Source organism: Rutidosis leptorrhynchoides, chromosome 7, assembly GCF_046630445.1.
Source record: "Rutidosis leptorrhynchoides isolate AG116_Rl617_1_P2 chromosome 7, CSIRO_AGI_Rlap_v1, whole genome shotgun sequence".
In the NCBI taxonomy this organism is placed as follows: domain Eukaryota; kingdom Viridiplantae; phylum Streptophyta; class Magnoliopsida; order Asterales; family Asteraceae; genus Rutidosis; species Rutidosis leptorrhynchoides.
In genome coordinates this window covers 99,377,745-99,449,833 of record NC_092339.1, presented here as the reverse complement: position 1 = coordinate 99,449,833, position 72,089 = coordinate 99,377,745, and positions in this window count along the sequence as shown.

The following is a 72,089-nucleotide window of genomic DNA, read 5'->3' as shown; positions in this document are numbered from 1 at the left end:
GTTGTTGTAGGAAAATTCTGCTAACGGTAGATGTCGATCCCAACTGTTTCCGAAATCAATAACACATGCTCGTAGCATGTCTTCAAGCGTTTGTATCGTCCTTTCGCTCTGCCCATCAGTTTGTGGATGATAGGCAGTACTCATGTCTAGACGAGTTCCTAATGCTTGCTGTAATGTCTGCCAGAATCTTGAAATAAATCTGCCATCCCTATCAGAGATAATAGAGATTGGTATTCCATGTCTGGAGACGACTTCCTTCAAATACAGTCGTGCTAACTTCTCCATCTTGTCATCTTCTCTTATTGGTAGGAAGTGTGCTGATTTGGTGAGACGATCAACTATTACCCAAATAGTATCAAAACCACTTGCAGTCCTTGGCAATTTAGTGATGAAATCCATGGTAATGTTTTCCCATTTCCATTCCGGGATTTCGGGTTGTTGAAGTAGACCTGATGGTTTCTGATGCTCAGCTTTAACCTTAGAACACGTCAAACATTCTCCTACGTATTTAGCAACATCGGCTTTCATACCCGGCCACCAAAAATGTTTCTTGAGATCCTTGTACATCTTCCCCGTTCCAGGATGTATTGAGTATCTGGTTTTATGAGCTTCTCTAAGTACCATTTCTCTCATATCTCCAAATTTTGGTACCCAAATCCTTTCAGCCCTATATCGGGTTCCGTCTTCCCGAATATTAAGATGCTTCTCCGATCCTTTGGGTATTTCATCCTTTAAATTTCCCTCTTTTAAAACTCCTTGTTGCGCCTCCTTTATTTGAGTAGTAATGTTATTATGAATCATTATATTCATAGATTTTACTCGAATGGGTTCTCTGTCCTTCCTGCTCAAGGCATCGGCTACCACATTTGCCTTCCCCGGGTGGTAACGAATCTCAAAATCGTAATCATTCAATAATTCAATCCACCTACGCTGCCTCATATTCAGTTGTTTCTGATTAAATATGTGTTGAAGACTTTTGTGGTCGGTATATATAATACTTTTGACCCCATATAAGTAGTGCCTCCAAGTCTTTAATGCAAAAACAACCGCGCCTAATTCCAAATCATGCGTCGTATAATTTTGTTCGTGAATCTTCAATTGTCTAGACGCATAAGCAATCACCTTCGTTCGTTGCATTAATACACAACCGAGACCTTGCTTTGATGCGTCACAATAAATCACAAAATCATCATTCCCTTCAGGCAATGACAATATAGGTGCCGTAGTTAGCTTTTTCTTCAATAACTGAAACGCTTTCTCTTGTTCATCATTCCATTCAAATTTCTTCCCTTTATGCGTTAATGCAGTCAAGGGTTTTGCTATTCTGGAAAAGTCTTGGATGAACCTTCTGTAGTAACCAGCTAGTCCTAAAAACTGGCGTATGTGTTTCGGAGTTTTCGGGGTTTCCCACTTTTCAACAGTTTCTATCTTTGCCGGATCCACCTTAATGCCTTCTTTGTTCACTATGTGACCGAGGAATTGAACTTCTTCCAACCAAAATGCACACTTTGAAAACTTAGCGTACAATTCTTCCTTCCTCAATACTTCTAACACCTTTCTCAAATGTTCACCGTGTTCTTGGTCATTCTTTGAGTAAATAAGTATGTCATCAATGAAAACAATGACAAACTTGTCAAGGTATGGTCCACACACTCGGTTCATAAGGTCCATGAACACAGCTGGTGCATTAGTTAAACCAAACGGCATGACCATAAACTCGTAATGACCGTAACGTGTTCTGAAAGCAGTCTTTGGAATATCATCTTCTTTCACCCGCATTTGATGATACCCGGAACGTAAGTCAATCTTTGAATAAACAGACGAGCCTTGTAGTTGATCAAATAAGTCGTCGATTCTCGGTAGTGGGTAGCGGTTCTTGATGGTAAGTTTGTTCAACTCTCGGTAGTCGATACACAACCTGAATGTACCATCTTTCTTCTTGACAAACAAAACAGGAGCTCCCCACGGTGATGTGCTTGGTCGAATGAAACCACGCTCTAAAAGTTCTTGTAATTGGCTTTGCAGTTCTTTCATCTCGCTGGGTGCGAGTCTGTAAGGAGCACGAGCTATTGGTGCAGCTCCTGGTACAAGATCTATTTGAAATTCAACGGATCGATGTGGGGGTAATCCCGGTAATTCTTTCGGAAATACATCGGGAAATTCTTTTGCAATGGGAACATCATTGATGCTCTTTTCTTCAGTTTGTACTTTCTCGACGTGTGCTAGAACAGCATAGCAACCTTTTCTTATTAGTTTTTGTGCCTTCAAATTACTAATAAGATGTAGCTTCGTGTTGCCCTTTTCTCCGTACACCATTAAGGGTTTTCCTTTTTCTCGTATAATGCGAATTGCATTTTTGTAACAAACGATCTCCGCTTTCACTTCTTTCAACCAGTCCATACCGATTATCACATCAAAACTCCCTAACTCTACTGGTATCAAATCAATCTTAAATGTTTCGCTAACCAGTTTAATTTCTCGATTCCGACATATATTATCTGCTGAAATTAATTTACCATTTGCTAATTCGAGTAAAAATTTACTATCCAAAGGCGTCAATGGACAACTTAATTTAGCACAAAAATCTCTACTCATATAGCTTCTATCCGCACCCGAATCAAATAAAACGTAAGCAGATTTATTGTCAATAAGAAACGTACCCGTAACAAGCTCCGGGTCTTCCTGTGCCTCTACCGCATTAATATTGAAAACTCTTCCACGGCCTTGTCCATTCGTGTTCTCCTGGTTCGGGCAATTTCTAATAATGTGGCCTGGTTTTCCACATTTATAACAAACTACATTGGCATAACTTGCTCCGACACTACTTGCTCCGCCATTACTCGTTCCGACACCATTTGTTCCTTTCGTTCTATTAACCCCTGGTCCGTAGACCTCACACTTCGCCGCGCTATGACCATTTCTTTTACATTTGTTGCAAAATTTGGTGCAGAACCCCGAGTGATTCTTTTCACACCTTTGGCATAGTTGCTTCTGATTGTTGTTGTTGTTGCGGTTATTATTGTTGTTGGGATGATTGTTGTAGTTGCTGTTGTTGTTGTTGTTGTTGTTGGGCCGTTTGTTGTAGTTGCGATTGATGTTGCGATTGTTGGGATAATTGTTGCGATTATTGTTGTAATTGCTGTTGTTGTTGTATTGGTGATTCTTATCACCGTTTTCCTCCCACTTTCTTTTGACTTGCTTCACATTGGCCTCTTCAGCAGTCTGTTCTTTAATTCTTTCTTCAATCTGGTTCACTAGTTTGTGAGCCATTCTACATGCCTGTTGTATGGAGGCGGGCTCGTGTGAACTTATATCTTCTTGGATTCTTTCCGGTAATCCTTTCACAAACGCGTCGATCTTCTCTTCCTCATCTTCGAATGCTCCCGGACACAATAGGCACAATTCTGTGAATCGTCTTTCGTACGTGGTAATATCAAATCCTTGGGTTCGTAACCCTCTAAGTTCTGTCTTGAGCTTATTGACCTCGGTTCTGGGACGGTACTTCTCGTTCATCAAGTGCTTGAATGCTGACCACGGTAGTGCGTACGCATCATCTTGTCCCACTTGCTCTAGATAGGTATTCCACCATGTTAACGCAGAACCTGTGAAGGTATGCGTAGCGTACTTCACTTTGTCCTCTTCAGTACACTTACTTATGGCAAACACCGATTCAACCTTCTCGGTCCACCGTTTCAATCCGATCGGTCCTTCGGTTCCATCAAATTCCAAAGGTTTGCAGGCAGTGAATTCTTTGTAGGTGCATCCTACACGATTTCCTGTACTGCTAGATCCAAGGTTATTGTTGGTATGTAGCGCAGCCTGTACTGCGGCTATGTTTGAAGCTAGAAAAGTACGGAATTCCTCTTCATTCATATTCACGGTGTGTCGAGTAGTCGGTGCCATTTCCTTCAAAATAGTTAAATGGAACAAGTTAATCATACAGAATATTAAGAGTAGTTAATAGTATTTCGTAGCATAATATGAACTCATTTATAAAAGCTTTTTCTTCATATTAGCGTTTTATAAGTTTAAATTCGGGTAGTACCTACCCGTTAAGTTCATACTTAGTAGCTAATATACAATTCAACTACTACAATTCTATATGAAAAACTGATTATAATAATATTTTGCGTTCAAACTTTTATACAATATTTTACAAACTTACAATACCGCTTATTTTACATAAAGCATGAAATATAGCACACAATAACTTTGATACAAGATAGTTGTGAAGACAATTCTAGCTAGTACACAAGTCGTTCAGCAAAGGCAATAAAGACACGTAATTCATACGTCCAGAAACAAGTCATGCATTCTGGTTTTACTAGGACTACTTCCCATCCTTGGTCTTGTGCAACATAACCGTTATGGCCGTTGATAAGACAGCGTGTTGTAACGTCATCAAAGGGACGAGGGTTACGTAATGTCCAACAGTCCCGTAATAATCTAAAAACCTCATTTCTTACCCCAATTACCGACTCCGTCACTTGTGGAAACGTTTTGTTTAATAGTTGTAGCCCGATGTTCTTGTTCTCACTTTGGTGAGAAGCGAACATTACTAATCCGTAAGCATAACATGCTTCTTTATGTTGCATGTTAGCCGCTTTTTCTAAATCACGAAGTCCAATATTCGGATATATTGAGTCAAAATAATTTCTTAACCCGTTGCGTAAAATAGCATTTGGGTTCCCCGCAATATATGCGTCAAAGTAAACACATCGTAACTTATGGGTTTCCCAATGTGATATCCCCCATCTTTCAAACGAAAGTCTCTTATAAACCAAGACATTCTTGGAACGTTCTTCGAATGTCTTACAAACTGATCTCGCCTTAAATAGTTGTGCCGAAGAATTCTGGCCGACTCTAGACAAGATTTCATCAATCATGTCTCCGGGTAGGTCTCTTAAAATATTGGGTTGTCTATCCATTTTGTGTTTTTAAACTGTAAAATAGACAAGAGTTAGATTCATAAAAAAATACTTATTAATACAAGCAATTTTTACATATATCATAAAGCATAAGAACACTATATTACATATATTACACCACACGAATACAACTATCTTATTCCGACTCGCTCGTTTCTTCTTCTTCGGTTTTGGTTCGTTTTGCCAAGTTTCTAGGGATATATGATGTTCCCCTAATACGAGCCGTCGTTGTCCACATTGGTTTAGAAAAACCTGGTGGTTTAGAGGTTCTCGGGTCATTGTTACAACTTAAGGACTTCGGGGGTTGACGATACATATAAAGTTCATCGGGGTTGGAATTAGATTTCTCTATTTTTATGCCCTTTCCCTTATTATTTTCTTTTGCCTTTTTAAATTCAGTTGGGGTAATTTCTATAACATCATCGGAATTCTCGTCGAAATCCGATTCATCGGAGAATTGGTAATCCTCCCAATATTTTGCTTCCTTGGCGGAAACACCATTGACCATAATTAACTTTGGTCGGTTGGTTGAGGATTTTCTTTTACTTAACCGTTTTATTATTTCCCCCACCGATTCTATTTCTTCATCCGGTTCCGATTCTTCTTCCGGTTCCGATTCTTCTTCCGGTTCCGACTCTTCTTCCGGTTCCTCTTCGGGAACTTGTGAATCAGTCCAAAAATCATTCCAATTTACATTTGACTCTTCATTATTATTAGGTGAGTCAATGGGACTTGTTCTAGAGGTAGACATCTATCACATAATATCAAACACGTTAAGAGATTAATATATCACATAATATTCATATGTTAAAAATATATAGTTTCCAACAAAAATGTTAAGCAATCATTTTTAAAGAAAACACGGTCGAAGTCCAGACTCACTAATGCATCCTAACAAACTCGATAAGACACACTAATGCAAATTTTCTGGTTCTCTAAGACCAACGCTCGGATACCAACTGAAATGTCCCGTTCTTATTGATTAAAAACGTTCCATATTAATTGATTTCGTTGCGAGGTTTTGACCTCTATATGAGACGTTTTTCAAAGACTGCATTCATTTTTAAACAAACCATAACCTTTATTTCATCAATAAAGGTTTAAAAAGCTTTACGTAGATTATCAAATAATGATAATCTAAAATATCCTGTTTACACACGACCATTACATAATGGTTTACAATACAAATATGTTACAACAAAATAAGTTTCTTGAATGCAGTTTTTACACAATATCATACAAGCATGGACTCCAAATCTTGTCCTTATTTAAGTATGCGACAGCGGAAGCTCTTAATAATCACCTGAGAATAAACATGCTTAAAACGTCAACAAAAATGTTGGTGAGTTATAGGTTTAACCTATATATATCAAATCGTAACAATAGACCACAAGATTTCATATTTCAATACACATCCCATACATAGAGATAAAAATCATTCATATGGTGAACACCTGGTAACCGACAATAACAAGATGCATATATAAGAATATCCCCATCATTCCGGGACACCCTTCGGATATGATATAAATTTCGAAGTACTAAAGCATCCGGTACTTTGGATGGGGTTTGTTAGGCCCAATAGATCTATCTTTAGGATTCGCGTCAATTAGGGTGTCTGTTCCCTAATTCTTAGATTACCAGACTTAATAAAAAGGGGCATATTCGATTTCGATAATTCAACCATAGAATGTAGTTTCACGTACTTGTGTCTATTTTGTAAATCATTTATAAAACCTGCATGTATTCTCATCCCAAAAATAATAGATTTTAAAAGTGGGACTATAACTCACTTTCACAGATTTTTACTTCGTCGGGAAGTAAGACTTGGCCACTGGTTGATTCACGAACCTATAACAATATATACATATATATCAAAGTATGTTCAAAATATATTTACAACACTTTTAATATATTTTGATGTTTTAAGTTTATTAAGTCAGCTGTCCTCGTTAGTAACCTACAACTAGTTGTCCACAGTTAGATGTACAGAAATAAATCGATAAATATTATCTTGAATCAATCCACGACCCAGTGTATACGTATCTCAGTATTGATCACAACTCAAACTATATATATTTTGGAATCAACCTCAACCCTGTATAGCTAACTCCAACATTCACATATAGAGTGTCTATGGTTGTTCCGAAATATATATAGATGTGTCGACATGATAGGTCGAAACATTGTATACGTGTCTATGGTATCTCAAGATTACATAATATATAATACAAGTTGATTAAGTTATGGTTGGAATAAATTTGTTACCAATTTTCACGTAGCTAAAATGAGAAAAATTATCCAATCTTGTTTTACCCATAACTTCTTCATTTTAAATCCGTTTTGAGTGAATCAAATTGCTATGGTTTCATATTGAACTATATTTTATGAATCTAAACAAAAAAAGTATAGGTTTCTAGTCGGAAAAATAAGTTACAAGTCGTTTTTGTAAAGGTAGTCATTTCAGTCGAAAGAACGACGTCTAGATGACCATTTTAGAAAACATACTTCCACTTTGAGTTTAACCATAATTTTTGGATATAGTTTCATGTTCATAATAAAAATTATTTTCTCAGAATAACAACTTTTAAATCAAAGTTTATCATAGTTTTTAATTAACTAACCCAAAACAGCCCGCGGTGTTACTACGACGGCGTAAATCCGGTTTTACGGTGTTTTTCGTGTTTCCAGGTTTTAAATCATTAAGTTAGCATATCATATAGATATAGAACATGTGTTTAGTTGATTTTAAAAGTCAAGTTAGAAGGATTAACTTTTTTTTGTGAACAAGTTTAGAATTAACTAAACTATGTTCTAGTGATTACAAGTTTAAACCTTCGAATAAGATAGCTTTATATGTATGAATCGAATGATGTTATGAACATCATTACTACCTTAAGTTCCTTGGATGAACCTACTGGAAAAGAGAAAAATGGATCTAGCTTCAATGGATCCTTGGATGGCTCAAAGTTCTTGAAGCAAAATCATGACACGAAAACAAGTTCAAGTAAGATCATCACTTGAAATAAGATTGTTATAGTTATAGAAATTGAACCAAAGTTTGAATATGATTATTACCTTGTATTAGAATGATAACCTACTGTAAGAAACAAAGATTTCTTGAGGTTGGATGATCACCTTACAAGATTGGAAGTGAGCTAGCAAACTTGAAAGTATTCTTGATTTTATGAAACTAGAACTTTTGGAATTTATGAAGAACACTTAGAACTTGAAGATAGAACTTGAGAGAGTTCAATTAGATGAAGAAAATTGAAGAATGAAAGTGTTTGTAGGTGTTTTTGGTCGTTGGTGTATGGATTAGATATAAAGGATATGTAATTTTGTTTTCATGTAAATAAGTCATGAATGATTACTCATATTTTTGTAATCTTATGAGATATTTCATGCTAGTTGCCAAATGATGGTTCCCACATGTGTTAGGTGACTCACATGGGCTGCTAAGATCTGATCATTAGAGTGTATATACCAATAGTACATACATCTAAAAGCTGTGTATTGTACGAGTACGAATACGGGTGCATACGAGTAGAATTGTTGATGAAACTGAACGAGAATGTAATTGTAAGCATTTTTGTTAAGTAGAAGTATTTTGATAAGTGTATTGAAGTCTTTCAAAAGTGTATAAATACATATTAAAACACTACATGTATATACATTTTAACTGAGTCGTTAAGTCATCGTTAGTCGTTACATGTAAGTGTTGTTTTGAAACTTTTAGGTTAACGATCTTGTTAAATGTTGTTAACCCAATGTTTATAATATCAAAAGAGATTTTAAATTATTATATTATCATGATATTATGATGTACGAATATCTCTTAATATGATATATATACATTAAATGTCGTTACAACGATAAACGTTACATATATGTCTCGTTTCAAAATCATTAAGTTAGTAGTCTTGTTTTTACATATGTAGTTCATTGTTAATATAATTAATGATATGTTTACTTATCATAATATCATGTTAACTATATATATAACCATATATATGTCATCATATAGTTTTTTTACAAGTTTTAACGTTCGTGAATCACCGGTCAACTTGGGTGGTCAATTGTCTATATGAAACCTATTTCAATTAATCAAGTCTTAACAAGTTTGATTGCTTAACATGTTGGAAACATTTAATCATGTAAACATCAATCTCAATTAATATATATAAACATGGAAAAGTTCGGGTCACTACAATAGACACTAACTAACACAATTTCAAGTCAAAAACACGAATTTAAAGAAATCTAGAGTTTTAGAAATGTTACCCAAAATTAATGAAGTTAGTATCAAATCGTAGAGGATGATGAGAGGATCAAGAATATGTAGTTTGTTTTGATGTTTGCTTGCTAAATCGAAATTAGATGATGAATCTTTTGTTTGAAGGTTGAGAGAAAAGATGGAAGTAATGAAGATGGTGGAGATGAAAATGAATGGAGGAGGATGGAGTTGACTAGTTGACCTAGTCAACTAGTTTGGCTCTTTGGCGAGTTTAGTCCCTCAAGTTTGTAGTCGGGTGCGGGAATTAACCGATCGAATATTTTTAAAACGCAAGTTAACGAGAGATGTTGTAATCGATTAACGAGATTATCAAGAACATTAGTTAACGAAGTGTACGAATATAGGTGACGAAAGATGTTATAAAAAAAAAGACGGTATTAAAATAAATTTAACGGAAAAACGCGGGATGTTACATGTTTGGTGCGTGGTGTGAATTTGCGAGGAAAGATGTCTTTTTTGGAATCTTGACAACCTCGAATGGCAAACACGTTCAGAGAGTCTTGCTCGTTGGGCCGTTTTAGGGTGATCCTGAGAATTTCAGCACAATCCGAAACAAAGGTGATGCGTCGCCAAATGTTACTCCATCTGGCGGCGCATATTAATGATCTAAAAAGCATGTTTAATGAAGTGACATTAGATTCATAATTATATGCGTTATACATAATTACATTGTGAGTGAAATAATAGGCTTTAAAACAATATGTACCATGCTAAGTCATGCATACAAAAATAAATAATATGATTGAAATTCAAAACGGTCAAAAGAGCGTCTAAATTTAAACAAAAAAGGCTAAATTGAAGGCTTTCGAGGCCTCGTTTTGAAAAATATTTGGGAAAAACCACCTATTGCAGTTTGCCAACGAATAGATCTTGAAAATATACACGATTTAAAAGAAACGCTGACTAAACCGGAGTTACTAGTCAAAAGATACGATAGATCTAACATTTTGGCCAAAGACAAAAAACACCAAGCACGTTCTAAGAGTCTTGCTCGTTGTGCCGTTTTAGGGGGATCCTGAGAATTTCAGTACAATCTAAACCAAAGGTTATGCGCCGTCAAATGTTATTCCATCTGGCAACGCACATTAATGATTTAATAAGCATGTTTAATGAAATAACATTAGACTCAAAATTAAATGAGTTATACATAATTACATTGTGAGTGAGATAATAGGAGTTAAAACTATATATATATATCATGCTAAGTCATGTATACACAAACGTAATAAAACGATATATATTGAAAACGTTTAAAAACCCTTAATAATGAGAAAAATGTCTTTTTTCGTCATCCTGACGACCTCGAATGGCAATAGACTTTCTGAGAGTCTTGATGTTAGGGTCGTTTTAGGGTGATCTTGAGAATTTCAACACAATCTGAAACAAAAGGTTATGGGCCGCCAAATGGTACTCCATTTGACGGTGCATATTATTTAAAAAAAAAGCGTGTTTAATGAAGTGACATTAGATTCAAAATTATATGCGTTATACATAATTACCTTGTGAGTAAAAAATAGGCTTTAAAGCAATATGTACCATGTTATGTCATGCATACAAAAAGAAATAATATGATAGAAATTCAAAACGGTCAAAAGTGCGTCTAAAATTAAACAAAAAAGGCAAAATAGAAGGCTTTCGAGGCATCTTTTTAAAATATATTTGGGACAAACCTCCTACGACAGTTTTCCAATGGATTGATCTCGAAAAAATACACGATTTAAACAAACGGTGACTAAATCGAAGCTACGAGTGAAAAGATACGATAGATCTAACATTTTGGCTAAAGATAAAAAAACACCAAGAACCACGATTTGTCGGTGGTGTTTGGTGCGTGGTGTGAATTTGCGAGGAAAGATATCTTTTTCGAAATCTAGACGACCTCGAATGGCAAGCACGTTCAGAGAGTCTAGCTCGTTGGGCCGTTTTAGGTTGATCCTGAGAATTTTAGCACAATCCGAAACCAAAGGTGATGCATCGCCAAATGTTACTCCATCTGGCGGCGCATATTAATGATCTAAAAAGCATGTTTAATGAAGTGACATTAGACTCAAAATTATATAAGTTATACATAATTACATTGTGAGTAAAATAATAGGCCATAAAACAATATATACCATGCTAAGTCATGTATACACAAAAGTAATAATACGATATATACTGAAAACGTTCAAAAAAACATTAATAATGAGAAAAATGTAATTTTCCGCATCCTGACGGCCTCAAATGGCAATAAACTTTCCGAGAGTCTTGATGTTAGGGTCGTTTTAGGGTGATCTTGAGAAGTTCAACACAATCTGAAACCAAAGGTTATGCGCCGCCAAATGGTACTCCATTTGGCAGTGCATATTATTTATATAAAAAACGTGTTTAATGAAGTGATATTAGATTCAAAATTATATGCGTTATACATAATTATATTGTGAGTGAAATAATAGGCTTATGTCACGACCCGAAAATTTCGATCAAAATTAAACTCTGATAACTCCGGAAAGATAAGCAAATTGATGTGTTGCATTAAAATATTTTTCACATATTTAATTAACCATTGAACTTTACCCTACGATTCACGAACAACCTATAATTTAAAACTCGAACCCGTCATGATTTATATATGATTTTATTTTCTTAAACGAAGACGATTTATGATATAATAATTTCTATTATTATAACCTCTTTATAAAATGATTTTGAATATAATTAGTTCTAGAAAACTAAATTTTATAATATTTATATATGAAATGATAAAAATTTACTATTAAACGATGCTATTTCAAATTAAAAAGTTTACGTATTAAGTCGTTTTATTTTTATGATATAATTTTGTAATTTTTTTTAAGAAACGAAGTTAAATTAAAAATGTACAATTTGTAAAGCAAAACGTACAACAATGTGTAGCTTAGATAGTTGAATTTCAATTAATTCATTTACTATTCATTGAATAGTAAATGAAACGAAATTAATTAATTTACTATTTACATAAAAGCGACATGATAGAAATTATTAATTATAAGTTACATAATATAACCCTGAAGTATTTAATAAATGTGACTTTTTAAATATTTACGATTCAAATTTGATTCAAAATTATTATTATATTTTATTTCCATATTATTTTATTATTATATTTATTAAATTATTATATTTAAATTAATATATCTTTAACCTTTCAAAAACTAGGAAAACACATATTACGCGTACAAACTTTATAAACGAACCTTTTTACAACTAATTTTATAAAGCTTAAGACCAAAACATATATATATATATATATATATATATATATATATATATATATATATATATATATATATATATATATATATATATATATATATATATATATATATATATATATATATTCAAATATAAAAAGTGGAATTTTTATCCATATTTTTACCCGTCAATTATTAGCAACAGAGTACGTAATACCGGTCCGTGAAAACTGTCGGCATAAATTAACAAAAATGGGGCGGCTAAGATTACACACGTTTGATTTCTTTTATTATTATATTATTATTATATTATTACTTTATTATATTATTATATTATATTATTATACGATATATATGACTCGATTCAGTTTCTGCAATCGATCATTTTACACATACATACATATATATTACTTCGTAAGATTTTATCATTATTATTATTATTACTCCTCTTATTATTAGTCTTATTATTATTAAGTAGTCTTATTATTATTAGTATTATACATAAAATACTACAATGGGGGTATGCTCGGGTCATTTCAAAACTGGTTTTTCAAATTTTTTAAAGCTAAGGAATTCATGTGTATTAAATAAGGAGTTTATGGGTATTGATCGGGGGTATTGTTCGTGAATCAAAGGCCAACCTTGCATTTATCATTTATGTTACGTCTGCATACTTTTCCTACAATATTGAATCACAATATTGATAAGTGAGCATTCATATCTTATCTTTTATATATTAATAGTGTATCCCTGACTAGTGCTCGAGTATATATGATTATGCATGCTTGTATGCTTAATTTCGTCGTTAAATAGTTTATGATAAATGACGAATTTGATACATATATTACTGAGATAAGGTATATGATATGCATGTCATTGAAAAGCTGGCGAAAAATTAATAACTTTTCATTTAGAAATCATGTGGTTTCGATGAACGGATTAAAAGTTATGGTCAACTGAATTATCATTAATTTTAATATTATTATTAAAACGATTATTATAATTATTATCAGTTGATATTATTACTAAAATTATCTTTATTACTAAAATTTAATATTTTTATCGAAACTATCATTTTATTATTTTTTATCATTATTATTATTATCAAAAGTATCAATTATATTAAAACTATCATTTTTTTTAAATTATCATTTTTAATAGAAAAATCATTGTTATTATAAAATATCATTATTATTATCATTTTAGTATTATTACTATTAAACATTATCATTTTGAATAGAATTATTATTAGTACAGCTAATATTAAAAAGTATCGTTATTATTAAAATTATCAAGATTAGAATTATCATTTTATTATAATTAATATCATCATTAGTAAATATAAATATTGTTATTATTATTATTATTATTATTAGGAGAATAATAATAATAATAATAATAATAATTATTATTATTATTACAAAATAATACAACTTTTACTCATTATTATTATTATCAATATTATTTTATCAAATAAATATGCAATACAAAGATATTTTTACCACACGTAATATAATTACACTAATAATATATACCACTATATTTTTATGATATTAAGTGAATTTTATAAATTTTATTACATGAGATATATAAAAGTATATTTTTATCATATATGAACTTTAATATAAATTTTTATTTATTAATAAATGACTTGTATTATTTACTCTAATAAGATCTGATAAATATATTTAAATATATAAAATGACTATATATAAGTTATATAATAAACATCTATATATTTTGGAAGTCATTTTGGGTCAAGTTGACTTTTGTTGACTTTTGCATGTCGGTTTTGAGCATTAGGATTGTGATACACTACGACTTGACCTAATTTGTTAGACAAAAATTGACCAACATATAAATATATATACTTAATATAGGTTCATGAATTCAAGGCCAAACCTGCACTTGTTCAGTGCCATCCTATACATAATTGCTACGAAATACAGTATTGTGAGTTTCATTTGCTCCCTTTTTAAATGCTGTTGCATTATATATTTTTGGGCTGAGAATACATGCGTTATTTTTATAACTGTTTTACGAAATGGACACAAGTACTAAAAACATATTCTACGTTGAGTTGTACCACTTTGCTTATTTTTTCCCTAATAGCTTGGTAACTAATATTTACATATTGTAAGAGCATGTAAGCGCGAATCCTATTGATAATCTATCGAGTTTGACAACCTCAACCTGGCTAGTCGCTCTAGTATCATAAATGGTTGCATAGTACGTCGTTTTTACTACACCTGGTACAGTGTAGGGAGATTTCATAATAAAGGGAATATGCCACATTAATTGTTAAGTATGGTTACCGAAGCGCTCAACAACTCATAGAATACTTTTATACACTTGCGAGTGTACGGATATTTATGGAAACTAAAATCTTGTGGTCTATTAAAATTATGGAAATGATTGATTATGATAAACTAATGAACTCACGAACCTTTTGGTTGACACTTTTAAGCATGTTTATTCTCAGGTATGAAAGAAATCTTCCGCTATGCATTTGCTCAATTTAGAGATAAAACTGGGAGTCATTCATGGCATATTTCAAACGACATTACATTCAAATTATTTGAGTTCAAAAAGATTTTTAATAGATGAATGTCAGATTAGTCAATTATATTTGGGAAACATGAAAATATCATTGGTATGCATATTTGTAAACTTTCGTTGAAATGAAAGTTAGTCTTTTAAAAAGATTGCAATGTTTGTAAAACGTATCATATAGAGGTCAGTACCTCGCAATGAAATCAACTATTGTGAATTGTTTATGATCGGTATAAACGTGTCCTTACATTTGGCATCAGAGCGTTGGTCTTAGCGAATCAGAATTTGCATTAGTGTGTATAACCAGTAATTGTTAGGATGCATTAGTGAGTCTGGACTTCGACCGTATCCGCATATTATAAATTTTGCTTATCATTTTTGTCAGAATTTGCCTGCTTATCATTTTTAATCTAGACACGTTTTACTGCAATTATTGCATAGAGAGTGTATAGATATATTCATATCTTATCATATCTATTACAGTAAACTCTGCCTGACATCTTTCGAAATTTTTTCCGTAACTTATGGGATCTTGGTATTATATATACATATGTAAAATATGTATTGAAGAATACCAAACTACGTCCTATAATCAAATTCATTTCAAAAATTCATTTCCCTGATTGTAGGAGATGAACCCCCAACTAGTTCAAGTTCCTCAGATTCCGATATGGAATTCCACTCGAGCTCCGAAAGCAGTGTGACCGAAATGGATCAATGAATTAGTCATCATCTATTCTGGATGAATTAGGGATGGGTTCGTAGTCTACTTAATCATTGGAGATAAGAAGAAGGTGATCTCTTCCATCTACCACATTTCCCTATGGGCGAAGAACCTGAAGCACTCACCGGCGAACCTTTTCGAAACACTATTTTCTCTCTCATTTCCAGAGTATCTCGTCACGATTATATATTATCTCAGATTCTAGATCTTATTCACCTGCTCGTTCGAACCACCGATCATCCCGGTGTAATAGAAGAAGTCAACGAGCTTCGCGCTCGAGTATTGGCTCTGGAAAATATGGTGCAAAGGTTACAAGCACCAGCAACATCACCGGCATCAATAGTACCACCATCATCAACACCAACAGTACAATTACCACCACCAACAACATCCACTTCCCATGATTCAACATCACAAAATATCCCACAAGCATCAACGTCATACGCACCATATGTACCAAGGAGTACCAGCAACAACAAACAATGAAGTATCGATTCATCACTTCATTGAAGAAATATTCTACAGAGAATATGTAGTTTCTAAATTTTTTTAGAGATTACTTATTCTAATTCTAACCATAAACTAGAAGAGTAGATGAATAGAGATGATAAAGGAATCCCCGACAAGAATGGTGTGTGATCTACAAACTAGACTGGTTATACAAGCGCCACCAGAAGTACCACTAGTATCACCAATACCAGTAACACCTGTAGCACCACAAGCTCCACCAACTCCATAAGCACCGAAGATATCAACACCACAATCACCAATGGGTATATTGTAATAATGAGTTATGAAGTATTAACTCATTATTTCCAAAGAATTTATATATTATATATATATGAATTTTGGAAACCCTAATATATCCTTTCGTACTAAGCTATTATGTATGAATTGAAAAATAGTAGATATTACTCAGTTAATTCATATTACTAATATGCTATGATGTACATCCTTCGTTAACGACTTAACCAATCGTTAACTACAATTTCTGTTTCAAATCAACGAATTCCATTTCATAATAAACTAAGTGAATTATTCAATTACATGTTGATTTTATTATTCAATTACATGTTTGATTTTACACTTTCATTTTCGATGTACTCGAAACTTCCCAGAAAATATCATTCGTACTTCGCAAAATTCACAAGAATTCCACTAACATCAACATCCTTCACCGAGGAATATCAACAAGAATAAGTAATGAAGTATTGATTACATTAGTGAAATACTCCGCGGAGATTTTGTAATCTCTAATGTTTTAGAGATTATTCATTTCTAATTCTAGCCGAAAATCAAAGGAGTTTAATAGTATATTAACTCATTACATCCGTATTACATTCGAAAAAAATATACATACATATATTTTCATAAAGACTGTAATAAAATTCTATTGTACAGAAATATTAATTGTGAAATTTTTTTTTAACGGGTAGGTAATACCTGAGAAATATTTGAGTTCACAATTAATATGTTACACGGTACATCATTCGATTATTCAATAATTATTAACTGTACTCACTACTTTCACAACGATATACATTCCTTTATAGAAATCTGAGCAACCATACTCATTCAAATCCAATTACATATTCTGATTTCAAGAGATCAGAATCCAAGTCAAGATATAACCAATATCATCACTCTTAGATTCCTACATCTTTCAAAGCTATACTTTGACTTCAAAACTGTGTTAGAACAATCACTTCTATTCACAAAACCCAGAAAAATATTCGTATCGTTCAAAACTGTAGAACATCATATGTATATTGATGATTACAATCTGTGTTCAAACCCTTCATGATTCTTGAGGATCCCACAATTAAGAAACAATCGAGAAGATGATCCAACCACATGTTACCCACGAAAAGAAAAGATTTATGCATATAGTCATGCACCTGGAAAACTCACAGAACCGAAGTAAAAATAAATCTATGATCCATTGGCGTTGTTACTACCGAAAATAACCTTGCAATTTTTTTTAAAGTATCCATTTTTATTACATTTTCAACAAGTCAACTTCAACTTTTCACTTGGATTAGCATTATTATAACCTTGATATATACATTGCCTATATGTCATTGTTACTGGGGAACCTTTTATGTTCCACCATATTAACAGTAAACGTACTAACAACTTCAGTAACCATTGACTTAAGCCTCTACTAAATGTCACTATACTTATTCATTGAAACCCTATCACGTACTCATCTGCATTTTTTAACGGTAGTTGCCATACCAAAAAGCTTGAATCATTATTCTCGAATTTCGCAGCAATTCTACGCCAACATATATATATATATATATATATATATATATATATATATATATATATATATATATAACGTCTATCTCTTAGACTTACATACTTCAATTGTAAAGTTTCTGAAAAATACCCCAAACTGCGAAACTAGTTCTCCGAATTTTGGAAAAATGCTGATGAAGCAGCAAAAAACTGTAAACTACTTTAACAGTCAAAAGTTTGATGATAAAGAGTAGTGTGTTGAAAAAGCTCAGAAAATAAGAAAATTTGGTAATGAAAAATGGATCGAGAAAACCATGAAGGAGGCTGTGAACAAATCACAAAGATGAAATCTACCTTCAAAGAATCCAAATGATTCAGTATCTGCTGAAATCATTAGCGACCACCTTACTCCTTATTCTAAACCCTCGCAGATAAATTTTCTGCATCATCCTTTGATTCCAGATATTTTAAAATTCTAAAACATCATCGAATCTTTCAGTACAAATATCCTCGATATTTCTGAAGATACCATCATAACTACCATTGTCCGAGATTATTTATCTCTTTGCGCTATCTGTGTTACATCATAAAAGAAACTGTTCTAGTTTCTAAACTTCAGAAACCGTCGAGTTTAAATTATGAATGTATTCTGGAGAAGTTTTGGGAATTGAAGCATGAGTTAGTATAATATAATGACGCTTGGCCAACGTGATTATATTACAATAAGTCATGCTGAGTTTCTAATGGAACGTGATAAAGGTTCACATATCACACCCTCATCATGAACCATGTTACATAACTTTTTCATTCTATTTAACCTCTAAACATATCAAGAAAATATTTTTCTTGACGATTCGGTCTTTTCTGTGATTTTCTGGTAATTTAACAAGTCAGATCGTGTTATTACCATTTCTTTCTTAGAACATTAGTTATGTTCATCCGAAATTTCATACCTATGAATTCTGGACCATTACTTGCTTCACACAGAGTCGAGAAGAGAAAACAATAGCACAAAGCTTCGAGATATAGGAGTATAAATCACAGCAAACAGAAGGGATCATTAATCGTAGATGTCAATAATTATCGAAAGACAAATACAATGAAGAATTATGAAAACCACTATCCCAATGAGCGAAGTAAAAGTAAACAGATTCCTCCTGTAGGAGTTGAAATAGAAGAATGATTGTGGTGATAGTCAGAATGAGATAATGGAATGGAAGAGGTTGATTTATAGCAAAATAACGGACATAGCAATCGAGGCAGATTACGCATTTAACCAAAGAAAATCATGATTTCCTTAATTACTGAAGAATCAAATCTTATTACTAAGATTTTATCTAAATCCCTTGAACTCCGAAAATCAACCATATCTACGTCAAAAGATATGACGAAACTTTACTTTTCTCATTTTACTCTTTTGTGATAGCTTCACTCGTACTCTTCACAAAATCAAATTATTCTATCCAAATTTCTCACTGATGATAAAGCTCTAATTTCTAGCTCGTATGCGTCATAAAAACATACTTAATGTCAGCCATGACGATTCCACTTAAATTTCGTGAGGAAATTTCTTTTAACGGGTAGGTACTGTCACGACCCGGAGATTTCGATCAAAATTAAACTCTGATAACTTCGGCAAGATAAGAAAATTGATGTGTTGCATTAAAATGTTTTTCATACATTTAATTAACCATTGGACTTTACCCTACGATTCACGAACAACCTATAATTTAAAACTCAAACCCGTCATGATTTATATATGATTTTACTTTCTTAAACGAAGACGTTTTATGATATAATAATTTGTATTATTATAACCTCTTAAAAAATTGATTTTGAATATAATTAGTTCTAGAAAACTAAATTTTATAATATTTATATATGAAATGATAAAAATTTACTATTAAACGATGCTATTTCAAATTAAAAATTTTACTATTAAGTCGTTTTATTTTTATGATATAATTTTTGTAACTTTTTTTAAGAAATGAAGTTAAATTAAAAATGTACAATTTGTAAAGCACAATGTACAACAACGTGTAGCTTAAATAGTTGAATTTAAATTAATTCATTTACTATTCATTGAATAGTAAATGAAACGAAATTAATTAATTTACTATTCACATAAAAGCGACATGGTATAAATTATTAATTATAAGTTACATAATATACCCTTGAAGTATTTAATAAATACGACTTTTTAAATATTTACGATTCAAATTTGATTCAAAATTATTATTATATTTTATTCAATATTATTATATTTATTAAATTATTATATTTAAATTAATATATCTTTAACCTGTCAAAAACTAGGAAAACACATATTACGCGTACAAACTTTATAAATAAACTTTTTTACAACTAATTTTATAAAGCTTAAGACCAAAACAGATATATATATATATATGTATATATATATATATATATATATATATATATATATATATATATATATATATATATATATATATATATATATATATATATATATATATATATATATATATATATATATATATATATATATATATGTATATTCAAATATAAAAAGTGAAATTTTTATCCATATTTTTGCCCGTCAATTATTAGCAACAGAGTATGAAATATCGGTCTGTGAACACTGTCGGCATAAACTAACAAAAATGGGGCGGCTAAGATTACACACGTTTGTTACCTTTTATTATTATATTATTATTTTATTATTTTATTATTACTTTATTATATTATTATATTATATTATTATACTATATATATGACTCGGTCCAGTTTCTGCAATCGATCATTTTACACATACATACATATATATTACTTCGTAAGATTTTATCATTATTATTATTATTACTACTATAATTATTATTATTACTCCTATTATTATTAGTCTTATTATTATTAAGTAGTCATATTATTATTAGTATTATACATAAAATACTACAATGGGGGTATGCTCGGGTGATTTCAAAACGGGTTTTTCAAATGGTTTAAAGCTAAAGAATTCATGGGTATTAAATAAGGAGTTTATGGGTATTGATCGGGGATATTGTTCGTGAATCAAAGGCCAACCTTGCATTTATCATTTCCATTGCATCTGAATACCTTTCCTACAATATTGAATAACAATATTGATACGTGAGCATTCATATCTTATCTTTTATATATTAATATTGTATCCCTGACTAGTGCTCGAGTATATATGATTATGCATGCTTGTATGCTTAATTTCGTCGTTAAATAGTTTATGATAATTTACGAATTTGATACATATGTTACTGAGATAAGGTATATGATATGCATGTCGTTGAAAAGCTGGCGAAAAATTAATAACTTTTCATTTAGAAATCGTGTGGTTTTGATGAACGGATTAAAAGACATGGTCAACTGAATTATCATTAATTTTAATATTATTATTAAAACGATTATTATAATTATTATCAGTTGATGTTATTACTAAAATTATCTTAATTACTAAAAATTAATATTTTTATCGAAACTATCATTTTATTATTTTTTATCATTATTATTATTATTATCAAAAGTATCATTTATATTAAAACTATCATTTTTATTAAAATTATCATTTTTAATTGAAAATCATTGTTATTATAAAATATCATTATTATTATTATTATTATCATTTTAGTATTATTACTATTAAACATTATCATTTTGAATAGAATTATTATTATTACAGCTAATATTAAAAAGTATCGTTATTATTAAAATTATCAAGATTAGAATTATCATTTTATTATAATTAATATCATCATTAGTAAATATAAATATTGTTATTATTATTATTATTAGAATAATAATAATTATTATTATTATTATAAAATAATACAACTTTTACTTATTATTATTATCAATATTATTTTATCAACTAAATATGCGATACAAAGATATTTTTATCACTAGTAATATAATTACACTAATAATACATACCACTATATTTTTATGATATTAAGTGAATTTTATAAATTTTATTACTTGAGATATATAAAAGTATATTTTTATCATATATGAATTTTAATATAAATTTTTATTTATTAATAAATGACTTGTATTATTTACTCTAATAAGAATAAGATCTGATAAATATATTTAAATATATAAAACGACCATATATAAGTTATATAATAAACATGTATAGATTTTGGAAGTCATTTTGGGTCAAGTTGACTTTTGTTGACTTTTGCATGTCGATCTCGAGCATTAGGATTGTGATACACTACGACTTGACCTAAATTGTTAGACAGATATTGACCAACATATAAATATATATAATTAATATAGGTTCATGAATCTGAGGCCAAACCTGCACTTGTTCAGTGCCTTCATATACATAATTGCTACGAAATACAGTATTGTGAGTTTCATTTACTCCGTTTTTAAATGCTGTTGCATTATATATTTTTGGACTAAGAATACATGCATTATTTTTATAACTGTTTTACGATATGGACACAAGTACTAAAAACATATTCTACGTTGAGATGTACCACTTTGCATTTTTTTTTCCTAATAGTTTGGTAACTAATATTTACATGTTATAAGAGCATGTAAGCGTGAATCTTATTGATAGATCTATCGGGTTTGACAACCCCAACTGGGCTAGTCGCTCTAGTATCGTAAACGGTTGAATAGTACTTCGTTTTTACTACACTTGGTACAGTGTAGGGAGATTTCATAATAAAGGGAATATGCCACATTAATTGTTAAGTATGGTTACCGAAGCGCTCAACAACTCATAGAATACTTTTATACACTTGCGAGTGTACGGATATAAACTAAAATCTTGTGGTCTATTAAAATTATGGAAATGATTGATTATGATAAACTAATGAACTCACCAACCTTTTGGTTAACACTTTTAAACATGTTTATTCTCAGGTATGAAAGAAATCTTCCGCTGTGCATTTGCTCAATTTAGAGATATTACTGGGAGTCATTCATGGCATATTTCAAACGACGTTGCATTCAAATTATTTGAGTTCAAAAAGATTGTTAATAGATGAATGTCAGATTAGTCAATTATATTTGGGAAAAATGAAAATATCATTGGTATGCATATTTGTAAACTTTCGTTGAAATGAAAGTTAGTCTTTAAAAAGAATGCAATGTTTGTAAAACGTATCATATAGAGGTCAGTACCTTGCAATGAAATCAACTATTGTGAATCATTTATAATCGGTATGAACGGGTCCTTACCCTTTAAAACAATTTGTACCATGCTAAGTCATGCATACAAAAAGAAAAAATATGATAGAAATTCACAACGGTCAAAAGAGCGTCTAAAATTAAACAAAAAGGCAAAATTGAAGGCTTTCGAGGCCTCGTTTTAAAAAATATTTGGGACAAACCACCTATGGCAGTTTGCCAACATATAGATCTCGAAAAAAATACACGATTTAAAAAAAGGGAGAATAAATCGAAGTTACGAGTCAAAAGATACGATAGATCTAACATTTTAGCCACAGACAAAATACACCAAGCACCATGAACCGTCGGTGGTGTTTGGTGCGTGGTGTGAATTTGCGAGGAAAGATGTCTTTTTTGGAATCTAGACGACCTCGAATGACAAGCACGTTCTGAGAGTCTTGTTCGTTGGGCCATTTTAGGGTGATCCTGAGAATTTCAGCACAATCTAAACCAAAGGTTATGCGCCGCCAAATGTTACTCCATCTGGCGGCGCACATTAATGATTTAATAAGCATGTTTAATGAAGTGACATTAGACTTAAAATTATACGAGTTATACATAATTACATTGTGAGTGAAATAATAGGCCTTAAAACAATATATACCATGCTAAGTCATGTATACACAAAAGTAATAATACAATATATTCAAAACGTTCAAAAAAATCATTAATAATGAGAAAAATGTCTTTTTTCGTCATCATGACGACCTCAAATGGCAATAAACTTTCCGAGAGTCTTGATGTGAGGGTCGTTTTAGGGTGATCTTGAAAATTTCAACACAATCTGAATCCAAAGGTTATGCGCCGCCAAATGGTATTCCATTTGGTGGTGCATATTATTGATATAAAAAGCGTGTTTAATGAAGTGACATTAGATTCAAAATTATATGCGTTATACATAATTACATTCTGAGTGAAATAATAGGCTTTAAAGCAATATGTACCATGTTATGTCATGCATACAAAAAGAAATAATATGATACAAATTCAAAAAGGTCAAAAGAGCGTCTAAAATTAAACAAAAAAGGCAAATTTGAAGGCTTTCAAGGCCTTGTTTCGAAAAATGTTTGGGACAAACCGCCTAAGGCGGTTTTCCAACAGATAGATCTCGAAAAAAAATACACGATTTAAAAAAATGATGACTAAATCGGAGCTACGAGTCAAAAGATACGATAGATCTAACATTTTGGCCAAAGATAAAAAACACCAAGCACCACGAACGGTCGGTGGTGTTTGGTGCGTGGTGTGAATTTGTGAGGAAAGATGTCTTTCTCGAAATCTAGACTACTTCAAATGGCAAGCACGTTCTGAGAGTCTTGCTCGTTGGGCCGTTTTAGGGTGATCCTGAGAATTTCAGCACAATCTGAAACCAAAGGTGATGCGCCGCCAAATGTTACTCCATCTGGCGGCGCATATTAATGATTTAAAAAGCATGTTTAATGAAGTGACATTAGACTCAAAATTATATGAGTTATACATAATTACATTGTGAGTGAAATAATAGGCCTTAAAACTATATATACCATACTAAGTCATGTATACACAAAAGTAATAATACGACATATATTGAAAACGTTCAAAAAAAACATTAATAATGACGAAAATGTCTTTTTTCGGCATCCTGACGACCTTGAATGGCAATAAACTTTCCGAGAGTCTTGATGATAGGGTCGTTTTAGGGTGATTTTGAGAATTTCAACACAATCTGAAACGAAAGGTTATGCGCCGCCAAATGGAGTGCATATTATTGATATAAAAAGCGCGTTTAATGAAGTGCATTAAATTCAAAATTTCTATGCGTTATACATAATTACATTATAAGTGAAATAATAGGCTTTAAAAAAATATGTACCATGCTAAGTCATGCATACAAAAAGAAATAATATGATAGAAATTCAAAAACGGTCAAAAAGAGTGTCTAAAATTAAACAAGAAAAGGCAAAATTGAAGGCTTTCGAGGCCTCTTTCAAAAAATATTTAGGACAAATCGCCTACGGAAGTTTGCCAACGCATAGATCTTAAAAAATACACGATTTAAAAAATGGTGATTCAATCGGAACTACGAGTCAATAGATACGATATACCTAACATTTTGGCCAAATACAAAAAGCACCAAGCACCACGAACCGTTGGTGGAGTTTGGTGCGTGGTGTGAATTTGCAAGGAAAGATGTCTTTTTCAGAATCTAGACGACCTTGAATGGAAAGCACGTTCAGAGAGTCTTGCTCGTTGGGCCGTTTTAGGGTGATCCTGAGAATTTCAGCACAATTTGAAACCAACGGTTATGCGCCGCCAAATGTTACTCCATCTGGCGGTGCATATTAATGATTTAAAAAAAATGTTTAATGAAGTGACATTAGACTCAAAATTATATGAGTTATACATAATTACATTGTGAGTGAAATAATAGGCGTTAAAACTGTATATACCATCCTAAGTCATGTATACACAAAATTAATAATACAATATATATTGAAAATGTTCAAAAAAACATTAATAATGAGAAAAATGTCTTTTCTCGGCATCCTGACGACCTCGAATGGCAATAAACTTTTGGAGAGTCTAAATGTTAGGGTCGTTTTAGGGTGATCTTGAGAATTGCAACACAATCTGAAACCAAAGGTTATGCGCCGGCAAATGGTAATCCATTTGGCGGCACATATTATTTATATAAAAAGCGTGTTTAATGAAGTGACATTAGATTCAAAATTATATGCATTATACATAATTATACTGTGAGTGAAATAATAGGGTTTAAAGCAATATATACCATGCTAAGTCATGCATACAAAAAGAAATAATATGATAGAAATTCAAAATGGTCAAAAGAGCGTGTAAAATTTAACAAAAAAGGAAAAACTGAAGGCTTTCGAATCCTCGTTTAAAAAAATATTTGAGACAAACCGCCTACGGAAGTTTGCCAACGGATAGATCTCAAACGGTGACTAAATCGGAGCTACGAGTCAAAAGATACGATAGATCTAACATTTTGGACAAAAACAAAAAACACAAAGCACCACGAACCGTCAGTGATGTTTGCTGTGTGGTGTGAATTTGCGAGGAAAGATGTCTTTTTCTGAATCTATACTACCTCGAATGGAAAGCATGTTCAGAGAGTGTTGCTCGTTGGGCCGTTTTAGGGTGATCCTGAGAATTTCAGCACAAGCTGAAACCAAAGGTTATGCGCCGCCAAATGTTACTCCATCTAGCGGCGCATATTAATGATTTAAAAAGCATGTTTAATGAAGTGACATTAAACACAAAATTATATGAGTTATACATAATTACATTGTGAGTGAAATAATAGTCCTTAAAATTATATATACTGTGACGACCCGAAAATTTTCGACCAAATTTAAACTTAATCTTTATATGTTCTCGACACGATAAGCAAAGTCTGTAATATAGAAGTCTCAAAAATTTTGAATTGTGTTCAGGTATTCAATTACCCGTTGGACTTTACCCGACGATTCATGAACTATTATATGTAAATAAACATGTAAATATATATAAATAAGTATAAATGTAAGTGTATAGATAATAATTTAAATTAATAAAGTACACTTAATCAATTGAAATTAAAAATATAAAACAATAATTAGAATAATTAAGTTACTATTTAAATGAAAATATATAGATATATATAGGATGTTATTATGAATCTGTATATATGATTTCTAATAATAATTATTAATATATTGTAATATATATAAAATATATAAATAATCAATAATCGATAAAATTTATTATATATGATTAGTAAATATTACATAAGTAATAATATATATAGTTGTTAAATAAATCTATGTATATATATATATACATGATTTCTATATATCATTATTATTATTATATGTATATTATAATATATATATATATATATATATATATATACATATATATATATATATATATATATATATATATATATATATATATATATATAATGTATAAATATTAATTAAATATTCAATATATAATTAAGTATTGTAATATTTAATAATGTGTGATATTAATATATACAAGGTAATTACAAGTTAAAAACAGAATTGTTATATTAATATTATTATTACTTTCATTATTATCATTATTAATATTAATATTAATATTGATATTAATATTAATAATCAGTATTAATTATTATTATTTTTAATATATGATATATAGGTATGAAAGTTGGTACATTTAATTTGTATTAGTATTATTATTACTAATAATAGTATTAGGATTAAGAATATTATTATTATTATTGCTAAAAATTAGCAATATTATTTAAAATTATTAAAAAATATATTATTATTATTATCTTTATCAACATTATTATTATTATTCATATTATAATTAAAAATTATTATTAAAAATTATTATTATCAGTATTATTATCTATTTTTATTAATAGAATTATTATTATTAATGTATTTATGTGTATTTATTATTAAAATTAATATAATCGGCGATTATATATAATGAATCAGATTTATATCACGATTTCAGTTTCCATCCTTTTCAAACTGTGGTTAATTTGTACTTCTGTATCTGTTCCTTGAAATTAATCTAACAAATGGTACGATTCAAGTAGCAATCACAATCGGGTTCTAAAGTTATTTATTTTTTTCTTCTTCATTTTTTGTTTCTGTTGAATCTTGTCTATAATCTATTATAAGTCAGTTTCACGAATCAATTGTGATCAATTAGAGTTCCTATATCAATTATGCAATCACACTATTAATTACAACTGCAAACTTAAAAATTAAAAACGATAACAGGCTTGACAACCCCTGTTCTTCAACTTTATAGTCATATCTTAAATTCGAATCATATTTGAAAAAGTAAAAATGCAGAAAGATTAGAAATCTTATATTGAATCTATCTGCAAAAATCTCAACTCTTAATTCTTTATGTTGAGCTTGAATTTTAGAGTCAAAGGTTAATTTACAAAAAAGTCAACAAATTCGTTCATCGCGAAATTTGAATCTGTTTTAAAGTTTACGGATCAATTGATGATTCCAATAGTTCCTAAGTTTGATTTTCAATGTATTTCATGATATAATATTTGTCTAAAACGTACTCATAAATGAAATCAATATTTTTTTTCACTGCAAACAGCGACCGTAGCTGTTGCTGCTTCTATTTATTTTTTTTCATTTTTTTGTTTTTGTTTTTATTTTATTTCAAAATTTCACTTGATGATTCTATTATTGGTTGCAAGTTTTAATTGAAGTCACAAAAAAATTTGTTACTTTGCTTTTGAACTTTTCTGGTCGATCGGTTTCTTGAAGGAGGGGAATTAGGAAACAGAAAGGTTAAGTTAAATATAGATTGGTTTGAGTTATTAATCAGAAAAGTAGAAGCAGAGGGATGGTTAAGTGTTATGACAGGTGAGCGAGTGGTCACGGGTTCGAGCTCCGGCTGGGGCAATCTTTTTGTAAAAGCTTTCAATAAGGGTATAATCTTTTATTTCTTTTAAAATTATTATTATTATTATCATTATTATTATTGTTGTTGTTATTATTATTATTTTTATTATTATTATTATTATTATTAGTATTACTAGTATTATAATTATTATTAGTATCATAATTAATATTACAATTACAAACATAATAATAAGAATATAACCATTATTATTATTATTAACATAACTAATGCATTCATTATTATAAATTTTGACATTTAAGTATTAGTTATCATTATTACCATTATGATTATAGTTATAATTAAGAGTATTGTTATTATTATTATTACATTTATTAACAACTAATATATGTATTATCATTGTTATTATGTAAACATAAATACCATGAATAATAATATTATTATTATTAAGAAAATGATGCAACTTATTATCATTTTCACTAATATTAATATTAGTATCACTTTTATAATTATTAGTATTATTATCATTAACATAAGTGTCATTATCAACAATATCATTATCATTATTATTATTAGTATTATCATTACTAATAAAGTTATTATTATTATTATTAGTAACTTATTATTATTATTAAAACTACCATTTTTAACAAATAAATATTAGTTTCATAAAAGATACTTATTACATTTACGATAATTAAAATAATACCCCATATAACTATATATCAAACAGGCTAACGTTTAAAATAATTATACAATATCGATTTTTAAATATAATACTAAACATATGTTTATATAAATATATATAAATATCAAGATAACCAAAAGTATAGATATTAATTATTGTAATGAAATATATAAAATAAATATATATAACATATAAGTTAAGATATGGTTTACATAAATAAAGAATATGTTTTTAATGAAGTTTAGAAAAAATTCTAAATAACTACAAAGATATATAAAAAGGATATAACTAATAAATTTACATATATATATGTGTTTGATTACAAATATGTATATTAATAAATATACAAATGATATAGGTTCGTGAATCCGAGGCCAACCCTGCATTGTTCAGTTGTTTAATGTTATTATATGTATTTTTACTACGAAATACAGTATGGTGAGTTTCATTTGCTCCCTTTTTAAATGCTTTTGCAATATATATTTTTGGGACTGAGAATACATGTGCTGCTTTTATAAATGTTTTACGAAATAGACACAAGTAATCAAAACTACATTCTATGGTTGGATTATCGAATCGAATATCACCCCTTTTAGCTTGGTAGCCTAAGAATTAGGGAACAGACACCCTAATTGATGCGAATCCTAAATGTAGATCTACGGACACTAACACCCCCCATACTGGAAAATGTTATGCTTTAGTACTTCGAGTTCATATTATACAGATGGATTTCTATTTTGGGGATATTCTATATGCATTTTGTTAATGTCGGTTACCAGGTGTTCAATCCATATGAATGATTTTTAAACACTTTCGAGTTTATGATTATTGAATAAAGGAAATCTTGTGGTATATTATATTATTGGAAATGATTGATTACGATAAACCTATGAACTCACCAACCTTTTGGTTGACACTTTAAAGAATGTTTATTCTCAGGTATTAAAGAAATCTTCCGCTATGCATTTGCTCATTTTAGAGATATTACTTGGAGTCATTCATGACATATTTCAAAAGACGTTGCATTCGAGTCGTTGAGTTCATCAAGATTACTATTAAATCAATTATAGTTTGATATATTATGAAATGGTATGCATGCCTGTCAAATTTCGATGTAAATGAAAGTTTGTCTTTTAAAAACGAATGCAATGTTTGTAAAATGTATCATATAGAGGTCAAATACCTCGCGATGTAATCAAATGTAATGTATTCGTCCTTATGGATTAGGACGGGTCACTAAAGGTGGTATCTGAGCGGTGGTCTTAGCGAACCAGGTCTTGCATTAGTGTGTCTAACTAGTAGTTGTTAGGATGCATTAATGAGTCTGGATTTCGACCTAGTAGTTGTTAGGATACATTAATAAGTCTGGACTTGAACCTGATAAGTATGTCAAAAGTTTGCTTATCATTCATTGTCGAAAAATATATACTTATCATTTTCAGTCTCGACACATCTTATTGCAATTATTGCATAGATGGTGTACAGACAAATTCACATTCCATCACATTAGACCTTCTCTGACACGATTCCTTAATTCCCTCCGTAATCTACGAGATCTTCTGTACTATATATAGTTAATAGGTATTCTATGTAATTAGAATATCATCCAATATCCAAAAATCTATTTCTTATCGAAAATCCTTCATCTGATCGTACGAGATGAATCCCTCAACCGGTTCGAGTCCCTCAGATTTCGATAGCTATTACGATAGTTATTCCGACAGCTATTCCGACATGGATATTCACCTAAGCTCCAAAAACAGCATCACCAGAATGAATCAACTAATCATCCATCCTTAATTCATCTGATGGGTTCGTAGTCGACTTAATCAATGGAGGAAAGAAGACGGCAATCCTTTCCATACACCAAATTTCCCTCTTGACGAAGAACCTGAAGCACTTATCGGCATATCAATTCGAAACACCATTTTCACCCTCTTTTCCAGGATATCTCGCAACGATTACATAATCTATACAATTCTAAACCTTATTCATCCATTCGTTCAAACCAATAATCATCCCGGAGTGATAGAAGAAGTAAACAAACTTTGCGCTCGAGTAATCAATTTGGAGAATATGGTACAAAATTTACCAGCTTTAGCAACATTACCAGCACCAACAGTACTACCAACAACCCAAGTTTCAACATCACATGCCCCAACATCACAACTTATACCTCAAACCTAATCATCGTTCTACCTATCGTTCTACGTCATTTATCTTCGTTCTACCTGACGATTATGTAATTTCTAATATTTTAGAGATTATGTACTCTAGTCCTAACCTTAAATCAGATGAGTTTAATATCATATTAACTCATTAAATCTACGATTACATCTGAAGAAAATATATGTATATATATTTTCAAAAAGATTGTAATTAAAAATTTCTTTTGTACAAACTGTAAATGGTGAAAATATTTTAACGGGTAGGTAATACCCGAGGAATATTTAGTTTTCACATTAATAAGTTACACTGTACATCCTTCAAATCAGATTCAGCGGTCATTAACAACACTGCCCTAATCCACACATATACGTATCCGTTCACCAAAGAACAACTATTTTCATTCACATTCAATTTCAAATTCGAATTTTGACCGATCAGAATTCAAGTCAAAATAAAATTGATTAGTAACCAATTAATTAACTACGTAAAACTTTAACCTATACTAACCTTGGACTATTGGACTATTAAAATTGGACTACTAACCTTGGACAATTAAAAAGTATTAAAAGAGTAGGAAATATTAATTACAACACATTTTGACTTAAAATATTATTAATAAATTGCATCTACCACAGTTAAATATTTCCTCAAGTTTGCCACTGGATTTCATCTTAAACCTCATTTGTATCTTGACGATTACAATCTACGTCTAAACCTTTCATAATTCTTGAAAACACCTCAAACGAGAGGATGAACCAACCGCACTTCATATACGGAAGGAAAGATTTATGCATATAGTTATGCACCTGAAAAACTTTCGAAAATTGAGTAAACGTTAACAAGTATCTGTGATAGCTCCTTTGGCGTTGTTATTACTGAAAATAACTTTGCAATTCCTTTTCAAATTAGCCAATTTTGTCACAGCTCAATCAACATCGATCTTTCATTCGAATAAGTCTTATTATAACTTTGATATATATGTTTGCCCCTTCGTCATCGTTACTGAAGAACCATTTATATCCCACCACATTAGCAGTAAACCAACCAACAATTTTGTTGATCTTTGACTTTCAGAAAAATCATTATATTCATTGAAACCCTATCATGAACTCATTCGCACCTTGTAACGAGAATTGCCATATCAATTACCGAGAATTAGCAATCTGTATTTTGAAATCTCGCAGCATGTCTACATCAGCAGTTATATGTATACATATAACATTTATCTCTCAGACTTATGAACTTCCATTATGAAATTCTAGAAAGCACGCAGTCTATAAATCAATACTCTGAATTATGAAAAAGCTGAATGAAGTAGCAAAAACTGTAAACGGTCTTAACTGTCGAAAGTTTGATTATAAAGTATAGTATGTTGGCAAAGCTCAGAAAAGTTGGAACTGAAAAACGTATTGAGCAAATCGTGAAGGAGATCAAGGATAAATACAAGGACCAATCTCTGCATTTAAAGAATGCTGATGATTCTGTTTCTGATAAAATCTTTAGCGAATACCGTACTCCTTAATTATTCTAAATCATTGTGAATGAATTTCTTCATCACAATTTGATTCTAAAATTCAAAGATATTATCGTATCCTTCATTATAAATATCCTCAGTATTTCTGAAGATATCTTCATAAATGTCCGATATTAATTATCTCTCCGCGCTATCTGTGTTATATTATAAAAGAAAACTGTTTTAGTTTCTAAATTCTGAAAATTTAAATTTAAAGTATGAATGTTTTTGAAGTAGTGTTGGGAACTGAAGCATGGATTATTATAATATAATGACACTTGATCAACGTGATTATATTACAGTAAGTCATGCTGAGTTTCTAATGAAACGTGATGATTCACAGACTATAACGTCATCATGTGCCATGTTACACGACTCTTACATTCTATCTAATCTATAAACATATCAAGAACATATTTTCTTGATAGTTTTATCTTTTCTCCTGAATTCTAGTAATTTAACCAATCAAGATCGTGCTATTATCATTTCTCTCTTAGAACGTTAGTCATGTTCATTCGAAACTTCATACTTACGAATATTGGACCAATATTTGCTTGACTTAAAGTCGGGAAGAGAAAACAAAAGGATGGAATTCCAAAATATAAAGGAAATGAAGAGGGTGGATTTATAGTAAAATATCCGACAGAGCAATCGAGATGGATTACCGCATTTAATTAAAGAGATCTTAACTTCTTTATTCATCGAAGAATCAGATCTTATAGATTATGAAGATTTTCTCTAAATCCCTTAAATTCCGGAAAATCAACTGTAACTACATCACCGGTTAAGACAAACTTATATTTACTCAATTCACTATTTTGTGATAGCTTCACTCGTACTCTTCGAGTAATCGAATTATCTTATCCATATTACTCAACAATAATAAAACTCTATCTATCAGCTCATATTCGTCAGGAAAACATTCTTACTGTTAGCCATGATGATCTCAATCAAATTTCAGGGACAAAATTTCTTTAACGGGTAGGTACTGTGACGACCCGGAAATTTTCGACCAAATTTAAACTTAATCTTTATATGTTCCAGACACGATAAGCAAAGTCTGTAATATAGAAGTCTCAAAAATTTTGAATTGTGTTCAGGTATTCAATTACCCGTTGGACTTTACCCGACGATTCACGAACTATTCTATGTAAATAAACATGTAAATATATATAAATAAGTATAAATGTAAGTGTATAGATAATAATTTAAATTAATAAAGTACACTTAATCAATTGAAATTAAAAATATAAAACAATAATTAGAATAATTAAGTTACTATTTAAATAAAAATATATAGATATATATAGGATGTTATTATGAATCTATATATATGATTTCTAATAATAATTATTAATATATTGTAATATATATAAAATATATAAATAATAAATAATCAATAAAAGTTATTATATATGATTAGTAAATATTACGTAAGTAATAATATATATAGTTGTTAAATAAATCTATGTATATATATATATATATACATGATTTCTATATATCATTATTATTATTATATGTATATTATAATATATATATATATATATATATATATATATATATATATATATATATATATATATATATATATATATATATATATAATGTATAAATATTAATTAAATATTCAATATATAATTAAGTATTGTAATATTTAATAATGTGTGATATTAATATATACAAGGTAATTACAAGTTAAAAAAACAATTGTTATATTAATATTATAATTACTTTCATTATTATCATTATTAATATTAATATTAATATTGATATTAATATTAATAATAAGTATTAATTATTATTGTTTTTAATATATGATATATAGATATGAAAGTTGGTACATTTAATTTGTATTATTATTATTATTATTATTATTATTACTAATAATAGTATTAGGATTAAGAATATTATTATTATTATTGCTAAAAATTAGCGATCTTATTTAAAATTATTAAAAAATATATTATTATTATCTTTATCAACATTATTATTATTATTCATATTATAATTAAAATTATTATTAAAAATTATTATTATCAGTATTATTATTTATTTTTATTAATAGAATTATTATTATTAATGTATTTATGTGTATTTATTATTAAAATTAATATAATCAGCGATTATATATAATGAATCAGATTTATATCATGATTTCAGTTTCCATCCTTTTCAAACTGTGGTTAATTTGTACTTCTGTATCTGTTCCTTGAAATTAATCTAACAAATGGTACGATTCAAGTAGCAATCACAATCGGGTTCTAAAGTTATTTATTTTTTTCTTCTTCATTTTTTGTTTCTGTCGAATCTTGTCTATAATCTGTTATAAGTCAGTTTCATGAATCAGTTGTGATCAATTAGAGTTCCTATATCATAACCGACGTCAATTGTTTTACACCAACAGTATGCTTCTACGAATAGCAAGCACGAATACATGTATGTGACCCTAAGGTCTTTACAAAACATAGTTTCGAATGTATTAAAGTTTGAATGCAAGGTAAAGTAGTTCATGCGATGACAACTCTAAGCAGCGGGTGTCTACAGCACGACTAGTACACAGCGGAAGCTAACCTCAAGCACCTGAGAAAAACATGCTTAAAAACGTCAACACAAAGGTTGGTGAGCTATAGTTTAAGTATAACAGTAAGTAAGGTAGGCCACGAGATTTCAGTGCTACAAAGAGCGTTTCAAAACAGTATGATAAAGTATATGTTAACCGTGGGCACTTGGTAACTAACTTAATGTTTATAACCCCTGAAAGTACACTTGGCAAGTGCGTATGTCTACGAAGTATTAAACACTCGTTAAATGCTAGCGCGACTAGCCCGAGTGGGGATGTCAAACCCTATGGATCTATATCTAAGATTCGCGTTCATGGTTCAAAAACCAACGATTAAACGTTACCGAGCTAAAGGGAATGTTTATGCCGTTGTATAACCCACACATATATAAGTTTAAGTACTCGTGCCTAGTATGTAAAATATAAAATCCGCATGTATTCTCAGTTCCCAAAATAAGTTAAAGTAAAAAGGGAATGCTATAACTCACAATGATAAAGTAGTCGTAAAGTCGAGTCGGGAAAAGTGTGCAAGTAATCGGTCCGAAAGTCCTCAACCTAAGTCAAATAGTACTAAGTCAGTAAATCGTCCGAATAGGTTTAAAAGTATGTAAATAAGGTCTTAAGGGTCATCATCATTCATCATCAAACAAAAGGCGTAAAGTAGGTTTCGTTTATGAAAGTAGTTTAAAACAAAGACTGACTTCAGTCAATCACCACGGCCTCTACCCTTACTGAATTAAGGTGAGACCAGTGGCCATGGCTCCGAATATGAGTCCTTTAAGTGTGGTAAGATTTACAGAAGCAAACTCATCTTCGTTTGACCGTGGTGACGGTCTAAGTGCGAGTAGGTCAGAAATTTCTGCACAACGTTAAAAGGACATAGTGACGATCGGAGGGCCATAAATCCTAAACCGTAACTCGGATTAAGACGAGTCTTATATGAAAAGTTATCTACTCGAAAAGAGCTATTTTAAAATCATAATCACAACAGCCCAGGTCTAATGGTCTGTTACAGAAACAGCAGAACAGTAGGCAGAGAACTGTAAGCAGAAAAATAATGGGTTCCGGTGGGTTTGGTGTTTGATGTTCATCATGGTTCTCATCCTTGATGCCTATAGCTTCAAGGGTACAACTCATTGATGTGTTTACATCATATTTACCAAGTTTTGACCATCATAACCCTAGTGTAAGTCTAAGACATGAAGCACAACTCACTTAAGAGTTGTATGAAGTTTGATGAACCAAAGTTACATCAAAGTCTTAGATCTAACATATACATGAACTTTAAGACTAATAACAAGTTACAAACTTGAAAGTAAACTAACTAATCAAGATTTTAAGATGTAGAACATAGTTCTTAGTTAGATCTTGAAGATCCAAGACCCAAAAGTCTAGATCAAACATAAGTATACAAAGTTATATTTAAAGAAAACTTATTTACATGTTCTTGAACTTTTAAGTTAACTTTTAGTTCCAAGAGATATGAGATCAAGACTAACTTGTAGTACTTGACCAACAACAACCAAAATCTTAAAATTAAAGCACAAGTAAAACTAAATAAACAAGTAAAAGGTTCATGATTTGTTAATACTTTTAAAGATTCAACCAAGGTTTGATCTTAAGTAAAGTAAACTTTAAGTTTACTTCAAGAACTACAAGTATGAATTTAACAACTATGTGAAATGTCCCGTTCTTATTGATTAAAAACGTTCCATATTAATTGATTTCGTTGCGAGGTTTTGACCTCTATATGAGACGTTTTTCAAAGACTGCATTCATTTTTAAACAAACCATAACCTTTATTTCATCAATAAAGGTTTAAAAAGCTTTACGTAGATTATCAAATAATGATAATCTAAAATATCCTGTTTACACACGACCATTACATAATGGTTTACAATACAAATATGTTACAACAAAATAAGTTTCTTGAATGCAGTTTTTACACAATATCATACAAGCATGGACCCCAAATCTTGTCCTTATTTAAGTATGCGACAGCGGAAGCTCTTAATAATCACCTGAGAATAAACATGCTTAAAACGTCAACAAAAATGTTGGTGAGTTATAGGTTTAACCTATATATATCAAATCGTAACAATAGACCACAAGATTTCATATTTCAATACACATCCCATACATAGAGATAAAAATCATTCATATGGTGAACACCTGGTAACCGACAATAACAAGATGCATATATAAGAATATCCCCATCATTCCGGGACACCCTTCGGATATGATATAAATTTCGAAGTACTAAAGCATCCGGTACTTTGGATGGGGTTTGTTAGGCCCAATAGATCTATCTTTAGGATTCGCGTCAATTAGGGTGTCTGTTCCCTAATTCTTAGATTACCAGACTTAATAAAAAGGGGCATATTCGATTTCGATAATTCAACCATAGAATGTAGTTTCACGTACTTGTGTCTATTTTGTAAATCATTTATAAAACCTGCATGTATTCTCATCCCAAAAATATTAGATTTTAAAAGTGGGACTATAACTCACTTTCACAGATTTTTACTTCGTCGGGAAGTAAGACTTGGCCACTGGTTGATTCACGAACCTATAACAATATATACATATATATCAAAGTATGTTCAAAATATATTTACAACACTTTTAATATATTTTGATGTTTTAAGTTTATTAAGTCAGCTGTCCTCGTTAGTAACCTACAACTAGTTGTCCACAGTTAGATGTACAGAAATAAATCGATAAATATTATCTTGAATCAATCCACGACCCAGTGTATACGTATCTCAGTATTGATCACAACTCAAACTATATATATTTTGGAATCAACCTCAACCCTGTATAGCTAACTCCAACATTCACATATAGAGTGTCTATGGTTGTTCCGAAATATATATAGATGTGTCGACATGATAGGTCGAAACATTGTATACGTGTCTATGGTATCTCAAGATTACATAATATATAATACAAGTTGATTAAGTTATGGTTGGAATAGATTTGTTAACAATTTTCACGTAGCTAAAATGAGAAAAATTATCCAATCTTGTTTTACCCATAACTTCTTCATTTTAAATCCGTTTTGAGTGAATCAAATTGCTATGGTTTCATATTGAACTCTATTTTATGAATCTAAACAAAAAAAGTATAGGTTTCTAGTCGGAAAAATAAGTTACAAGTCGTTTTTGTAAAGGTAGTCATTTCAGTCGAAAGAACGACGTCTAGATGACCATTTTAGAAAACATACTTCCACTTTGAGTTTAACCATAATTTTTGGATATAGTTTCATGTTCATAATAAAAATCATTTTCTCAGAATAACAAATTTTAAATCAAAGTTTATCATAGTTTTTAATTAACTAACCCAAAACAGCCCGCGGTGTTACTACAACGGCGTAAATCCGGTTTTACGGTGTTTTTCGTGTTTCCAGGTTTTAAATCATTAAGTTAGCATATCATATAGATATAGAACATGTGTTTAGTTGATTTTAAAAGTCAAGTTAGAAGGATTAACTTTTGTTTGCGAACAAGTTTAGAATTAACTAAACTATGTTCTAGTGATTACAAGTTTAAACCTTCGAATAAGATAGCTTTATATGTATGAATCGAATGATGTTATGAACATCATTACTACCTTAAGTTCCTTGGATGAACCTACTGGAAAAGAGAAAAATGGATCTAGCTTCAATGGATCCTTGGATGGCTCAAAGTTCTTGAAGCAAAATCATGACACGAAAACAAGTTCAAGTAAGATCATCACTTGAAATAAGATTGTTATAGTTATAGAAATTGAACCAAAGTTTGAATATGATTATTACCTTGTATTAGAATGATAACCTACTGTAAGAAACAAAGATTTCTTGAGGTTGGATGATCACCTTACAATATTGGAAGTGAGCTAGCAAACTTGAAAGTATTCTTGATTTTATGAAACTAGAACTTTTGGAATTTATGAAGAACACTTAGAACTTGAAGATAGAACTTGAGAGAGTTCAATTAGATGAAGAAAATTGAAGAATGAAAGTGTTTGTAGGTGTTTTTGGTCGTTGGTGTATGGATTAGATATAAAGGATATGTAATTTTGTTTTCATGTAAATAAGTCATGAATGATTACTCATATTTTTGTAATCTTATGAGATATTTCATGCTAGTTGCCAAATGATGGTTCCCACATGTGTTAGGTGACTCACATGGGCTGCTAAGAGCTGATCATTGGAGTGTATATACCAATAGTACATACATCTAAAAGCTGTGTATTGTACGAGTACGAATACGGGTGCATACGAGTAGAATTGTTGATGAAACTGAACGAGAATGTAATTGTAAGCATTTTTGTTAAGTAGAAGTATTTTGATAAGTGTATTGAAGTCTTTCAAAAGTGTATAAATACATATTAAAACACTACATGTATATACATTTTAACTGAGTCGTTAAGTCATCGTTAGTCGTTACATGTAAGTGTTGTTTTCAAACCTTTAGGTTAACGATCTTGTTAAATGTTGTTAACCCAATGTTTATAATATCAAAAGAGATTTTAAATTATTATATTATCATGATATTATGATGTACGAATATCTCTTAATATGATATATATACATTAAATGTCGTTACAACGATAAACGTTACATATATGTCTCGTTTCAAAATCATTAAGTTAGTAGTCTTGTTTTTACATATGTAGTTCATTGTTAATATAATTAATGATATGTTTACTTATCATAATATCATGTTAACTATATATATAACCATATATATGTCATCATATAGTTTTTTTTTACAAGTTTTAACGTTCGTGAATCACCGGTCAACTTGGGTGGTCAATTGTCTATATGAAACCTATTTCAATTAATCAAGTCTTAACAAGTTTGATTGCTTAACATGTTGGAAACATTTAATCATGTAAACATCAATCTCAATTAATATATATAAACATGGAAAAGTTCGGGTCACTACAGTACCTACCCGTTAAATAAATTTCGTCCCGAAATTTTAAGCTGTTGAAGGTGTTGACGAATCTTCTGGAAATAGATGCGGGTATTTCTTCTTCATCTGATCTTCACGCTCCCAGGTGAACTCGGGTCCTCTACGAGCATTCCATCGAACCTTAACAATTGGTATCTTGTTTTGCTTAAGTCTTTTAACCTCACGATCCATTATTTCGACGGGTTCTTCGATGAATTGGAGTTTTTCGTTGATTTGGATTTCATCTAACGGAATAGTGAGATCTTCTTTAGCAAAACATTTCTTCAAATTCGAGACGTGGAAAGTGTTATGTACAGCTGCGAGTTGTTGAGGTAACTCAAGTCGGTAAGCTACTGGTCCGACACGATCAATAATCTTGAATGGTCCAATATACCTTGGATTTAATTTCCCTCGTTTACCAAATCGAACAACGCCTTTCCAAGGTGAAACTTTAAGCATGACCATCTCTCCAATTTCAAATTCTATATCTTTTCTTTTAATGTCAGCGTAGCTCTTTTGTCGACTTTGGGCGGTTTTCAACCGTTGTTGAATTTGGATGATCTTCTCGGTAGTTTCTTGTATAATCTCCGGACCCGTAATCTGTCTATCCCCCACCTCACTCCAACAAATCGGAGACCTGCACTTTCTACCATAAAGTGCTTCAAACGGCGCCATCTCAATGCTTGAATGGTAGCTGTTGTTGTAGGAAAATTCTGCTAACGGTAGATGTCGATCCCAACTGTTTCCGAAATCAATAACACATGCTCGTAGCATGTCTTCAAGCGTTTGTATCGTCCTTTCGCTCTGCCCATCAGTTTGTGGATGATAGGCAGTACTCATGTCTAGACGAGTTCCTAATGCTTGCTGTAATGTCTGCCAGAATCTTGAAATAAATCTGCCATCCCTATCAGAGATAATAGAGATTGGTATTCCATGTCTGGAGACGACTTCCTTCAAATACAGTCGTGCTAACTTCTCCATCTTGTCATCTTCTCTTATTGGTAGGAAGTGTGCTGATTTGGTGAGACGATCAACTATTACCCAAATAGTATCAAAACCACTTGCAGTCCTTGGCAATTTAGTGATGAAATCCATGGTAATGTTTTCCCATTTCCATTCCGGGATTTTGGGTTGTTGAAGTAGACCTGATGGTTTCTGATGCTCAGCTTTGACCTTAGAACACGTCAAACATTCTCCTACGTATTTAGCAACATCGGCTTTCATACCCGGCCACCAAAAATGTTTCTTGAGATCCTTGTACATCTTCCCCGTTCCAGGATGTATTGAGTATCTGGTTTTATGAGCTTCTCTAAGTACCATTTCTCTCATATCTCCAAATTTTGGTACCCAAATCCTTTCAGCCCTATACCGGGTTCCGTCTTCCCGAATATTAAGATGCTTCTCCGATCCTTTGGGTATTTCATCCTTTAAATTTCCCTCTTTTAAAACTCCTTGTTGCGCCTCCTTTATTTGAGTAGTAATGTTATTATGAATCATTATATTCATAGATTTTACTCGAATGGGTTCTCTATCCTTCCTGCTCAAGGCATCGGCTACCACATTTGCCTTCCCCGGGTGGTAACGAATCTCAAAATCGTAATCATTCAATAATTCAATCCACCTACGCTGCCTCATATTCAGTTGTTTCTGATTAAATATGTGTTGAAGACTTTTGTGGTCGGTATATATAATACTTTTGACCCCATATAAGTAGTGCCTCCAAGTCTTTAATGCAAAAACAACCGCGCCTAATTCCAAATCATGCGTCGTATAATTTTGTTCGTAAATCTTCAATTGTCTAGACGCATAAGCAATCACCTTCGTTCGTTGCATTAATACACAACCGAGACCTTGCTTTGATGCGTCACAATAAATCACAAAATCATCATTCCCTTCAGGCAATGACAATATAGGTGCCGTAGTTAGCTTTTTCTTCAATAACTGAAACGCTTTCTCTTGTTCATCATTCCATTCAAATTTCTTCCCTTTATGCGTTAATGCAGTCAAGGGTTTTGCTATTCTGGAAAAGTCTTGGATGAACCTTCTGTAGTAACCAGCTAGTCCTAAAAACTGGCGTATGTGTTTCGGAGTTTTCGGGGTTTCCCACTTTTCAACAGTTTCTATCTTTGCCGGATCCACCTTAATACCTTCTTTGTTCACTATGTGACCGAGGAATTGAACTTCTTCCAACCAAAATGCACACTTTGAAAACTTAGCGTACAATTCTTCCTTCCTCAATACTTCTAACACCTTTCTCAAATGTTCACCGTGTTCTTGGTCATTCTTTGAGTAAATAAGTATGTCATCAATGAAAACAATGACAAACTTGTCAAGATATGGTCCACACACTCGGTTCATAAGGTCCATGAACACAGCTGGTGCATTAGTTAAACCAAACGGCATGACCATAAACTCGTAATGACTGTAACGTGTTCTGAAAGCAGTCTTTGGAATATCATCTTCTTTCACCCGCATTTGATGATACCCGGAACGTAAGTCAATCTTTGAATAAACAGACGAGCCTTGTAGTTGATCAAATAAGTCGTCGATTCTCGGTAGTGGGTAGCGGTTCTTGATGGTAAGTTTGTTCAACTCTCGGTAGTCGATACACAACCTGAATGTACCATCTTTCTTCTTGACAAACAAAACAGGAGCTCCCCACGGTGATGTGCTTGGTCGAATGAAACCACGCTCTAAAAGTTCTTGTAATTGGCTTTGCAGTTCTTTCATCTCGCTGGGTGCGAGTCTGTAAGGAGCACGAGCTATTGGTGCAGCTCCTGGTACAAGATCTATTTGAAATTCAACGGATCGATGTGGGGGTAATCCCGGTAATTCTTTCGGAAATACATCGGGAAATTCTTTTGCAATGGGAACATCATTGATGCTCTTTTCTTCAGTTTGTACTTTCTCGACGTGTGCTAGAACAGCATAGCAACCTTTTCTTATTAGTTTTTGTGCCTTCAAATTACTAATAAGATGTAGCTTCGTGTTGCCCTTTTCTCCGTACACCATTAAGGGTTTTCCTTTTTCTCGTATAATGCGAATTGCATTTTTGTAACAAACGATCTCCGCTTTCACTTCTTTCAACCAGTCCATACCGATTATCACATCAAAACTCCCTAACTCTACTGGTATCAAATCAATCTTAAATGTTTCGCTAACCAGTTTAATTTCTCGATTCCGACATATATTATCTGCTGAAATTAATTTACCATTTGCTAATTCGAGTAAAAATTTACTATCCAAAGGCGTCAATGGACAACTTAATTTAGCACAAAAATCTCTACTCATATAGCTTCTATCCGCACCCGAATCAAATAAAACGTAAGCAGATTTATTGTCAATAAGAAACGTACCCGTAACAAGCTCCGGGTCTTCCTGTGCCTCTACCGCATTAATATTGAAAACTCTTCCACGGCCTTGTCCATTCGTGTTCTCCTGGTTCGGGCAATTTCTAATAATGTGGCCTGGTTTTCCTCATTTATAACAAACTACATTGGCATAACTTGCTCCGACACTACTTGCTCCGCCATTACTCGTTCCGACACCATTTGTTCCTTTCGTTCTATTAACCCCTGGTCCGTAGACCTCACACTTCGCCGCGCTATGACCATTTCTTTTACACTTGTTGCAAAATTTGGTGCAGAACCCCGAGTGATTCTTTTCACACCTTTGGCATAGTTGCTTCTGATTGTTGTTGTTGTTGCGGTTATTATTGTTGTTGGGATGATTGTTGTAGTTGCTGTTGTTGTTGTTGTTGTTGTTGTTGTTGTTGTTGGGCCGTTTGTTGTAGTTGCGATTGATGTTGCGATTGTTGGGATAATTGTTGCGATTATTGTTGTAATTGCTGTTGTTGTTGTATTGGTGATTCTTATCACCGTTTTCCTCCCACTTTCTTTTGACTTGCTTCACATTGGCCTCTTCAGCAGTCTGTTCTTTAATTCTTTCTTCAATCTGGTTCACTAGTTTGTGAGCCATTCTACATGCCTGTTGTATGGAGGCGGGCTCGTGTGAACTTATATCTTCTTGGATTCTTTCCGGTAATCCTTTCACAAACGCGTCGATCTTCTCTTCCTCATCTTCGAATGCTCCCGGACACAATAGGCACAATTCTGTGAATCGTCTTTCGTACGTGGTAATATCAAATCCTTGGGTTCGTAACCCTCTAAGTTCTGTCTTGAGCTTATTGACCTCGGTTCTGGGACGGTACTTCTCGTTCATCAAGTGCTTGAATGCTGATCACGGTAGTGCGTACGCATCATCTTGTCCCACTTGCTCTAGATAGGTATTCCACCATGTTAACGCAGAACCTGTGAAGGTATGCGTAGCGTACTTCACTTTCTCCTCTTCAGTACACTTACTTATGGCAAACACCGATTCAACCTTCTCGGTCCACCGTTTCAATCCGATCGGTCCTTCGGTTCCATCAAATTCCAAAGGTTTGCAGGCAGTGAATTCTTTGTAGGTGCATCCTACACGATTTCCTGTACTGCTAGATCCAAGGTTATTGTTGGTATGTAGCGCAGCCTGTACTGCGGCTATGTTTGAAGCTAGAAAAGTACGGAATTCCTCTTCATTCATATTCACGGTGTGTCGAGTAGTCGGTGCCATTTCCTTCAAAATAGTTAAATGGAACAAGTTAATCATACAGAATATTAAGAGTAGTTAATAGTATTTCGTAGCATAATATGAACTCATTTATAAAAGCTTTTTCTTCATATTAGCGTTTTATAAGTTTAAATTCGGGTAGTACCTACCCGTTAAGTTCATACTTAGTAGCTAATATACAATTCAACTACTACAATTCTATATGAAAAACTGATTATAATAATATTTCGCGTTCAAACTTTTATACAATATTTTACAAACTTACAATACCGCTTATTTTACATAAAGCATGAAATATAGCACACAATAACTTTGATACAAGATAGTTGTGAAGACAATTCTAGCTAGTACACAAGTCGTTCAGCAAAGGCAATAAAGACACGTAATTCATACGTCCAAAAACAAGTCATGCATTCTGGTTTTACTAGGACTACTTCCCATCCTTGGTCTTGTGCAACATAACCGTTATGGCCGTTGATAAGACAGCGTGTTGTAACGTCATCAAAGGGACGAGGGTTACGTAATGTCCAACAGTCCCGTAATAATCTAAAAACCTCATTTCTTACCCCAATTACCGACTCCGTCACTTGTGGAAACGTTTTGTTTAATAGTTGTAGCCCGATGTTCTTGTTCTCACTTTGGTGAGAAGCGAACATTACTAATCCGTAAGCATAACATGCTTCTTTATGTTGCATGTTAGCCGCTTTTTCTAAATCACGAAGTCCAATATTCGGATATATTGAGTCAAAATAATTTCTTAACCCGTTGCGTAAAATAGCATTTGGGTTCCCCGCAATATATGCGTCAAAGTAAACACATCGTAACTTATGGGTTTCCCAATGTGATATCCCCCATCTTTCAAACGAAAGTCTCTTATAAACCAAGACATTCTTGGAACGTTCTTCGAATGTCTTACAAACTGATCTCGCCTTAAATAGTTGTGCCGAAGAATTCTGGCCGACTCTAGACAAGATTTCATCAATCATGTCTCCGGGTAGGTCTCTTAAAATATTGGGTTGTCTATCCATTTTGTGTTTTTAAACTGTAAAATAGACAAGAGTTAGATTCATAAAAAAAAATACTTATTAATACAAGCAATTTTTACATATATCATAAAGCATAAGAACACTATATTCCATATATTACACCACACGAATACAACTATCTTATTCCGACTCGCTCGTTTCTTCTTCTTCGGTTTTGGTTCGTTTTGCCAAGTTTCTAGGGATATATGATGTTCCCCTAATACGAGCCGTCGTTGTCCACATTGGTTTAGAAAAACCTGGTGGTTTAGAGGTTCCCGGGTCATTGTTACAACTTAAGGACTTCGGGGGTTGACGATACATATAAAGTTCATCGGGGTTGGAATTAGATTTCTCTATTTTTATGCCCTTTCCCTTATTATTTTCTTTTGCCTTTTTAAATTCAGTTGGGGTAATTTCTATAACATCATCGGAATTCTCGTCGGAATCCGATTCATCGGAGAATTGGTAATCTTCCCAATATTTTGCTTCATTGGCGGAAACACCATTGACCATAATTAACTTTGGTCGGTTGGTTGAGGATTTTCTTTTACTTAACCGTTTTATTATTTCCCCCACCGGTTCTATTTCTTCATCCGGTTCCGATTCTTCTTCCGGTTCCGATTCTTCTTCCGGTTCCGACTCTTCTTCCGGTTCCTCTTCGGGAACTTGTGAATCAGTCCACAAATCATTCCAATTTACATTTGACTCTTCATTATTATTAGGTGAGTCAATGGGACTTGTTCTAGAGGTAGACATCTATCACATAATATCAAACACGTTAAGAGATTAATATATCACATAATATTCATATGTTAAAAATATATAGTTTCCAACAAAAATGTTAAGCAATCATTTTTAAAGAAAACACGGTCGAAGTCCAGACTCACTAATGCATCCTAACAAACTCGATAAGACACACTAATGCAAATTTTCTGGTTCTCTAAGACCAACGCTCGGATACCAACTGAAATGTCCCGTTCTTATTGATTAAAAACGTTCCATATTAATTGATTTCGTTGCGAGGTTTTGACCTCTATATGAGACGTTTTTCAAAGACTGCATTCATTTTTAAACAAACCATAACCTTTATTTCATCAATAAAGGTTTAAAAAGCTTTACGTAGATTATCAAATAATGATAATCTAAAATATCCTGTTTACACACGACCATTACATAATGGTTTACAATACAAATATGTTACAACAAAATAAGTTTCTTGAATGCAGTTTTTACACAATATCATACAAGCATGGACTCCAAATCTTGTCCTTATTTAAGTATGCGACAGCGGAAGCTCTTAATAATCACCTGAGAATAAACATGCTTAAAACGTCAACAAAAATGTTGGTGAGTTATAGGTTTAACCTATATATATCAAATCGTAACAATAGACCACAAGATTTCATATTTCAATACACATCCCATACATAGAGATAAAAATCATTCATATGGTGAACACCTGGTAACCGACAATAACAAGATGCATATATAAGAATATCCCCATCATTCCGGGACACCCTTCGGATATGATATAAATTTCGAAGTACTAAAGCATCCGGTACTTTGGATGGGGTTTGTTAGGCCCAATAGATCTATCTTTAGGATTCGCGTCAATTAGGGTGTCTGTTCCCTAATTCTTAGATTACCAGACTTAATAAAAAGGGGCATATTCGATTTCGATAATTCAACCATAGAATGTAGTTTCACGTACTTGTGTCTATTTTGTAAATCATTTATAAAACCTGCATGTATTCTCATCCCAAAAATATTAGATTTTAAAAGTGGGACTATAACTCACTTTCACAGATTTTTACTTCGTCGGGAAGTAAGACTTGGCCACTGGTTGATTCACGAACCTATAACAATATATACATATGTATCAAAGTATGTTCAAAATATATTTACAACACTTTTAATATATTTTGATGTTTTAAGTTTATTAAGTCAGCTGTCCTCGTTAGTAACCTACAACTAGTTGTCCACAGTTAGATGTACAGAAATAAATCGATAAATATTATCTTGAATCAATCCACGACCCAGTGTATACGTATCTCAGTATTGATCACAACTCAAACTATATATATTTTGGAATCAACCTCAACCCTGTATAGCTAACTCCAACATTCACATATAGAGTGTCTATGGTTGTTCCGAAATATATATAGATGTGTCGACATGATAGGTCGAAACATTGTATACGTGTCTATGGTATCTCAAGATTACATAATATATAATACAAGTTGATTAAGTTATGGTTGGAATAGATTTGTTAACAATTTTCACGTAGCTAAAATGAGAAAAATTATCCAATCTTGTTTTACCCATAACTTCTTCATTTTAAATCCGTTTTGAGTGAATCAAATTGCTATGGTTTCATATTGAACTCTATTTTATGAATCTAAACAAAAAAAGTATAGGTTTCTAGTCGGAAAAATAAGTTACAAGTCGTTTTTGTAAAGGTAGTCATTTCAGTCGAAAGAACGACGTCTAGATGACCATTTTAGAAAACATACTTCCACTTTGAGTTTAACCATAATTTTTGGATATAGTTTCATGTTCATAATAAAAATCATTTTCTCAGAATAACAAATTTTAAATCAAAGTTTATCATAGTTTTTAATTAACTAACCCAAAACAGCCCGCGGTGTTACTACAACGGCGTAAATCCGGTTTTACGGTGTTTTTCGTGTTTCCAGGTTTTAAATCATTAAGTTAGCATATCATATAGATATAGAACATGTGTTTAGTTGATTTTAAAAGTCAAGTTAGAAGGATTAACTTTTGTTTGCGAACAAGTTTAGAATTAACTAAACTATGTTCTAGTGATTACAAGTTTAAACCTTCGAATAAGATAGCTTTATATGTATGAATCGAATGATGTTATGAACATCATTACTACCTTAAGTTCCTTGGATGAACCTACTGGAAAAGAGAAAAATGGATCTAGCTTCAATGGATCCTTGGATGGCTCAAAGTTCTTGAAGCAAAATCATGACACGAAAACAAGTTCAAGTAAGATCATCACTTGAAATAAGATTGTTATAGTTATAGAAATTGAACCAAAGTTTGAATATGATTATTACCTTGTATTAGAATGATAACCTACTGTAAGAAACAAAGATTTCTTGAGGTTGGATGATCACCTTACAATATTGGAAGTGAGCTAGCAAACTTGAAAGTATTCTTGATTTTATGAAACTAGAACTTTTGGAATTTATGAAGAACACTTAGAACTTGAAGATAGAACTTGAGAGAGTTCAATTAGATGAAGAAAATTGAAGAATGAAAGTGTTTGTAGGTGTTTTTGGTCGTTGGTGTATGGATTAGATATAAAGGATATGTAATTTTGTTTTCATGTAAATAAGTCATGAATGATTACTCATATTTTTGTAATCTTATGAGATATTTCATGCTAGTTGCCAAATGATGGTTCCCACATGTGTTAGGTGACTCACATGGGCTGCTAAGAGCTGATCATTGGAGTGTATATACCAATAGTACATACATCTAAAAGCTGTGTATTGTACGAGTACGAATACGGGTGCATACGAGTAGAATTGTTGATGAAACTGAACGAGAATGTAATTGTAAGCATTTTTGTTAAGTAGAAGTATTTTGATAAGTGTATTGAATTCTTTCAAAAGTGTATAAATACATATTAAAACACTACATGTATATACATTTTAACTGAGTCGTTAAGTCATCGTTAGTCGTTACATGTAAGTGTTGTTTTCAAACCTTTAGGTTAACGATCTTGTTAAATGTTGTTAACCCAATGTTTATAATATCAAAAGAGATTTTAAATTATTATATTATCATGATATTATGATGTACGAATATCTCTTAATATGATATATATACATTAAATGTCGTTACAACGATAAACGTTACATATATGTCTCGTTTCAAAATCATTAAGTTAGTAGTCTTGTTTTTACATATGTAGTTCATTGTTAATATAATTAATGATATGTTTACTTATCATAATATCATGTTAACTATATATATAACCATATATATGTCATCATATAGTTTTTTTTTACAAGTTTTAACGTTCGTGAATCACCGGTCAACTTGGGTGGTCAATTGTCTATATGAAACCTATTTCAATTAATCAAGTCTTAACAAGTTTGATTGCTTAACATGTTGGAAACATTTAATCATGTAAACATCAATCTCAATTAATATATATAAACATGGAAAAGTTCGGGTCACTACACTATGAACTCACAAACTTTTGAAACAATGAAAGTAGAATCATAAACTAGTGAGTTTATGTTCTTGTGTTCTTGATAAATACAAGATATTATGAAGAATCAAACTAAAGAGTTGATTCTTGAAACTAATAAAGAACAATAACAACAACTAGTAATTATGTAACAAACAACAACATGATCCAAGTAACAACAAACAACAAAGAATGATGATGATAATGGGTTGTTGGGCCACGGTTTTACCAAGAAAAAGAAAGGAAGAAATGCTTCAAGTTACTTACAAGAATGTAGAAAGAATTGAGAGAGAAATGAAGCAAGTATGTGTGTGTGTTTTGAATGAGAGAAATGCAAGTAAACAAGTAATGAAAAAAAAAAGATTTTGAGTCCCTTTGTGCCCATCTAGGCCACGACCTGCAGCTCATCCAAGGGGGGAGGGCTTGGTTCCTTTGGTCACTAGTATGTAAAGCTTCAAAAGTGGGATAAAAGGGGTGGTTACATGGGGATAACAAGTTAACTAGATTTCTTCATGTATTAACTAACTAGTTACACTCATAAGTGATACTTACACATGAAAGAGTGGGCTAACTAAGTCCACTTAAAAGGTAGGGTGGGCTTGGAAGCCCAATAACATGAGTCCATTTACTTTAAACAAGCCCAAGTTCAATAATTCACAAGTTAAACCAATTAAAGCCCAAGTAACTAACTAATCACCATAGTTAATTAAAATGATTAATAAAATTAATCATGAATGTAAATAATACTTGAAAATATTATTCATGTAAGTTTCGCGTGTCACAAAGACGTTTCGGGCAATTAAAGTCAAGTTCGGGCAATCATGGCAACATGTAAATGTAATAACATACATTCGTTTTATCACACGTATTAATAATAATAATTATTAATAAATAAACGTTGGAAAATCCAGGGTCGTTACATTACCCACCTGTTAAAGAAAATTTCGTCCCGAAATTTAAGCTGAGGTAGATGGAGGAGTCGGGAAAAGGTGAGGATACTTCCGCATCATTTGATCCTCTCGCTCCCAAGTAAACTCAGGTCCTCGTTTGGCATTCCATCGTACTCGGACGATCAGAATCTTGTTGCGTTTCAATGTTTTGATCTCACGATCCATAATCTCAACTGGTTCTTCCACAAAGTGGAGTTTATCGTCAATTGTAAGTTCTTCCAATGGTATGATAAGTTCGGGTGCAGCAAGACACTTTTTCAGGTTTGACACATGGAAGGTAGGATGAACTGAGCTCAATTGTGCTGGTAGATCCAAACGGTAAGCAACGGGTCCAACACGTTCCAAGATTTCAAAAGGACCAATGTATCGTGGGTTTAACTTTCCACATTTTCCAAAACGGATCACACCTTTCCAAGGTGCAACCTTCAACATAACACGATCGCCCACGTTGAATTTAAAGTCTTTACGTTTAAGGTCAGCATAACTCTTTTGACGATCACGGGCAGTCTTAAGTCTAGCTTGAATCTGAGCAATCTTCTCCGTCGTTTCGTGGACTACCTCGGGTCCGGTGATTTGCTTTTCGCCTACTTCGGCCCAACAAATAGGAGATCGGCACTTACGGCAATACAATGCTTCAAAAAGGTGCGACATTAATGCTTGAGTGATAACTGTTGTTGTACGATAATTCGGCGAGTGGCAAATGCCTTTCCCAGGCCTTCCCAAAATCAATGACACATGCACGCAACATGTCTTCCAACGTCTGAATCGTTCGTTCACTTTGCCCGTCAGTCTAAGGATGATAAGCAGTACTCATGTCAAGACGAGTTCCCATGGCTTCTTGCAAAGAACGCCAAAATCTAGAAGCAAAACGGGGATCGCGATCGGAGATGATCGATAAAGGTACACCATGACGAGATACAACCTCCTTGATGTACAGTTGAGCAAGTCTCTCCATTGTATCCGTTTCCTTCATCGCTAGGAAGTGTGCAGATTTGGTAAGGCGGTCAACAATAACCCAAATAGTATCGTATCCGCCCATCGTCTTTGGCAGCTTAGTAATGAAATCCATCGTGATCCTTTCTCACTTCCATTGTGGGATCTCCGGCTGTTGAAGTAACCCAGAAGGTCTCTGATGCTCGGCTTTAACTTTCGAGCAAGTCAAACACTTACCAACATAAGTCGCAACGTCCTTCTTAAGATTCGGCCACCAATACTATTCTTTAAGGTCGTGGTACATTTTGCCCACTCCAGGATGAATCGAATATCTTGATTTGTATGCTTCATCAAGTATGAGGTTCCGTAGATCTCCATAACAAGGTACCCAAATTCTTCTGGCATAACATCGGAGTCCAGACTCTCTAATCTCGAATCGAGAGACAAGTATGTTCAAATGTTCGTGAGATATGTTCGCCTCCTTGAGAGCCTCATCTTGGGCTACTCTGATCTGGCTGTTGAGGTTCGAATGGATGGTGATGTTCAGAGCCCTAACACGAAGAGGTGTCGTCCTCTCCTTTCGGCTTAAAGTGTAGTGACCCGAACTTTTCCATGTTTATATATATTAATTGAGATTGATATTTACATGATTAAATGTTTCCAACATGTTAAGCAATCAAACTTGTTAAGACTTGATTAATTGAAATATGTTTCATATAGACAATTGACCACCCAAGTTGACCGGTGATTCACGAACGTTAAAACTTGTAAAAACTATATGATGACATATATATGGATATATATATAGTTAACATGATACTATGATAAGTAAACATATCATTAAGTATATTAACAATGAACTACATATGTAAAAACAAGACTACTAACTTAATGATTTTTAAACGAGACATATATGTAACGATTATCGTTGTAAAGACATTTAATGTATATATATCATATTAAGAGATATTCATACATGATAATATCATGATAATATAATAATTTAAAATCTCATTTGATATTATAAACATTGGGTTAACAATATTTAACAAGATCGTTAACCTAAAGGTTTCAAAACAACACTTACATGTAACGACTAACGATGACTTAACGACTCAGTTAAAATGTATATACATGTAGTGTTTTAATATGTATTTATACACTTTTGAAAGACTTCAATACACTTATAAAAATACTTCTACTTAACAAAAATGCTTACAATTACATCCTCGTTCAGTTTCATCAACAATTCTACTCGTATGCACCCGTATTCGTACTCGTACAATACACAGCTTTTAGATGTATGTACTATTGGTATATACACTCCAATGATCAGCTCTTAGTAGCCCATGTGAGTCACCTAACACATGTGGGAACCATCATTTGGCAACTAGCATGAAATATCTCATAAAATTACAAAAATATGAGTAATCATTCATGACTTATTTACATGAAAACAAAATTACATATCCTTTATATCTAATCCATACACCAACGACCAAAAACACCTACAAACACTTTCATTCTTCAATTTTCTTCATCTAATTGATCTCTCTCAAGTTCTATCTTCAAGTTCTAAGTGTTCTTCATAAATTCCAAAAGTTCTAGTTTCATAAAATCAAGAATACTTTCAAGTTTGCTAGCTCACTTCCAATCTTGTAAGGTGATCATCCAACCTCAAGAAATCTTTGTTTCTTACAGTAGGTTATCATTCTAATACAAGGTAATAATCATATTCAAACTTTGGTTCAATTTCTATAACTATAACAATCTTATTTCAAGTGATGATCTTACTTGAACTTGTTTTCGTGTCATGATTCTGCTTCAAGAACTTCGAGCCATCCAAGGATCCATTGAAGCTAGATCCATTTTTCTCTTTTCCAGTAGGTTTATCCAAGGAACTTAAGGTAGTAATGATGTTCATAACATCATTCGATTCATACATATAAAGATATCTTATTCGAAGGTTTAAACTTGTAATCACTAGAACATAGTTTAGTTAATTCTAAACTTGTTCGCAAACAAAAGTTAATCCTTCTAACTTGACTTTTAAAATCAACTAAACACATGTTCTATATCTATATGATATGCTAACTTAATGATTTAAAACCTGGAAACACGAAAAACACCGTAAAACCGGATTTACGCCGTCGTAGTAACACCGCGGGCTGTTTTGGGTTAGTTAATTAAAAACTATGATAAACTTTGATTTTAAAGTTGTTATTCTGAGAAAATGATTTTTATTATGAACATGAAACTATATCCAAAAATTATGATTAAACTCAAAGTGGAAGTATGTTTTCTAAAATGGTCATCTAGACGTCGTTCTTTCGACTGAAATGACTACCTTTACAAAAACGACTTGTAACTTATTTTTCCGACTATAAACCTATACTTTTCTGTTTAGATTCATAAAATAGAGTTCAATATGAAACCATAGCAATTTGATTCACTCAAAACGGATTTAAAATGAAGAAGTTATGGGTAAAACAAGATTGGATAATTTTTCTCATTTTAGCTACGTGAAAATTGGTAACAAATCTATTCCAACCATAACTTAATCAACTTGTATTGTATATTATGTAATCTTGAGATACCATAGACACGTATACAATGTTTTGACCTATCATGTCGACACATCTATATATATTTCGGAACAACCATAGACACTCTATATGTGAATGTTGGAGTTAGCTATACAGGGTTGAGGTTGATTCCAAAATATATATAGTTTGAGTTGTGATCAATACTGAGATACGTATACACTGGGTCGTGGATTGATTCAAGATAATATTTATCGATTTATTTCTGTACATCTAACTGTGGACAACTAGTTATAGGTTACTAACGAGGACAGCTGACTTAATAAACTTAAAACATCAAAATATATTAAAAGTGTTGTAAATATATTTTGAACATACTTTAATATATATGTATATATTGTTATAGGTTCGTGAATCAACAGTGGCCAAGTCTTACTTCCCGACGAAGTAAAAATCTGTGAAAGTGAGTTATAGTCCCACTTTTAAAATCTAATATTTTTGGGATGAGAATACATGCAGGTTTTATAAATGATTTACAAAATAGACACAAGTACGTGAAACTAGATTCTATGGTTGAATTATCGAAATCGAATATGCCCCTTTTTATTAAGTCTGGTAATCTAAGAATTAGGGAACAGACACCCTAATTGACGCGAATCCTAAAGATAGATCTATTGGGCCTAACAAACCCCATCCAAAGTACCGGATGCTTTAGTACTTCGAAATTTATATCATATCCGAAGGGTGTCCCGGAATGATGGGGATATTCTTATATATGCATCTTGTTATTGTCGGTTACCAGGTGTTCACCATATGAATGATTTTTATCTCTATGTATGGGATGTGTGTTGAAATATGAAATCTTGTGGTCTATTGTTACGATTTGATATATATAGGTTAAACCTATAACTCACCAACATTTTTGTTGACGTTTAAAGCATGTTTATTCTCAGGTGAATATTAAGAGCTTCCGCTGTTGCATACTAAAATAAGGACAAGATTTAGAGTCCATGTTTGTATGATATTATGTAAAAACTGCATTCAAGAAACTGATTTCGATGTAACATATTTGTATTGTAAACCATTATGTAATGGTCCTGTGTAAACAGGATATTTTAGATTATCATTATTTGATAATCTACGTAAAGCTTTTTAAACCTTTATTTATGAAATAAAGGTTATGGTTTGTTTTAAAAATGAATGCAGTCTTTGAAAAACGTCTCATATAGAGGTCAAAACCTCGCAACGAAATCAATTAATATGGAACGTTTTTAATCAATAAGAACGGGACATTTCAGTTGGTATCCGAGCGTTGGTCTTAGAGAACCAGAATTTTTCATTAGTGTGTCTTATCGAGTTTGTTAGGATGCATTAGTGAGTCTGGACTTCGACCGTGTTTACTTGAAAAATGATTGCTTAACAAATTTTGTTGGAAACTATATATTTTTAACATGTGAATATTATGTGATATATTAATCTCTTAACGCGTTTGATATTATGTGATAGATGTCTACCTCTAGAACAAGTCCCATTGACTCACCTAATAATAATGAAGAGTCAAATGTAAATTGGAATGATTCGTGGACTGATTCACAAGTTCCCGAGGAGGAACCGGAAGAAGAGTCGGAACCGGAAGAAGAATCGGAACCGGAAGAAGAATCGGAACCGGATGAAGAAATAGAACCAGTGGGGGAAATAATAAAACGGTTAAGTAAAAGAAAATCCTCAACCAACCGACCAAGGTTAATTATGGTCAATGGTGTTTCCGCCAAGGAAGCAAAATATTGGGAGGATTACCAATTCTCCGATGAATCGGATTCCGACGAGAATTCCGATGATGTTATAGAAATTACCCCAACTGAATTTAAAAAGGCAAAAGAAAATAATAAGGGAAAGGGCATAAAAATAGAGAAATCTAATTCCAACCCCGATGAACTTTATATGTATCGTCAACGCCCGAAGTCCTTAAGTTGTAACAATGACCCGGGAACCTCTAAACCACCAGGTTTTTCTAAACCAATGTGGACAACGACGGCTCGTATTAGGGGAACATCATATATCCCTAGAAACTTGGCAAAACGAACCAAAACTGAAGAAGAAGAAACGAGCGAGTCGGAATAAGATAGTTGTATTCGTGTGGTGTAATATATGTAATATAGTGTTCTTATGCTTTATGATATATGTAAAAATTGCTTGTATTAATAAGTATTTTTTTATGAATCTAACTCTTGTCTATTTTACAGTTTAAAAACACAAAATGGATAGACAACCCAATATTTTAAGAGACCTACACGGAGACATGATTGATGAAATCTTGTCTAGAGTCGGCCAGAATTCTTCGGCACAACTATTTAAGGCGAGATCAGTTTGTAAGACATTCGAAGAACGTTCCAAGAATGTCTTGGTTTATAAGAGACTTTCGTTTGAAAGATGGGGGATATCACATTGGGAAACCCATAAGTTACGATGTGTTTACTTTGACGCATATATTGCGGGGAACCCAAATGCTATTTTACGCAACGGGTTAAGAAATTATTTTGACTCAATATATCCGAATATTGGACTTCGTGATTTAGAAAAAGCGGCTAACATGCAACATAAAGAAGCATGTTATGCTTACGGATTAGTAATGTTCGCTTCTCACCAAAGTGAGAACAAGAACATCGGGCTACAACTATTAAACAAAACGTTTCCACAAGTGACGGAGTCGGTAATTGGGGTAAGAAATGAGGTTTTTAGATTATTACGGGACTGTTGGACATTACGTAACCCCCGTCCCTTTGATGACGTTACAACACGCTGTCTTATCAACGGCCATAACGCTTATGTTGCACAAGACCAAGGATGGGAAGTAGTCCTAGTAAAACCAGAATGCATGACTTGTTTCTGGACGTATGAATTACGTGTCTTTATTGCCTTTGCTGAACGACTTGTGTACTAGCTAGAATTATCTTCACAACTATCTTGTATCAAAGTTATTGTGTGCTATATTTCATGCTTTATGTAAAATAAGCGGTATTGTAAGTTTGTAAAATATTGTATAAAAGTTTGAACGTGAAATATTATTATAATCAGTTTTTCATATAGAATTGTAGTAGTTGAATTGTATATTAGCTACTAAGTATGAACTTAACGGGTAGGTACTACCCGAATTTAAACTTATAAAATGCTAATATGAAGAAAAAGCGTTTATAAATGAGTTCATATTATGCTACGAAATACTATTAACTACTCTTAATATTCTGTATGATTAACTTGTTCCATTTAACTATTTTGAAGGAAATGGCACCGACTACTCGACACACCGTGAATATGAATGAAGAGGAATTCCGTACTTTTCTAGCTTCAAACATAGCCGCAGTACAGGCTGCGCTACATACCAACAATAACCTTGGATCTAGCAGTACAGGAAATCGTGTAGGATGCACCTACAAAGAATTCACTGCCTGCAAACCTTTGGAATTTGATGGAACCGAAGGACCGATCGGATTGAAACGGTGGACCGAGAAGGTTGAATCGGTGTTTGCCATAAGTAAGTGTACTGAAGAGGACAAAGTGAAGTACGCTACGCATACCTTCACAGGTTCTGCGTTAACATGGTGGAATACCTATCTAGAGCAAGTGGGACAAGATGATGCGTACGCACTACCGTGGTCAGCATTCAAGCACTTGATGAACGAGAAGTACCGTCCCAGAACCAAGGTCAATAAGCTCAAGACAGAACTTAGAGGGTTACGAACCCAAGGATTTGATATTACCACGTACGAAAGATGATTCACAGAATTGTGCCTATTGTGTCCGGGAGCATTCGAAGATGAGGAAGAGAAGATCGACACGTTTGTGAAAGGATTACCGGAAAGAATCCAAGAAGATATAAGTTCACACGAGCCCGCCTCCATACAACAGGCATGTAGAATGGCTCACAAACTCGTGAACCAAATTGAAGAAAGAATTAAAGAACAAACTGCTGAAGAGGCCAATGTGAAGCAAGTCAAAAGAAAGTGGGAGGAAAACGGTGATAAGAATCACCAATACAACAACAACAGCAATTACAACAATAATCGCAACAATTATCCCAACAATCGCAACATCAATTGCAACTACAACAAACGGCCCAACAACAACAACAACAACAATAACAACAACAACAACTACAACAATCATCCCAACAACAATAATAACCGCAACAACAACAACAATCAGAAGCAGCTATGCCAAAGGTGTGAAAAGAATCACTCGGGGTTCTGCACCAAATTTTGCAACAAGTGTAAAAGAAATGGTCATAGCGCGGCGAAGTGTGAGGTCTACGGACCAGGGGTTAATAGAACGAAAGGAACAAATGGTGTCGGAACGAGTAATGGCGGGGCAAGTAGTGTCGGAGTAAGTTATGCCAATGTAGTTTGTTATAAATGTGGAAAACCGGGCCACATTATTAGAAATTGCCCGAACCAGGAGAACACGAATGGACAAGGCCGTGGAAGAGTTTTCAATATTAATGCGGCAGAGGCACAGGAAGACCCGGAGCTTGTTACGGGTACGTTTCTTATTGACAATAAATCTGCTTACGTTTTATTTGATTCGGGTGCAGATAGAAGCTATATGAGTAGAGATTTTTGTGCTAAATTAAGTTGTCCATTGACGCCTTTGGATAGTAAATTTTTACTCGAATTAGCAAATGGTAAATTAATTTCAGGAGATAATATATGTCGGAATCGAGAAATTAAACTGGTTAGCGAAACATTTAAGATTGATTTGATACCAGTAGAGTTAGGGAGTTTTGATGTGATAATCGGTATGGACTGGTTGAAAGAAGTGAAAGCGGAGATCGTTTGTTACAAAAATGCAATTCGCATTATACGAGAAAAAGGAAAACCCTTAATGGTGTACGGAGAAAAGGGCAACACGAAGCTACATCTTATTAGTAATTTGAAGGCACAAAAACTAATAATAAAAGGTTGCTATGCTATTCTAGCACACGTCGAGAAAGTACAAACTGAAGAAAAGAGCATCAATGATGTTCCCGTCGCAAAAGAATTTCCTGATGTATTTCCGAAAGAATTACCGGGATTACCCCCACATCGATCCGTTGAATTTCAAATAGATCTTGTACCAGGAGCTGCACCAATAGCTCGTGCTCCTTACAGACTCGCACCCAGCGAGATGAAAGAACTACAAAGCCAATTACAAGAACTTTTAGAGCGTGGTTTCATTCGACCAAGCACATCACCGTGGGGAGCTCCTGTTTTGTTTGTCAAGAAGAAAGATGGTACATTCAGGTTGTGTATCGACTACCGAGAGTTGAACAAACTTACCATCAAGAACCGCTACCCACTATCGAGAATCGATGACTTATTTGATCAACTACAAGGCTCGTCTGTTTATTCAAAGATTGACTTACGTTCCGGGTATCATCAAATGCGGGTGAAAGAAGATGATATTCCAAAGACTGCTTTCAGAACACGTTACGGTCATTACGAGTTTATGGTCATGCCGTTTGGTTTAACTAATGCACCAGCTGTGTTCATGGACCTTATGAACCGAGTGTGTGGACCATACCTTGACAAGTTTGTCATTGTTTTCATTGATGACATACTTATTTACTCAAAGAATGACCAAGAACACGGTGAACATTTGAGAAAGGTGTTAAAAGTATTGAGGAAGGAAGAATTGTACGCTAAGTTTTCAAAGTGTGCATTTTGGTTGGAAGAAGTTCAATTCCTCGGTCACATAGTGAACAAAGAAGGTATTAAGGTGGATCCAGCAAAGATAGAAACTGTTGAAAAGTGGGAAACCCCGAAAACTCCGAAACACATACGCCAGTTTTTAGGACTAGCTGGTTACTACAGAAGGTTCATCCAAGACTTTTCCAGAATAGCAAAACCCTTGACTGCATTAACGCATAAAGGGAAGAAATTTGAATGGAATGATGAACAAGAGAAAGCGTTTCAGTTATTGAAGAAAAAGCTAACTACGTCACCTATATTGTCATTGCCTGAAGGGAATGATGATTTTGTGATTTATTGTGATGCATCAAAGCAAGGTCTCGGTTGTGTATTAATGCAACGAACGAAGGTGATTGCTTATGCGTCTAGACAATTGAAGATTCACGAACAAAATTATACGACGCATGATTTGGAATTAGGCGCGGTTGTTTTTGCATTAAAGACTTGGAGGCACTACTTATATGGGGTCAAAAGTATTATATATACCGACCACAAAAGTCTTCAACACATATTTAATCAGAAACAACTGAATATGAGGCAGCGTAGGTGGATTGAATTATTGAATGATTACGACTTTGAGATTCGTTACCACCCGGGGAAGGCAAATGTGGTAGCCGATGCCTTGAGCAGGAAGGACAGAGAACCCATTCGAGTAAAATCTATGAATATAATGATTCATAATAACATTACTACTCAAATAAAGGAGGCGCAACAAGGAGTTTTAAAAGAGAGAAATTTAAAGGATGAAATACCCAAAGGATCGGAGAAGCATCTTAATATTCGGGAAGACGGAACCCGGTATAGGGCTGAAAGGATTTGGGTACCAAAATTTGGAGATATGAGAGAAATGGTACTTAGAGAAGCTCATAAAACCAGATACTCAATACATCCTGGAACGTGGAAGATGTACAAGGATCTCAAGAAACATTTTTGGTGGCCGGGTATGAAAGCCGATGTTGCTAAATACGTAGGAGAATGTTTGACGTGTTCTAAGGTCAAAGCTGAGCATCAGAAACCATCAGGTCTACTTCAACAACCCGAAATCCCGGAATGGAAATGGGAAAACATTACCATGGATTTCATCACTAAATTGCCAAGGACTGCAAGTGGTTTTGATACTATTTGGGTAATAGTTGACCGTCTCACCAAATCAGCACACTTCTTGCCAATAAGAGAAGATGACAAGATGGAGAAGTTAGCACGACTGTATTTGAAGGAAGTCATCTCCAGACATGGAATACCAATCTCTATTATCTCTGATAGGGATGGCAGATTTATTTCAAGATTCTGGCAGACATTACAGCAAGCATTAGGAACTCGTCTAGACATGAGTACTACCTATCATCCACAAACTGAGGGGCAGAGCGAAAGGACGATACAAACGCTTGAAGACATGCTACGAGCATGTGTTATTGATTTCGGAAACAGTTGGGATCGACATCTATCGTTAGCAGAATTTTCCTACAACAACAGCTACCATTCAAGCATTGAGATGGCGCCGTTTGAAGCACTTTATGGTAGAAAGTGCAGGTCTCCAATTTGTTGGAGTGAAGTGGGGGATAGACAGATTACGGGTCCGGAGATTATACAAGAAACTACCGAGAAGATCATCCAAATTCAACAACGGTTGAAAACCGCCCAAAGTCGACAAAAGAGCTACGCTGACATTAAAAGAAAAGATATAGAATTTGAAATTGGAGAGATGGTCATGCTTAAAGTTGCACCTTGGAAAGGCGTTGTTCGATTTGGTAAACGAGGGAAATTAAATCCAAGGTATATTGGACCATTCAAGATTATTGATCGTATCGGACCAGTAGCTTACCGACTAGAGTTACCTCAACAACTCGCGGCTGTACATAACACTTTCCACGTCTCGAATTTAAAGAAATGTTTTGCTAAAGAAGATCTCACTATTCCGTTAGATGAAATCCAAATCAACGAAAAACTTCAATTCATCGAAGAACCCGTCGAAATAATGGATCGTGAGGTTAAAAGACTTAAGCAAAACAAGATACCAATTGTTAAGGTTTGATGGAATGCTCGTAGAGGACCCGAGTTCACCTGGGAGAGTGAAGATCAGATGAAGAAGAAATACCCGCATCTATTTCCAGAAGATTCGTCAACACCTTCAACAGCTTAAAATTTCGGGACGAAATTTATTTAACGGGTAGGTACTGTAGTGACCCGAACTTTTCCATGTTTATATATATTAATTGAGATTGATATTTACATGATTAAATGTTTCCAACATGTTAAGCAATCAAACTTGTTAAGACTTGATTAATTGAAATATGTTTCATATAGACAATTGACCACCCAAGTTGACCGGTGATTCACGAACGTTAAAACTTGTAAAAACTATATGATGACATATATATGGATATATATATAGTTAACATGATACTATGATAAGTAAACATATCATTAAGTATATTAACAATGAACTACATATGTAAAAACAAGACTACTAACTTAATGATTTTTAAACGAGACATATATGTAACGATTATCGTTGTAAAGACATTTAATGTATATATATCATATTAAGAGATATTCATACATGATAATATCATGATAATATAATAATTTAAAATCTCATTTGATATTATAAACATTGGGTTAGCAACATTTAACAAGATCGTTAACCTAAAGGTTTCAAAACAACACTTACATGTAACGACAAACGATGACTTAACGACTCAGTTAAAATGTATATACATGTAGTGTTTTAATATGTATTTATACACTTTTGAAAGACTTCAATACACTTATCAAAATACTTCAACTTAACAAAAATGCTTACAATTACATCCTCGTTCAGTTTCATCAACAATTCTACTCGTATGCACCCGTATTCGTACTCGTACAATACACAGCTTTTAGATGTATGTACTATTGGTATATACACTCCAATGATCAGCTCTTAGTAGCCCATGTGAGTCACCTAACACATATGGGAACCATCATTTGGCAACTAGCATGAAATATCTCATAAAATTACAAAAATATGAGTAATCATTCATGACTTATTTACATGAAAACAAAATTACATATCCTTTATATCTAATCCATACACCAACGACCAAAAACACCTACAAACACTTTCATTCTTCAATTTTCTTCATCTAATTGATCTCTCTCAAGTTCTATCTTCAAGTTCTAAGTGTTCTTCATAAATTCCAAAAGTTCTAGTTTCAAAAAATCAAGAATACTTTCAAGTTTGCTAGCTCACTTCCAATCTTGTAAGGTGATCATCCAACCTCAAGAAATCTTTGTTTCTTACAGTAGATTATCATTCTAATACAAGGTAATAATCATATTCAAACTTTGGTTCAATTTCTATAACTATAACAATCTTATTTCAAGTGATGATCTTACTTGAACTTGTTTTCGTGTCATGATTCTGCTTCAAGAACTTCGAGCCATCCAAGGATCCATTGAAGCTAGATCCATTTTTTTCTTTTCCAGTAGGTTTATCCAAGGAACTTAAGGTAGTAATGATGTTCATAACATCATTCGATTCATACATATAAAGCTATCTTATTCGAAGGTTTAAACTTGTAATCACTAGAACATAGTTTAGTTAATTCTAAACTTGTTCGCAAACAAAAGTTAATCCTTCTAACTTGACTTTTAAAATCAACTAAACACATGTTCTATATCTATATGATATGCTAACTTAATGATTTAAAACCTGGAAACACGAAAAACACCGTAAAACCGGATTTACGCCGTCGTAGTAACACCGCGGGCTGTTTTGGGTTAGTTAATTAAAAACTATGATAAACTTTGATTTTAAAGTTGTTATTCTGAGAAAATGATTTTTATTATGAACATGAAACTATATCCAAAAATTATGATTAAACTCAAAGTGGAAGTATGTTTTCTAAAATGGTCATCTAGACGTCGTTCTTTCGACTGAAATGACTACCATTACAAAAACGACTTGTAACTTATTTTTCCGACTATAAACCTATACTTTTCTGTTTAGATTCATAAAATAGAGTTCAATATGAAACCATAGCAATTTGATTCACTCAAAACGGATTTAAAATGAAGAAGTTATGGGTAAAACAAGATTGGATAATTTTTCTCATTTTAGCTACGTGAAAATTGGTAACAAATCTATTCCAACCATAACTTAATCAACTTGTATTGTATATTATGTAATCTTGAGATACCATAGACACGTATACAATGTTTTGACCTATCATGTCGACACATCTATATATATTTCGGAACAACCATAGACACTCTATATGTGAATGTTGGAGTTAGCTATACAGGGTTGAGGTTGATTCCAAAATATATATAGTTTGAGTTGTGATCAATACTGAGATACGTATACACTGGGTCGTGGATTGATTCAAGATAATATTTATCGATTTATTTCTGTACATCTAACTGTGGACAACTAGTTATAGGTTACTAACGAGGACAGCTGACTTAATAAACTTAAAACATCAAAATATATTAAAAGTGTTGTAAATATATTTTGAACATACTTTAATATATATGTATATATTGTTATAGGTTCGTGAATCAACAGTGGCCAAGTCTTACTTCCCGACGAAGTAAAAATCTGTGAAAGTGAGTTATAGTCCCACTTTTAAAATCTAATATTTTTGGGATGAGAATACATGCAGGTTTTATAAATGATTTACAAAATAGACACAAGTACGTGAAACTACATTCTATGGTTGAATTATCGAAATCGAATATGCCCCTTTTTATTAAGTCTGGTAATCTAAGAATTAGGGAACAGACACCCTAATTGACGCGAATCCTAAAGATAGATCTATTGGGCCTAACAAACCCTATCCAAAGTACCGGATGCTTTAGTACTTTGAAATTTATATCATATCCGAAGGGTGTCCCGGAATGATGGGGATATTCTTATATATGCATCTTGTTATTGTCGGTTACCAGGTGTTCACCATATGAATGATTTTTATCTCTATGTATGGGATGTGTGTTGAAATATGAAATCTTGTGGTCTATTGTTACGATTTGATATATATAGGTTAAACCTATAACTCACCAACATTTTTGTTGACGTTTAAAACATGTTTATTCTCAGGTGAATATTAAGAGCTTCCGCTGTTGCATACTAAAATATGGACAAGATTTGGAGTCCATGTTTGTATGATATTGTGTAAAAACTGCATTCAAGAAACTGATTTCGATGTAACATATTTGTATTGTAAACCATTATGTAATGGTCGTGTGTAAACAGGATATTTTAGATTATCATTATTTGATAATCTACGTAAAGCTTTTTAAACCTTTATTTATGAAATAAAGGTTATGGTTTGTTTTAAAAATGAATGCAGTCTTTGAAAAACATCTCATATAGAGGTCAAAACCTCGCAACGAAATCAATTAATATGGAACGTTTTTAATCAATAAGAACGGGACATTTCATAAAGCGTCAGCTACAACATTGGCCTTGCCAGGGTGATAACGGAGTTCACAATCGTAGTCGTTGAGCATCTCGATCCATCGACGCTGTCTCATATTCAGTTGCTTCTGATCGAAGATGTGTTGGAGACTCTTGTGATTGGTGAAAATAGTGCTCTTAGTTCCATACAAATAATGTCTCTACAATTTGAGCGCAAAGACAACGCCTCCAAGTTCAAGATCGTGAGTAGTGTAGTTCAGCTCGTGGATCTTCAATTGGCGAGAAGTATAGGCAATAACCTTTGATCGTTGCATCAGTACACAACCAAAACCACTTTTCGATGCATCACAATAAACAAAAAAGTCGTCGCTGCCTTCAGGAAGTGATAGGATAGGTGCGGAGGTTCACTTATTCTTTAAAGTTAGGAATGCTGATTCGTGTGCGGGTTCCCAAATGAACTTCTTGCCCTTGTGAGTCAGCGCGGTCAAAGGACGTACAATCAGAGAAAATCCTTCAATGAATCTTCGGTAGTAACCGGCGAGACCTAGGAATTGGCGAATATGCGTCAGAGTAGTGGGGGTCCCCCACTTGCTGATGGCTTCAATCTTGGCGGGATCAACTTTGATACCCTGGTCGCTCACAACATGACCTAGAAATTGAACTTCCTTCAACCAAAATTCACACTTGGAGAATTTGGCGTAAAGTTGCTCTTGTCTCAAGAGTTCAAGTACTAGTCGGAGGTGTTGCTCATGCTCTTCTTCGCTCTTAGAGTAGATGAGGATATCATCTATGAAGACGATAACAAACTTATCCAAGTACGGCTTGCAGACACGATTCATGAGGTCCATGAACATGGCAGGTGCATTTGTCAAACCGAATGGCATCACGAGAAACTAATAATGACCATAACGGGTCCTGAATGCAGTTTTCATCACGTCACTTTCCTTCACCCTCAACTGGTGATAACCGGATCGTAAATCGATCTTTGAGTAAATGCTCGATCCTTGTAGTTGATCGAAAAGATCGTCAATTCGTGGAAGAGGATACCGATTCTTGATAGTCAATTTGTTGAGCTCACGGTAGTCGATACACATACGGAAGGATCCATCCTTCTTCTTCACAAATAACACAGGTGCGCCCCAAGGCGAGAAACTTGGTTGGATAAATCCAAGGTCTAACAGTTCTTGTAGTTGGCTCTGTAATTCTTGCATCTCGGAAGGTGCGAGTCTATAAGGTGCGCGAGCTACAGGTGCTGCTCCTGGCACTAAATCAATCTGAAACTCTACGGCTCTCTGCGGCGGTAATCCAGGTAATTCCTCTGGGAAGACATCGGAAAATTTGTTCACAATTCGAACGTCGTTCACGCTCTTCACCTCAGTTTCTACCGCTTTCACATGTGCTAGGACAGCAAAACGTCCCTTCTTCATAATCTTTTGTGCTTTCATGCAACTAATGAGGTTCAACTTCGAGGTACATCTCTCTCCATAGATAACCAGTGGTTCGCCATCTCCTTGTGGTATGCGAAGTGCTTTATCTCCACAGATAATATCGGCCTTTATCTTGCTCAACCAATCCATACCGATGATCACGTCAAAACTTCCCAGTTTGATTGGTATCAAATCAATTTCGAAATCTGCACCAGCTATGTTGATAATAGCTCCACGACTAATATGGTCAACCTTTTCAAATTTTCCATTGGCGACCTCGACAAGCATACTCTCTTTTAACTGGACTAATGACCAATTAATCTTATCGCAAAAATGTCTACATACATAACTCCTATCCGCACCAGTATCAAACAAGACAGAAGCTAAAAGATTGTTGATTTTGAATATACCTGTCACCAAGTCGGGGTTTTCGCGTGCGTCCCTTGCATTAACATTGAAGGCTCTACCTCGGGGTGGTCCGCCGTCTTTTCACTTGTTTGGGCACGCATTTCTGAAATGGCCCGTCTGTCCACATTCGTAGCACTTCTTAGGTCTATTGGTGTTCGGCTTCTATTTCAAAGTGGTGACTTTGCAGTCTTTTCCGATATGCCCAGCCCGTTGGCATTTCTCACAAACAACATTGCAATACCCAGTGTGGTGTTTGTAACACCTCTTGCATTGTGGTAAGGTTCCTTTGTAGTTCGGGTTGGAGTTGGTGTTGTTGTTGGGGTTTCCACCGTTGTTGTGCCTCTTGGCGGGGGTCTGGTCATAGGTTCTCCCCCTGTTGTTGTGGTTGTTGTTGTTATTATCCCACTTTCGCTTTTTGCTACTACCAGCTTCAAACTTAGCCTTCTCCGGCTCATCAATGAGAATCTGATTCATGAGGGTATGCGCCATGCGCATTGCTTCGGGAACATTCGGTGGTTTGGACGATGTGACGTTTCCTTTGATGGACTTAGGGAGTCCCCAGAAGTATCTCTCCATACGCTTGAATTCTGGGGTGACCATGGTCAGACACATCATGGCTAGTTCCAAAAATCTCCTGTTGTAACCATCAAGGTCGTTCCCAACGGCCTTTAACTGCATAAATTCGATTTCCATCTTCTGGATTTCGGTTCTCGGACAATACTAATCAATCATTGTCGCTTTGAATTCCTCCCATGGCGTAGCATACGCCTCATCAATGCCTTTCGCTTGAGCTAACGTGTTCCACCACGTTAGCGCGCCGTCAGATAGCTTGCACGAAGCAAACTTGGTTTTGTTATCCTTCGAACAGTTGCTAACTCGGAATACTGATTCAAGTTTCTCGAACCATCTGGTGAGACCAACCGGTCCCTCAGTTCCACTGAAGTTGTGTGGTTTATAGCTCTGGAATTCCTTGTAAGTACACCCATTTCGAATGGGTGGGATAACCGGTGGTGGTGGCGGTGGAGCTTGGAGGTTTCTTTCTGCTAGGGCTGCGGCTACACGTTCTTGGATCATCTCTTCAATTTGAGCGGCAGTAGGTGTGGATCGACCGTTAGCCATGATGTTCTTAACAAAAATTTTGACTCAAGTCAAAATCCAATATGCAAATAGTAATAATACAGTATATAGTAACCAACATGGAATCAAAACATCACATGTTATTAAATAACGCATCTAGGTACAAATACCACAGAATCATCGTACAGTACTGTAAATAGAACATCGTGCAAGAATTAAGTAACGCAAAGTTCCATTAATAAATAATAAGTTTCATACATCCGCATAAGTTCTTACAATACATAAATAATACAAGAAGCTACAACTAGATTACATCATGAAATCTAATACAAAAGTCCTACGGTGAAGGTGGGTGTAGGATGTCCAAAACCTGAGACATCTGCTCCTCAAGCTCAGCTACCCGAGCTCGGAGGATCTCTACCTCCCTTGTCAATTGTAGTGACCCGAACTTTTCCATGTTTATATATATTAATTGAGATTGATATTTACATGATTAAATGTTTCCAACATGTTAAGCAATCAAACTTGTTAAGACTTGATTAATTGAAATATGTTTCATATAGACAATTGACCACCCAAGTTGACCGGCGATTCACGAACGTTAAAACTTGTAAAAACGACATGACGATATATATATGGATATACATATGGTTAACATGAGATTATGATAAGTAAGTATCTCCATAAGTATATTAACAATGAGTTATATACATATAAACAAGACTATTAACTTAAGGATTTCGAAACGAGACATATATGTAACGATTATCGTTGTAACGACATTTAAATGTATATATATCATATTAAGATATATTAATATATCATAATATCATGATAATATAATAATTTAACATCTCATTAGATATAATAAACAATGGGTTAACAACATTAATTGAGATCGTTAACTTAAAGGTTTCAAAACAACACTTACATGTAACGACTAACGATGACTTAACGACTCAGTTAAAATGTATATACATGTAGTGTATTTAGATGTATTAAAATACTTTTGGAATACTTCAAGACATATATCAAAACACTCATACTTAACGAAAATGGTTACAGTTACTTTTCCATTCTTTTCTTTCATCAAGAATTCTAGTCGTATTCTTACCCGTATTATACACAGCTTCAAAACATACTTACTATGAGTATATACCAATAGGAACTAGCATGGGATTCCACTCTTGATTATGTCATGTATGACTAATCAATTTTAACTTCTACCATGAGCTAGTCAACTAACTAGAACTCCTTTTAACCGCACTCACCACTCACCAATTACCACTCATCATTCACTCCATTTCACTTCCAATTCTCTTTCTAATTCTCTCTCAACACACACACACACACTATTATGAACGTATTTTTCCAGTAGTTAATCATCATCTTCATCAAAAATCACTTCAAGAATCAAGCTATAATCATCATAGGAAGAACACTTCAAGAACACTTCAAAAATCCCTTCAAGTTTACTAATTTACTTACAAGCTTTCTAATCCATTCCAAGTAATCATCTAAGATCAAAAAACCTTTGTTATATATAGTAGGTTATCTTTCTTATTCAAGGTAATATTCATATTCAAACTTTGATTCAATTTCTATAACTATAAACTATCTTAATTCGAGTAAAAATCTTACTTGAACTTGTTTTTGTGTCATGATCCTACTTTAAGAACTTTCAAGCCATCCAAGATCCTTTGAAGCTAGATCATTTCTTGTCACTTCCAGTAGGTATTCCTACTAAACTTGAGGTAGTAATGATGTTCATAACATCATTCGATTCATATATATAAAACTATCTTATTCGAAGGTTTAAACTCGTAATCACTAGAACATAGTTTAGTTAATTCTAAACTTGTTCGCAAACAAAAGTTAATCCTTCTAACTTGACTTTTAAAATTAACTACACACATGTTCTATATCTATATGATATGCTAACTTAATGATTTAAAACCTGGAAACACGAAAAACACCGTAAAACCAGATTTACGCCGTCGTAGTAACACCGCAGGCTGTTTTGGGTTAGTTAATTAAAAACTATGATAAACTTTGATTTAAAAGTTGTTATTCTGAGAAAATGATTTTTATTATGAACCTGAAACTATATCCAAAAAATTATGGTTAAACTCAAAGTGAAAGTATGTTTTCTAAAATGGTCATCTAGACGTCGTTCTTTCGACTGAAATGACTACCTTTACAAAAATAACTTGTAACTTATTTTTCCGACTATAAATCTATACTTTTCTGTTTAGATTAATAAAATAGAGTTCAATATGAAACCATAGCAATTTGATTCACTCAAAACGGATTTAAAATGAAGAAGTTATGGGTAAAACAAGATTGGATAATTTTTCTCATTTTAGCTACGTGAAAATTGGTAACAAATCTATTCCAACCATAACTTAATCAACTTGTATTGTATATTATGTAATCTTGAGATACCATAGACACGTATACAATGTTTCGACCTATCATGTCGACACATCTATATATATTTCGGAACAACCATAGACACTCTATATGTGAATGTTGGAGTTAGCTATACAGGGTTGAGGTTGATTCCAAAATATATATAGTTTTAGTTGTGATCAATACTGAGATACGTATACACTGGGTCGTGGATTGATTCAAGATAATATTTATCGATTTATTTCTGTACATCTAACTGTGGACAACTAGTTGTAGGTTACTAACGAGGACAGCTGACTTAATAAACTTAAAACATCAAAATATATTAAAAGTGTTGTAAATATATTTTAAACATACTTTGATATATATGTATATATTGTTATAGGTTCGTGAATCAACTAGTGGCCAAGTCTTACTTCCCGACGAAGTAAAAATCTGTGAAAGTGAGTTATAGTCCCACTTTTAAAATCTAATATTTTTGGGATGAGAATACATGCAGGTTTTATAAATGATTTACAAAATAGACACAAGTACGTGAAACTACATTCTATGGTTGAATTATCGAAATCGAATATGCCCCTTTTTATTAAGTCTGGTAATCTAAGAATTAGGGAACAGACACCCTAATTGACGAGAATCCTAAAGATAGATCTATTGGGCCTAACAAACCCCATCCAAAGTACCGGATGCTTTAGTACTTCGAAATTTATATCATATCCGAAGGGTGTCCCGGAATGATGGGGATATTCTTATATATATGCATCTTGTTATTGTCGGTTACCAGGTGTTCACCATATGAATGATTTTTATCTCTATGTATGGGATGTGTATTGAAATATGAAATCTTGTGGTCTATTGTTACGATTTGATATATATAGGTTAAACCTATAACTCACCAACATTTTTGTTGACGTTTAAAGCATGTTTATTCTCAGGTGAATACTAAGA